Source organism: Salvelinus fontinalis, chromosome 6 (genome assembly GCF_029448725.1).
Source record: "Salvelinus fontinalis isolate EN_2023a chromosome 6, ASM2944872v1, whole genome shotgun sequence".
Taxonomy (NCBI): domain Eukaryota; kingdom Metazoa; phylum Chordata; class Actinopteri; order Salmoniformes; family Salmonidae; genus Salvelinus; species Salvelinus fontinalis.
The window spans coordinates 55,418,702-55,490,790 of NC_074670.1; positions in this window are offsets into that span (position 1 = coordinate 55,418,702).

Below are 72,089 nucleotides of genomic sequence, written 5' to 3' on the forward strand. Positions count from 1 at the left end.
ATTTTGGCCTTGTTGTGTGGTGGTTTTGATGTAAATGAGCCATTTTGTCCTTGTTGTGGGGTGTTTGTGATGTGAAGGAGCCATTTTGGCCTGGTTATGTGGTGGTTGTGTTGTGTATGAGCCATTTTGGCCTTGTTGTGTGGTAGTTGTGATGTAAAGGAGCCATTTTGTCCTTGTTGTATGGTGGTTGTGATGTGAAGGAGCCATTTTGGCCTGGTTATGTGGTGGTTGTGTTTTGTAGGAGCCATTTTGTTCTGGTTGTGTTGTGTTGGAGCCATTTTGGCCTGGTTGAGTTGTGTAGGAGCCATTTTGACCTGGTTGTGTAGTGGTTGTGTTGTGTAGGAGCCATTTTGGCCTTGTTGTGTTGTGGTTGTGATGTAAAGGAGCCATTTTGGCCTGATTTTGTGGTGGTTGTGTTGTGTAGGAACCATTTTGGCCTGGTTGTGTAGTGTTTGTGTTTTGATGGAGCCATCTTGGCTTTGTGGTGTGGTGGTTGTGATGTGTTGGAGCCATTTTGGCCTGGTTATGTGGTGGTTGTGTTGTATAGGATCCATTTTGGCATGGTTGTCTGGTGGATGTGTTGTGTGGAAGCCATTTTGGCCTGGTTGTGTTGTGTAGGAGCAATTCTGGCCTTGTTGTGTGGAAGCCATTGGCCTGGTTGTGTAGTGTTTGTGTTGTGTAGGAGCCATTTTGGCATGGTTGTGTGGTGGTTGTGATGTGAAAGACCCATTTTGGCCTGGTTATGTGGTGGTTGTGTTGTGTAGGAGCCATTTTGGCCTGGTTGTTTAGTGGTTGTGTTGTGTAGAAGCCATTTTGGCTTGGTTATGTGGTGGTTGTGTTGTGTAGGATCCATTTTGTTCTGGTTGTGTTGTGTAGGAGCCATTTTAGCCTGGTTGTGTAGTGGTTGTGTTGTGTAGGAGCCATTTTGGCCTTGTTGTGTGGTGGTTTTGATGTAAAGGAGCCATTTTGTCCTTGTTGTGGGGTGTTTGTGATGTGAAGGAGCCATTTTGGCCTGGTTATGTGGTGGTTGTGTTGTGTTGGAGCCATTTCGTCCTGGTTATGTGGTGGTTGTGTTGTGTAGGAACAATTTTGGCCTGGTTTTGTAGTGTTTGTGTTGTGTTGTGTATGAGCCATTTTGGCCTTGTTATGTGGTAGTTGTGATGTAAAGGAGTCATTTTGTCCTGGTTATGTGGTGGTTGTGTTGTGTAGGAGCCATTTTGGCCTGGTTGAGTTGTGTAGGAGCCATTTTAGCCTGGTTGTGTAGTGGTTGTGTTGTGTAGGAGCCATTTTGGACTTGTTGTGTGGTGGTTGTGATGTAAAGGAGCCATTTTGTCCTTGTTGTGTGGTGTTTGTAATGTGAAGGAGCCATTTTGGCCTGGTTATGTGGTGGTTGTGTTGTGTTGGAGCCATTTTGGCCTGGTTATGTGGTGGTTGTGTTGTGTTGGAGCCATTTTGGCCTGGTTGTGTGGTGGTTGTGATGTGAAGGAGCCATTTTGGTCTGGTTATGTGGTGGTTTTGATGTGAAGGAGCCATTTTGGCATGGCTGTGTTGTGTAGGAGCCATTTTGGCCTTGTTGTGTAGTGGTTGTGTTGTGTAGGAGCCATTTTGGCCTTGTTGTGTAGTGGTTGTGTTGTGTAGGAGCCATTTTGGCCTGATTGTGTGGTGTTTGTGTTGTGTAGGAACCATTTTGGCCTGGTTGTGTAGTGTTTGCGTGATGTTGGAGACATTTTGGCTTTGTGGTGTGGTGGTTGTGATGTGTTGGCACCATTTTGGCCTGGTTATGTGGTGGTTGTGTTGTATAGGATCCATTTTGGCATGGTTGTGTGGTGGATGTGTTGTGTAGAAGCCATTTTGGCCTGGTTGTGTTGTGTAGGAGCAATTCTGGCCTTGTTGTGTAGAAGCCATTGGCCTGGTTGTGTAGTGTTTGTGTTGTGTAGGAGCCAGTTTGGCCTGGTTGTGTGGTGGTTGTGATGTGAGGGAGCCATTTTGGCCTGGTTATGTGGTGGTTGTGTTGTGTAGGAACCATTTTGGCCTGGTTGTTTAGTGGTTGTGTTGTGTAGAAGCCATTTTGTTCTGGTTATGTGGTGGTTGTGTTGTGTAGGAGCCATTTTGGTATGGTTATGTGGTGATTGTGTTGAGCAGGAGCCATTTTGGCCTGGTTGTGTGGTGGTTGTGTTGTGTAGAAGCCATTTGGCCTGGTTTTGTTGTGTCTGAGCCATTTTGGCCTTGTTGTGTTGTGTAGGGGCCATCGGCCTGTTTGTGTAGTGTTTGTGTTGTGTAGGGGCCATTTTGGCCTTGTTGTGTCGTGGATGTGTTGTGTAGGAGCCAATTTGGCCTGGTTGTGGAGTGTTTGCGTTGTGTTTGAGCCATTTTGGCTTTGTGGTGTGGTGGTTGTGTTGTGAAGAAGCCATTTTGGCATGGCTGTGTTTTGTAGGAGCCATTTTGGCCTGGTTTTGTAGTGTTTGCGTTGTGTTGGGGAAATTTTGGCTTTGTGGTGTGGTGGTTGTGATGTGTTGGAGCCATTTTGGCCTGGTTATGTGGTGGTTGTGTTGTGTAGGAGCCATTTTGGTATGGTTATGTGGTGATTGTGTTGAGCAAGAGCCATTTTGGCCTGGTTGTGTGGTGGTTGTGTTGTGTAGAAGCCATTTGGCCAGGTTGTGTTGTGTATGAGCCATTGTTGTGTTGTGTAGGAGCCATTGGCCTGTTTGTGTAGTGTTTGTGTTTTGTTGCAGCCATTTTGGCCTTGTTGTGTGGTGGTTGTGATGTGAAGGAGCCATTTTGGTCTGGTTATGTGGTGGTTTTGATGTGAAGGAGCCATTTTGGCTTGGCTGTGTTGTGTAGGAGCCATTTTGGCCTTGTTGAGTAGTGGTTGTGTTGTGTAGGAGCCATTTTGGCCTGATTGTGTGGTGGTTGTGTTGTGTAGGAACCATTTTGGCCTGGTTGTTTAGTGTTTGTGTTGTGATGGAGCCATTTTGGCTTGTTTGTGTAGTGTTTGTGCTGTGTTGGAGCCATTTTGGCCTTGTTGTGTGGTGTTTGTGATGTAAAAGAGACATTTTGTCCTTGTTTTTTGGTGGTTGTGATGTGAAGGAGCCATTTTGATATGGCTGTGTGGTGTAGGAGCCATTTTGGCCTTGTTGTGTCGTGGTTGTGTTGTGTAGGAGCCATTTTGGCCTGTTTGTGTAGTGTTTGTGTTGTGTAGGAGCCATTTTAGCCTGGTTTTGTGGTGGTTGTTTTGTGTAGGAGCCATTTTGGCCTTGTTGTGTCGTGGTTGTGTTGTGTAGGAGCCATTTTGGCCTGGTTGTGTAGTGTTTCCGTTGTGTTTGAGCCATTTTGGCTTTGTGGTGTGGTGGTTGTGATGTGTTGGAGCCATTTTGGCCTGGTTATGTGGTGTTTGCGTTGTGTAGGAGCCATTTTGGCCTTGTTGTGTGGTGGTTTTTACGTAAATGAGCCATTTTGGCCTTGTTGTGTGGTAGTTGTGATGTAAAGGAGCCATTTTGTCCTTGTTGTATGGTGGTTGTGATGTGAAGGAGCCATTTTGGCCTGGTTATGTGGTGGTTGTGTTTTGTAGGAGCCATTTTGTTCTTGTTGTGTTGTGTTGGAGCCATTTTGGCCTGGTTGAGTTGTGTAGGAGCCATTTTGGCCTGGTTGTGTAGTGGTTGTGTTGTGTAGGATCCATTTTAGCCTTGTTGTGTGGTGGTTGTGATGTAAAGGAGCCATTTTGGCCTGATTGTGTGGTGGTTGTGTTGTGTAGGAACCATTTTGGCCTGGTTGTGTAGTGTTTTTGTTGTGATGGAGCCATCTTGGCTTTGTGGTGTGGTGGTTGTGATGTGTTGGAGCCATTTTGGCCTGGTTGTGTTGTGTAGGAGCAATTCTGGCCTTGTTGTGTAGAAGCCATTGGCCTGGTTGTGTAGTGTTTGTGTTGTTTCGGAGCCATTTTGGCCTTGTTGTGTGGTGGTTGTGATTTGAAGGAGCCATTTTGGCCTGGTTATGTGGTGGTTGTGTTGTGTAGGAGCCATTTTGGCCTGGTTGTGTGGTGGTTGTGTTATGTAGAAGCCATTTGGCCTAGTTGAGTTGTATAGGAACCATTTTGGCCTTGTTGTGTTGTGTAGGGGCCATTGGCCTGGTGGTGTGGTGGTTGTGACGCGTTGGAGCAATTTTGGCCTGGTTATGTAGTGATTTTGTTGTGTTGTGTAGGAGCAATTTTGTCCTTGTTGTTTGGTGGTTGTGATGTAAAGGAGCCATTTTGGCCTTGTTGTGTGGTGGTTGTGATTTGAAGGAGCCATTTTGGCCTGGTTATGTGGTGGTTGTGTTGTGTAGGAGCCATTTTGGCCTGGTTGTGTAGTATTGGAGCCATTTTGGCCTGGTTGAGTTGTGTAGGAGCCATTTTAGCCTGGTTTTGTAGTGGTTGTGTTGTGTAGGAGCCATTTCGGGCCTGGTTGTGTGGTGGTTGTGTTGTATAGGAGCCATTTTGCCCTGGTTGTGTAGTGGTTGTGTTGGAGCCATTTTGGCCTTGTTGTGTGGTGGTTGTGATGTGAAGGAGCCATTTTGGCCTGGTCATGTGGTGGTTGTGATGTGAAGGAGCCATTTTGGCCTGGTTGTTTGGTGGTTGTGTTGTGTAGGAGCCATTTTGGCCTGGTTGTGTAGTGTTTGCGTTGTGTTGGAGCCATTTTGGCTTTGTGGTGTGGTGGTTGTGATGTGTTGGAGCAATTTTGGCCTGGTTATGTGGTGGTTGTGTTGTGTAGCAGCCATTTTGTTCTGGTTTTGTTGTGTTGGAGCCATTTTGGCCTGGTTGAGTTGTGTAGGAGCCATTTTAGCCTGGTTGTGTAGTGGTTGTGTTGTGTAGGAGCCATTTTGGCCTGGTTGTGTGGTGGTTGTGTTGTATAGGAGCCATTTTGGCCTGGTTGTGTAGTGTTTGCGTTATGTAGGAGCCATTTTCGCCTTGTTGTGTGGTGGTTGTGATGTGAAGGACCCATTTTGGCACGGCTGTGTTGTGTAGTAGCTTTTTTGGCCTTGTCATGTCGTGGTTGTGTTGTGTTGGAGCCATTGTGGCCTGGTTGTTTGGTGGTTGTGTTGTGTAGGAGCCATTTTGGCCTGGTTGTGTAGTGTTTGCGTTATGTTGGAGCCATTTTGGCTTTGTGGTGTGGTGGTTTTGATGTGTTGGAGCCATTTTGTCCTTGTTGTGTTGTGATGTGAAAGAGCCATTTTGGCCTGGTTGTGTAGAGGTTGTGTTGTGTTGGAGCCATATTTGCTTGGTTGTGTTGTGTAGGAGCCATTGGCCTGGTTGTGTAGTGTTTGTATTGTGTAGGAGCCATTTTAGCCTGGTTGTGTGGTGCTTGTATTGTGTAGGAGCCATTTTTTTCCTGGTTGTGTGGTGGTTGTGATGTGAAAGAGCCATTTTGGCCTGGTTATGTGGTGGTTGTGTTGTGTAGGAGCAATTTTGGCCTGGTGGTGCAGTGGTTGTGTTGTGTAGAAGCCATTATGGCCTGGTTATGTGGTGGTTGTGTTGTGTAGGAGCCATTTTGGCTTGGTTGTGTTGTGTAGGAGCCATTTTGGCCATGTTGTGTGGTGGTTGTGATGTGAAAGACCCATTTTGGCCTGGTTATGTGGTGGTTGTGTTGTGTAGGAGCGATTTTGGCCTGGTTGTGTAGAGGTTGTGATGTATTGGCTCCATTTTGGCCTGGTTGTGTTGTGTAGGAGCCATTTTGGCCTGGTTGTCTGGTGATTGTGTTGTGTAGGAGCCATTTTGGCCTGGTTGTGTAGTGTTTGTGTTGTGTTGGAGCCATTTTGGCCTTGTTGTGTGGTGGTTTAATGTGAAGGAGCCATTTTGGCATGGCTGTTTTGTTTAGAAGCCATTTTGGCCTTCTTGTGTCGTGGTTATGTTGTGTAGGAGCCATTTTGGCCTGGTTATGTGGTGGTTGTGTTGTGTAGTAGCCATTTTAGCATGATTATGTGGTGATTGTGCTGTGTAGGAGCCATTGGCCTGGTTTTGTAGTGTTTGTGTTTTGTAGAAGCCATTTTGGCCTGTTTGTGTAGTTGTTGTGTTGTGTAGGAGCCATTGGCCTGGTTGTTTGGTGGTTGTGATGTGAAGGAGCCATTTTGGCCTTGTTATGTGGTGGTTGTGTTGTGTAGGATCCATTTCGGCCTGATTTTGTGGTAGTTGTGTTGTGTAGGAGCCATTTTGGCCTGGTTGTGTAGTGGTTGTGTTGTGTAGAAGCCATGTTATCCTGGTTATGTGGTGGTTGTGTTGGTTTGAGCCATTTTGGCTTGGTTGTGTTGTGTCGGAGCCATTTTGGCCTTGTTGTGTAGTTGTTGTGTTGTGTAGGAGCCATTTTTGGCCTGGTTGTGTGGTGGTTGTGTTGTGTAGGATTCATTTTGGCCTGGTTGTGTAGTGTTTGTGTTGTGTTGGAGCCATTTTGGCCTTGTTGTGTGATGGTTGTGATGTGAAGGAGCCATTTTGGTCTGGTTGTGTTGTGTAGGAACCATTTTGGCGTTGTTGTGTTGTGTAGGAGCCATTGGCCTGGTTGTGTAGTGTTTGTGTTGTGTAGGAGCCATTTTGGCCTTGTTGTGTGGTGTTTGTGATGTGAAGGAGCCATTTTGGCCTGGTTATGTGGTGGTTGTGATGTGTAGAAGCCATTTTGGCCTGGTTGTGTTGTGTAGGAGCCATTTTGGCCTTGTTGTGTTGTTTAGGAGCCATTGGCCTGGTTGTGTAGTGTTTGTGTTGTGTAGGAGCCATTTTGGCCTGGTTGTGTAGTGGTTGTGATGTGTAGGAGCCATTTTGGCCTTGTTGTGTGGTAGTTGTGATGTGTAGGATCCATTTTGGCCTGGTTATGTGGCGGTTGTTGTAGTCTGTAGTTTGTCTTTCCTTGTATATTCCACTTAATTTGTACACTAGAGGGCACTATCTGTTTGGTCATGGGTCGCTAGTCACATGTACTGTACATTGGCACACAGGTTGACCAGGTAGTGGAAATGCACAGGTATGGAGAGCTTATCGTTCTTCCTATGCTCAGTAGCATAGCTTCTGTAAGTCAACATAAAATGCTAGCTTCTTATCTTAACCGTAGACTGAGGAAGCCAGCAAATAACCTGAATAGTAACATATAATATCCAACCAGTTGCCATCCTTCAAGTTTGTGAGTAAACAATTCCCACACCATATATGTTTTTATGTAGGGGCAATGTGGGTTTGGTAAATACATGTTTCGACTAAGTTTGATCTCATGGATGGTCAATGCTTGCATCCATAGCTCTGTCTATGAATTTGAAAGTGGTTACATTTCTGCAGCCCCCTATTTTCCAAAACGTGTGGCAGGGTAATCCAGTTTGTTGTTGTTTGAATCCCGAGTGCCAATTAAATTACACCAATCAGTGCTATGTTATGTATTGGATGATTTGTCTATGGTAATGTTTCAACTATGTCAAAGTCAGCCCCTTAAAAAAAACTGTGATGACTGATGATATTTGTAGAAAATTGGGGCATTGTTAATATTAATGGAGCGTCAGAAAGGATATATCTGTTGGGTCACTGTGAAACATCATGACTTAACTGGTCTTGAGTCTTGACAAACCACTAACAGCCTCAATGGTTTACAGAAGAGTCAGTCGTCAACACAGCAGAAGGAGAGATTTGGCCATTGAATTGAGTCTTGATTTAGTAATCAGCTGAAATAACAGGACAGTGCCAAACAGCGTGTCCTGTTGATAGATCACTTTAGAAAGCACTGTGATAAATGAACCCGGTGATGTATGGCATTAAAGTTTCACTGCAATCGTTCACGGATCAACTCTGCTGCCACGCATTACCTCACTTTTTCAAGGAGCAAATATTATCTTTTTCAAAGTGGAATGCTTACAGTGCATGGGCAAGAGGAGACCCTCTCAGTCGCCTGTGCTAATAGTGTTTTCTTTCAAAGGAGCTCCAAGTCTTTGTTAACAGAGTAAGCGAAACTGAATGCTGAAAGATTTGACGTAGTCCAAGCTCTGTGTGGTCATGTTCTAGCCAAAACATTAGAGGGGAAAGTGGGATTGGTTAAGGTTATAATTTACAAAACAGGGTATTTCTGGAGGCATTATGGGTAGAGAGTCAAAGTCCAATCTCTTAACTGCACTGACATTGGAGGAAATGTTGACTTGATCTAAATAGTAAATCATTATTTGAGTGGGTTGTTTCTAATACTGTACATATACAAAATACCACGATAGTGGTTTTTGTTGCTATACTAACCTATTGTACAGTAGTAGTGCTGTACCGCACCTCTACGAAAGAGGAATCATAGGGTCAGATACAGTTAGCAAAACATATCAACAAAATGCTGATGTCTCATTGGCTATCACTGGATTTGAATACTTCATCTCATTTAAAGTATATTTACCTAAGTTGTATTTTTTCATTTATTTTGCTTGGACTGTTGTATGAACTGGGTATATGCTCAACTACTGGAGTTACTGGACTGATAACCCTTAACCTAACCCTTATACCAGCAAGCTGTTGCAGTTGATAGTTTGTTTAGTATCTGCAGGTCATCTATACTATGTGGCAAACTCGTTCCATGGAGGGCCGAATTGTTTGAGATTTTAGATTCACCCTTGTACTTGATTGATGAACTAGGTCACTAATTAGTAACGAACTCACCTCACATGGTTGTATAGTTCTTAACTGAAAGGAAAAAAACGAAAACCCGCAGACACTGGGCCCTCAGTGGAATGAGTTTGACACCCCTGATCTATAGGGCCTATCCAAATAAGTATAACCATAGAGTTATGGGTTAGGGTTTTAAGTATTTATTTTACCTTAAAAACGTATCAAGAATCCTACATATCAATCCATCCTGATCCTAATAAACACAGCAACAGTATACCTACATGTTGCCCAGGTTACATTTGTAGAGTACTGCTCGAACCACAAGATGGGGCCAAAGTGTTTTGTATGTTTCAGACAGATGCAGGTCATAGAGTAATACATGTAAGTGGAATTTGAGTGATGGACAGGCCCAACTGTTCACTACTATTCTCCCAGATTTCAACTGTTAATTTTCAAATCCATGACAAAGTTCCTAGGATGATCAGAGTTTCAAACTGCCAATGGAATTGGACATACTGTACACCAGGGGTACTCAACTACTATTTCAGAAGGTCCGGTCAGACACATTTCCTAGGTGGCAAAGGTCCGGATGGATATTGTCATTTATCGGCATAGTAACAAACCCACCTTGCAACCCATATAATCCCAAATGGTTCAACATTCTACCCCCCTGTTGTTGGTGGGGAGAATATTTAGCAGTTTTAAAGCTAATTTCCTGAAATTGTATACATTTTGCTATGTCTTATATGTGTTCATGTGATACCTCAGTGACTCCCAAAAAGTAATTGCGTCCCCCTAGGGATCGAGGCCACTAGGCACCTAACCTGGCTCCTACCTAGTTAACATGGGCTTGTTGATCAACTGCACATTTCTGACGGGTTATAGATGTCCTCGCTCACTAAGAGGAGAACTTCCATTGACTACCAAATTTCGAAATTGCAGTTTAAGCATTCTACTATTACAACTCTCAACAGCAGTAAGTTGAAAGTCTGAGTCGCCCATAAGGAAAAAAGTTTAAATATACAGTACCAGTCAAAACTTGACACACCTACTCATTCAAGTTTTTTAAATTTTTTAAAACTTTTTTCTTCATTGTAGAATAATAGTGAAGACATCAAAACTGTGAAATAAAACATGGAATCATGTAGTAACTATAAATGTGTTAAACTAATTTTATATTTGAGATTCTTCAAAGTAGCCACCCTTTGCCTTGATGACAGCTTCGCACACTCTTGGCATTCTCTCAACAAGCTTCATGAAGTAGTCACCTGGAATGCATTTCAATTAACAGGTGTGCCTTCTTAAAAGTTCATTTACGTTTGAGCCAATCAGTTGTGTTGTGACAAGGTAGGGGTGGTGTACAGAAGATAGCACTATTTGGTAAAATACCAATCCATATTATGGCAAGAACAGCTCAAATAAGCAAAGAGAAATGACAGGCCATCATTACTTTAAGACATGAAGGTCAGTCAATTCTGAAAATGTCAAGAACTTTGAATGTTTCTTCAAGTGCAGTTGCAAAAACCAAGCGCTAAAATGAAACTGGCTCTCATGAGGAACCCCACAGAAAAGAAAGACCCAGAGTTACCTCTGCTGCCTTAGTTAACTGCACCTCAGATTGCAGCCCCAGTAAATGCTTCACAGAGTTTAATCAGGCCTTCATGGTAGAATTGCTGCAAAGAAATAACTACTAAAGGACACCAATAATAGGAAGAGACTTACTTGGGACAAGAAACACGGGCAATGGACATTGGCCCTGTGGAAATCTGTCCTTTGTTCTGATGAGTCCAAATTTGAGATTTTTGGTTCCAACCACCGTGTCTTTGTGAGATGCAGAGTAGGTGAGAGGATGATCTCTGCATGTGTGGTTCCCACCGTGAAGCATGGGCGAGGAGGTGTGGGGGTGTTTTTCTGGTGACACTGTCAGTGATTTTATCTAAAATTCAAGGCACACTTAACCAGCATGGCTACAACAGAAATTTGCAGCGATAAGCCATCCCATCTGGTATGCGCTTAGTGGGACTCAACAAAATTTTCTCAACAGGACAATGACCCAATACACCTCCAGGCTGTGTAAGGGCTATTTGAACCATGAAGAAGAGTGATGGAATGCTGCATCAGATGAACTGGCCTCCACATTCACCCAACCTCAACCAAATTTAAATGGTTTGGGATGAGTTAGACTGCAGAGTGAAGGAAAAGCAGCCAACAAGTGCTCAGCATATGTGGGAACTCCTTCGAGACTGTTGGAAAAGCATTCCTGGTCACTACCTCATGAAGCTGGTTGAGAGAATGCCAAGAATGTGCAAAGTTGTCTTTAAGGCAAAGGGTGGCTACTTTGAAAAATCTCAAATATATTTTAAGTAGTTTAACACTTTTCTTTACTACAGGAATGTATTTAGAATGTATATATAGATGTATGTAAAATGTATATCATAATATGTGTTACATTTTTTGATTAATTTATTTCAAAATACATTCTGGAATACATTCAACAATATATTTTAGAATATATAAGAGAAAATATATTTTGTAAAATACATTCAACAATGTATTTTAGAATGTATTAGAGAAATACATTTGGTAATGTATTTGGAAATGTCTTATGCAATATATTACATTTCATTGTATTTGTAAGAAATATATGTTTACATTAAAATAAATGGCAAAATATAAAAATTTGTTTTGGAATGAAATGTTGCCTGTCTTAGCACATGCACTTATGTTAGTCTTATTAATCAACACAATGTAACTCCAAGTCAATCACACTTCTGTGAAATCAAACTGTCCACTTAGGAAGCAACACTGATTGACAATAAATTTCACATGCTGTTGTGCAAATGGAATAGACAAAATGTGGAAATTATAGGCAATTACCAAGACACCCCCAATAAAGGAGTGATTCTGCAGGTGGTGACCACAGACCACTTCTCAGTTCCTATGCTTCCTGGCTGATGTTTTGGTCACTTTTGAATGCTGGCGGTGCTCTCACTCTAGTGGTAGCATGAGACGGAGTCTACAACCCACACAAGTGGCTCAGGTAGTGCAGTTCATCCAGGATGGCACATCAATGTGAGCTGTGGTAAGAAGGTTTGCTGTGTCTGTCAGCGTAGTGTCCAGAGCATGGAGGCGCTACCAGGAGACAGGCCAGTACATCAGGAGACGTGGAGGAGGCCGTAGGAGGGCAACAACCCAGCAGCAGTACCGCTACCTCCGCCTTTGTGCAAGGAGGAGCACTGCCAGAGCAAAGAAAAATGACCTCCAGCAGGCCACAAATGTGCATGTGTACAGCTGCTGTTCACTATATAGTAGAACATCATCTTGGTCCGCGTGTTGAGTATGGCTGCTGTTCACTATATAGTAGAACATCATCTTGGTCCGTGTGTTGAGTACAGCTGCTGTTCACTATATAGTAGAACATCATCTTGGTCCGCGTGTTGAGTACAGCTGCTGTTCACTATATAGTAGAACATCATCTTGGTCCGTGTGTTGAGTACAGCTGCTGTTCACTATATAGAACACCATCTTGGTCCGCGTGTTGAGTATGGCTGCTGTTCACTATATAGAACACCATCTTGGTCCGCGTGTTTAGTATGGCTGCTGTTCACTATATAGAACATCATCTTGGTCCGCGTGTTGAGTACAGCTGCTGTTCACTATATAGTAGAACATCATCTTGGTCCGCGTGTTGAGTATGGCTGCTGTTCACTATATAGTAGAACATCATCTTGGTCCGTGTGTTGAGTACAGCTGCTGTTCACTATATAGTAGAACATCATCTTGGTCCGCGTGTTGAGTACAGCTGCTGTTCACTATATAGTAGAACATCATCTTGGTCCGTGTGTTGAGTACAGCTGCTGTTCACTATATAGAACACCATCTTGGTCCGTGTGTTGAGAACAGCTGCTGTTCACTATATAGAACACCATCTTGGTCCGTGTGTTGAGTACAGCTGCTGTTCACTATATAGAACACCATCTTGGTCCGCGTGTTGAGTACGGCTGCTGTTCACTATATAGTAGAACATCATCTTGGTCCGCGTGTTGAGTACAGCTGCTGTTCACTATATAGAACACCATCTTGGTCCGCGTGTTGAGTACAGCTGCTGTTCACTATATAGTAGAAGACCATCTTGGTCCGCGTGTTGAGTACAGCTGCTGTTCACTATATAGTAGAACACCATCTTGGTCCGCGTGTTGAGTATGGCTGCTGTTCACTATATAGTAGAACACCATCTTGGTCCGCATGTTGAGTACGGCTGCTGTTCACTATATAGTAGAACATCATCTTGGTCCGTGTGTTGAGTACAGCTGCTGTTCACTATATAGTAGAACACCATCTTGGTCTGCGTGTTGAGTACAGCTGCTGTTCACTATATAGTAGAACATCATCTTGGTCTGCGTGTTGAGTACAGCTGCTGTTCACTATATAGTAGAACATCATCTTGGTCCGCGTGTTGAGTACAGCTGCTGTTCACTATATAGTAGAACATCATCTTGGTCCGCGTGTTGAGTACAGCTGCTGTTCACTATATAGTAGAACATCATCTTGGTCCGCGTGTTGAGTACAGCTGCTGTTCACTATATAGTAGAACACCATCTTGGTCTGCGTGTTGAGTACAGCTGCTGTTCACTATATAGTAGAACATCATCTTGGTCCGCGTGTTGAGTACGGCTGCTGTTCACTATATAGTAGAACATCATCTTGGTCCGCGTGTTGAGTATGGCTGCTGTTCACTATATAGAACACCATCTTGGTCCGCGTGTTGAGTACAGCTGCTGTTCACTATATAGTAGAACATCATCTTGGTCCGCGTGTTGAGTACAGCTGCTGTTCACTATATAGTAGAACATCATCTTGGTCCGTGTGTTGAGTACAGCTGCTGTTCACTATATAGAACACCATCTTGGTCCGTGTGTTGAGTACAGCTGCTGTTCACTATATAGAACACCATCTTGGTCCGTGTGTTGAGTACAGCTGCTGTTCACTATATAGAACACCATCTTGGTCCGCGTGTTGAGTACGGCTGCTGTTTACTATATAGTAGAACATCATCTTGGTCCGCGTGTTGAGTACAGCTGCTGTTCACTATATAGTAGAACATCATCTTGGTCCGCGTGTTGAGTACAGCTGCTGTTCACTATATAGTAGAACATCATCTTGGTCCGCGTGTTGAGTATGGCTGCTGTTCACTATATAGAACACCATCTTGGTCCGCGTGTTGAGTATGGCTGCTGTTCACTATATAGAACAACCTCTTGGTCCGCGTGTTGAGTACAGCTGCTGTTCACTATATAGTAGAACATCATCTTGGTCCGCGTGTTGAGTACAGCTGCTGTTCACTATATAGTAGAACATCATCTTGGTCCGCGTGTTGAGTACGGCTGCTGTTCACTATATAGTAGAACATCATCTTGGTCTGCGTGTTGAGTATGGCTGCTGTTCACTATATAGAACACCATCTTGGTCCGCGTGTTGAGTACAGCTGCTGTTCACTATATAGTAGAACACCATCTTGGTCCGCGTGTTGAGTATGGCTGCTGTTCACTATATAGTAGAACACCATCTTGGTCCGCATGTTGAGTACAGCTGCTGTTCACTATATAGTAGAACATCATCTTGGTCCGCGTGTTGAGTACGGCTGCTGTTCACTATATAGTAGAACATCATCTTGGTCCGCGTGTTGAGTACAGCTGCTGTTCACTATATAGTAGAACACCATCTTGGTCCGCGTGTTGAGTATGGCTGCTGTACACTATATAGTAGAACACCATCTTGGTCCGCATGTTGAGTACAGCTGCTGTTCACTATATAGTAGAACATCATCTTGGTCCGCGTATTGAGTACGGCTGCTGTTCACTATATAGTAGAACATCATCTTGGTCCGCGTGTTGAGTACAGCTGCTGTTCACTATATAGTAGAACACCATCTTGGTCTGCGTGTTGAGTACAGCTGTTGTTCACTATATAGTAGAACATCATCTTGGTCTGCGTGTTGAGTACAGCTGCTGTTCACTATATAGTAGAACATCATCTTGGTCCGTGTGTTGAGTACAGCTGCTGTTCACTATATAGTAGAACATCATCTTGGTCTGCGTGTTGAGTACAGCTGCTGTTCACTATATAGTAGAACACCATCTTGGTCTGCGTGTTGAGTACAGCTGCTGTTCACTATATAGTAGAACATCATCTTGGTCCGCGTGTTGAGTACAGCTGCTGTTCACTATATGGTAGAACACCATCTTGGTCTGCTTGTTGAGTACAGCTGCTGTTCACTATATAGTAGAACATCATCTTGGTCCGCGTGTTGAGTACGGCTGCTGTTCACTATATAGTAAAACACCATCTTGGTCCGCGTGTTGAGTACAGCTGCTGTTCACTATATAGTAAAACACCATCTTGGTCCGCGTGTTGAGTACAGCTGCTGTTCACTATATAGTAGAACATCATCTTGGTCCGCGTGTTGAGTATGGCTGCTGTTCACTATATAGAACACCATCTTGGTCCGCGTGTTGAGTACAGCTGCTGTTCACTATATAGTAGAACATCATCTTGGTCCGCGTGTTGAGTACAGCTGCTGTTCACTATATAGTAGAACATCATCTTGGTCCGTGTGTTGAGTACAGCTGCTGTTCACTATATAGAACACCATCTTGGTCCGCGTGTTGAGTATGGCTGCTGTTCACTATATAGAACATCATCTTGGTCCGCGTGTTGAGTACGGCTGCTGTTCACTATATAGTAGAACATCATCTTGGTCCGCGTGTTGAGTACAGCTGCTGTTCACTATATAGAACACCATCTTGGTCCGCGTGTTGAGTACGGCTGCTGTTCACTATATAGTAGAACATCATCTTGGTCCGCGTGTTGAGTACAGCTGCTGTTCACTATATAGAACATCATCTTGGTCCGCGTGTTGAGTACGGCTGCTGTTCACTATATAGAACACCATCTTGTTCCGCGTGTTGAGTATGGCTGCTGTTCACTATATAGTAGAACACCATCTTGGTCCGCATGTTGAGTACAGCTGCTGTTCACTATATAGTAGAACATCATCTTGGTCCGCGTGTTGAGAACGGCTGCTGTTCACTATATAGTAGAACATCATCTTGGTCCGCGTGTTGAGTACAGCTGCTCTTCACTATATAGTAGAACACCATCTTGGTCCGCGTGTTGAGTATGGCTGCTGTTCACTATATAGTAGAACACCATCTTGGTCCGCATGTTGAGTACAGCTGCTGTTCACTATATAGTAGAACATCATCTTGGTCCGCGTGTTGAGTACGGCTGCTGTTCACTATATAGTAGAACATCATCTTGGTCCGCGTTTTGAGTACAGCTGCTGTTCACTATATAGTAGAACACCATCTTGGTCTGCGTGTTGAGTACAGCTGCTGTTCACTATATAGTAGAACATCATCTTGGTCTGCGTGTTGAGTACAGCTGCTGTTCACTATATAGTAGAACATCATCTTGGTCCGCGTGTTGAGTACAGCTGCTGTTCACTATATAGTAGAACATCATCTTGGTCCGCGTGTTGAGTATAGCTGCTGTTCACTATATAGTAGAACACCATCTTGGTCTGCGTGTTGAGTACAGCTGCTGTTCACTATATAGTAGAACATCATCTTGGTCCGGGTGTGGAGTACAGCTGCTGTTCACTATATGGTAGAACACCATCTTGGTCTGCGTGTTGAGTACAGCTGCTGTTCACTATATAGTAGAACATCATCTTGGTCCGCGTGTTGAGTACGGCTGCTGTTCACTATATAGTAGAACATCATCTTGGTCCGCGTGTTGAGTACAGCTGCTGTTCACTATATAGTAAAACACCATCTTGGTCCGCGTGTTGAGTACAGCTGCTGTTCACTATATAGTAGAACATCATCTTGGTCCGCGTGTTGAGTACAGCTGCTGTTCACTATATAGTAGAACACCATCTTGGTCCGCGTGTTGAGTACAGCTGCTGTTCACTATATAGAACACCATCTTGGTCCGTGTGTTGAGTACAGCTGCTGTTCACTATATAGAACACCATCTTGGTCCGCGTGTTGAGTACGGCTGCTGTTCACTATATAGTAGAACATCATCTTGGTCCGCGTGTTGAGTACAGCTGCTGTTCACTATATAGTAGAACATCATCTTGGTCCGCGTGTTGAGTACAGCTGCTGTTCACTATATAGTAGAACATCATCTTGGTCCGCGTGTTGAGTATGGCTGCAGTTCACTATATAGAACACCATCTTGGTCCGCGTGTTGAGTATGGCTGCTGTTCACTATATAGTAGAACACCATCTTGGTCCGCGTGTTGAGTACGGCTGCTGTTCACTATATAGTAGAACACCATCTTGGTCCGCATGTTGAGTACAGCTGCTGTTCACTATATAGTAGAACATCATCTTGGTCCGCGTGTTGAGTACAGCTGCTGTTCACTATATAGTAGAACATCATCTTGGTCCGCGTGTTGAGTACAGCTGCTGTTCACTATATAGTAGAACATCATCTTGGTCCGCGTGTTGAGTATGGCTGCTGTTCACTATATAGTAGAACATCATCTTGGTCCGTGTGTTGAGTACAGCTGCTGTTCACTATATAGTAGAACATCATCTTGGTCCGCGTGTTGAGTACAGCTGCTGTTCACTATATAGTAGAACATCATCTTGGTCCGTGTGTTGAGTACAGCTGCTGTTCACTATATAGAACACCATCTTGGTCCGTGTGTTGAGAACAGCTGCTGTTCACTATATAGAACACCATCTTGGTCCGTGTGTTGAGTACAGCTGCTGTTCACTATATAGAACACCATCTTGGTCCGCGTGTTGAGTACGGCTGCTGTTCACTATATAGTAGAACATCATCTTGGTCCGCGTGTTGAGTACAGCTGCTGTTCACTATATAGAACACCATCTTGGTCCGCGTGTTGAGTACAGCTGCTGTTCACTATATAGTAGAAGACCATCTTGGTCCGCGTGTTGAGTACAGCTGCTGTTCACTATATAGTAGAACACCATCTTGGTCCGCGTGTTGAGTATGGCTGCTGTTCACTATATAGTAGAACACCATCTTGGTCCGCATGTTGAGTACGGCTGCTGTTCACTATATAGTAGAACATCATCTTGGTCCGCGTGTTGAGTACAGCTGCTGTTCACTATATAGTAGAACACCATTTTGGTCTGCGTGTTGAGTACAGCTGCTGTTCACTATATAGTAGAACATCATCTTGGTCTGCGTGTTGAGTACAGCTGCTGTTCACTATATAGTAGAACATCATCTTGGTCCGCGTGTTGAGTACAGCTGCTGTTCACTATATAGTAGAACATCATCTTGGTCCGCGTGTTGAGTACAGCTGCTGTTCACTATATAGTAGAACATCATCTTGGTCCGCGTGTTGAGTACAGCTGCTTTTCACTATATAGTAGAACACCATCTTGGTCTGCGTGTTGAGTACAGCTGCTGTTCACTATATAGTAGAACATCATCTTGGTCCGCGTGTTGAGTACAGCTGCTGTTCACTATATAGTAGAACATCATCTTGGTCCGCGTGTTGAGTATGGCTGCTGTTCACTATATAGAACACCATCTTGGTCCGCGTGTTGAGTACAGCTGCTGTTCACTATATAGTAGAACATCATCTTGGTCCGCGTGTTGAGTACAGCTGCTGTTCACTATATAGTAGAACATCATCTTGGTCCGTGTGTTGAGTACAGCTGCTGTTCACTATATAGAACACCATCTTGGTCCGTGTGTTGAGTACAGCTGCTGTTCACTATATAGAACACCATCTTGGTCCGTGTGTTGAGTACAGCTGCTGTTCACTATATAGAACACCATCTTGGTCCGCGTGTTGAGTACGGCTGCTGTTTACTATATAGTAGAACATCATCTTGGTCCGCGTGTTGAGTACAGCTGCTGTTCACTATATAGTAGAACATCATCTTGGTCCGCGTGTTGAGTATGGCTGCAGTTCACTATATAGAACACCATCTTGGTCCGCGTGTTGAGTATGGCTGCTGTTCACTATATAGTAGAACACCATCTTGGTCCGCGTGTTGAGTATGGCTGCTGTTCACTATATAGTAGAACACCATCTTGGTCCGCATGTTGAGTACAGCTGCTGTTCACTATATAGTAGAACATCATCTTGGTCCGCGTGTTGAGTACAGCTGCTGTTCACTATATAGTAGAACATCATCTTGGTCCGCGTGTTGAGTACAGCTGCTGTTCACTATATAGTAGAACATCATCTTGGTCCGCGTGTTGAGTATGGCTGCTGTTCACTATATAGTAGAACATCATCTTGGTCCGTGTGTTGAGTACAGCTGCTGTTCACTATATAGTAGAACATCATCTTGGTCCGCGTGTTGAGTACAGCTGCTGTTCACTATATAGTAGAACATCATCTTGGTCCGTGTGTTGAGTACAGCTGCTGTTCACTATATAGAACACCATCTTGGTCCGTGTGTTGAGAACAGCTGCTGTTCACTATATAGAACACCATCTTGGTCCGTGTGTTGAGTACAGCTGCTGTTCACTATATAGAACACCATCTTGGTCCGCGTGTTGAGTACGGCTGCTGTTCACTATATAGTAGAACATCATCTTGGTCCGCGTGTTGAGTACAGCTGCTGTTCACTATATAGAACACCATCTTGGTCCGCGTGTTGAGTACAGCTGCTGTTCACTATATAGTAGAAGACCATCTTGGTCCGCGTGTTGAGTACAGCTGCTGTTCACTATATAGTAGAACACCATCTTGGTCCGCGTGTTGAGTATGGCTGCTGTTCACTATATAGTAGAACACCATCTTGGTCCGCATGTTGAGTACGGCTGCTGTTCACTATATAGTAGAACATCATCTTGGTCCGCGTGTTGAGTACAGCTGCTGTTCACTATATAGTAGAACACCATTTTGGTCTGCGTGTTGAGTACAGCTGCTGTTCACTATATAGTAGAACATCATCTTGGTCTGCGTGTTGAGTACAGCTGCTGTTCACTATATAGTAGAACATCATCTTGGTCCGCGTGTTGAGTACAGCTGCTGTTCACTATATAGTAGAACATCATCTTGGTCCGCGTGTTGAGTACAGCTGCTTTTCACTATATAGTAGAACACCATCTTGGTCTGCGTGTTGAGTACAGCTGCTGTTCACTATATAGTAGAACATCATCTTGGTCCGCGTGTTGAGTACAGCTGCTGTTCACTATATAGTAGAACATCATCTTGGTCCGCGTGTTGAGTACAGCTGCTGTTCACTATATAGTAGAACATCATCTTGGTCCGCGTGTTGAGTACGGCTGCTGTTCACTATATAGTAGAACATCATCTTGGTCCGCGTGTTGAGTATGGCTGCTGTTCACTATATAGAACACCATCTTGGTCCGCGTGTTGAGTACAGCTGCTGTTCACTATATAGTAGAACACCATCTTGGTCCGCGTGTTGAGTATGGCTGCTGTTCACTATATAGTAGAACACCATCTTGGTCCGCATGTTGAGTACAGCTGCTGTTCACTATATAGTAGAACATCATCTTGGTCCGCGTGTTGAGTACGGCTGCTGTTCACTATATAGTAGAACATCATCTTGGTCCGCGTGTTGAGTACAGCTGCTGTTCACTATATAGTAGAACACCATCTTGGTCCGCGTGTTGAGTATGGCTGCTGTACACTATATAGTAGAACACCATCTTGGTCCGCATGTTGAGTACAGCTGCTGTTCACTATATAGTAGAACATCATCTTGGTCCGCGCATTGAGTACGGCTGCTGTTCACTATATAGTAGAACATCATCTTGGTCCGCGTGTTGAGTACAGCTGCTGTTCACTATATAGTAGAACACCATCTTGGTCTGCGTGTTGAGTACAGCTGTTGTTCACTATATAGTAGAACATCATCTTGGTCTGCGTGTTGAGTACAGCTGCTGTTCACTATATAGTAGAACATCATCTTGGTCCGTGTGTTGAGTACAGCTGCTGTTCACTATATAGTAGAACATCATCTTGGTCTGCGTGTTGAGTACAGCTGCTGTTCACTATATAGTAGAACACCATCTTGGTCTGCGTGTTGAGTACAGCTGCTGTTCACTATATAGTAGAACATCATCTTGGTCCGCGTGTTGAGTACAGCTGCTGTTCACTATATGGTAGAACACCATCTTGGTCTGCGTGTTGAGTACAGCTGCTGTTCACTATATAGTAGAACATCATCTTGGTCCGCGTGTTGAGTATGGCTGCTGTTCACTATATAGAACACCATCTTGGTCCGCGTGTTGAGTATGGCTGCTGTTCACTATATAGAACAACCTCTTGGTCCGCGTGTTGAGTACAGCTGCTGTTCACTATATAGTAGAACATCATCTTGGTCCGCGTGTTGAGTACAGCTGCTGTTCACTATATAGTAGAACATCATCTTGGTCCGCGTGTTGAGTACGGCTGCTGTTCACTATATAGTAGAACATCATCTTGGTCCGCGTGTTGAGTATGGCTGCTGTTCACTATATAGAACACCATCTTGGTCCGCGTGTTGAGTACAGCTGCTGTTCACTATATAGTAGAACACCATCTTGGTCCGCGTGTTGAGTATGGCTGCTGTTCACTATATAGAACATCATCTTGGTCCGCGTGTTGAGTACGGCTGCTGTTCACTATATAGTAGAACATCATCTTGGTCCGCGTGTTGAGTACAGCTGCTGTTCACTATATAGAACACCATCTTGGTCCGCGTGTTGAGTACGGCTGCTGTTCACTATATAGTAGAACATCATCTTGGTCCGCGTGTTGAGTACAGCTGCTGTTCACTATATAGAACATCATCTTGGTCCGCGTGTTGAGTACGGCTGCTGTTCACTATATAGAACACCATCTTGTTCCGCGTGTTGAGTATGGCTGCTGTTCACTATGTAGTAGAACACCATCTTGGTCCGCATGTTGAGTACAGCTGCTGTTCACTATATAGTAGAACATCATCTTGGTCCGCGTGTTGAGTACAGCTGCTGTTCACTATATAGTAGAACATCATCTTGGTCCGCGTGTTGAGTACGGCTGCTGTTCACTATATAGTAGAACATCATCTTTGTCCGCGTGTTGAGTACAGCTGCTGTTCACTATATAGTAAAACACCATCTTGGTCCGCGTGTTGAGTACAGCTGCTGTTCACTATATAGTAGAACATCATCTTGGTCCGCGTGTTGAGTACAGCTGCTGTTCACTATATAGTAGAACACCATCTTGGTCCGCGTGTTGAGTACAGCTGCTGTTCACTATATAGAACACCATCTTGGTCCGTGTGTTGAGTACAGCTGCTGTTCACTATATAGAACACCATCTTGGTCCGCGTGTTGAGTACGACTGCTGTTCACTATATAGTAGAACATCATCTTGGTCCGCGTGTTGAGTACAGCTGCTGTTCACTATATAGAACACCATCTTGGTCCGTGTGTTGAGTACAGCTGCTGTTCACTATATAGAACACCATCTTGGTCCTTGTGTTGAGTACAGCTGCTGTTCACTATATAGAACACCATCTTGGTCCTTGTGTTGAATATAGCTGCTGTTAACTATATAGTAGAACACCATCTTGGTCTGCGTGTTGAGTACAGCTGCTGTTCACTATATAGTAGAACACCATCTTGGTCCGCGTGTGGAGTACAGCTGCTGTTCACTATATAGTAGAACATCATCTTGTTCCGCGTGTTGAGTATGGCTGCTGTTCACTATATAGTAGAACACCATCTTGGTCTGCGTGTTGAGTAGAGCTGCTGTTCACTATATAGTAAAACACCATCCTGGTCCGCGTGTTGAGTACAGCTGCTGTTCACTATATAGTAGAACATCATCTTGGTCCGCGTGTTGAGTACAGCTGCTGTTCACTATATAGAACACCATCTTGGTCCGCGTGTTGAGTACGGCTGCTGTTCACTATATAGTAGAACATCATCTTGGTCTGCGTGTTGAGTACAGCTGCTGTTCACTATATAGAACATCATCTTGGTCCGCGTGTTGAGTACGGCTGCTGTTCACTATATAGAACACCATCTTGTTCCGCGTGTTGAGTATGGCTGCTGTTCACTATATAGTAGAACACCATCTTGGTCCGCATGTTGAGTACAGCTGCTGTTCACTATATAGTAGAACATCATCTTGGTCCGCGTGTTGAGAACGGCTGCTGTTCACTATATAGTAGAACATCATCTTGGTCCGCGTGTTGAGTACAGCTGCTCTTCACTATATAGTAGAACACCATCTTGGTCCGCGTGTTGAGTATGGCTGCTGTTCACTATATAGTAGAACACCATCTTGGTCCGCATGTTGAGTACAGCTGCTGTTCACTATATAGTAGAACATCATCTTGGTCCGCGTGTTGAGTACGGCTGCTGTTCACTATATAGTAGAACATCATCTTGGTCCGCGTTTTGAGTACAGCTGCTGTTCACTATATAGTAGAACACCATCTTGGTCTGCGTGTTGAGTACAGCTGCTGTTCACTATATAGTAGAACATCATCTTGGTCTGCGTGTTGAGTACAGCTGCTGTTCACTATATAGTAGAACATCATCTTGGTCCGCGTGTTGAGTACGGCTGCTGTTCACTATATAGTAGAACATCATCTTGGTCCGCGTGTTGAGTACAGCTGCTGTTCACTATATAGTAAAACACCATCTTGGTCCGCGTGTTGAGTACAGCTGCTGTTCACTATATAGTAGAACATCATCTTGGTCCGCGTGTTGAGTACAGCTGCTGTTCACTATATAGTAGAACACCATCTTGGTCCGCGTGTTGAGTACAGCTGCTGTTCACTATATAGAACACCATCTTGGTCCGTGTGTTGAGTACAGCTGCTGTTCACTATATAGAACACCATCTTGGTCCGCGTGTTGAGTACGGCTGCTGTTCACTATATAGTAGAACATCATCTTGGTCCGCGTGTTGAGTACAGCTGCTGTTCACTATATAGTAGAACATCATCTTGGTCCGCGTGTTGAGTACAGCTGCTGTTCACTATATAGTAGAACATCATCTTGGTCCGCGTGTTGAGTATGGCTGCAGTTCACTATATAGAACACCATCTTGGTCCGCGTGTTGAGTATGGCTGCTGTTCACTATATAGTAGAACACCATCTTGGTCCGCGTGTTGAGTATGGCTGCTGTTCACTATATAGTAGAACACCATCTTGGTCCGCATGTTGAGTACAGCTGCTGTTCACTATATAGTAGAACATCATCTTGGTCCGCGTGTTGAGTACGGCTGCTGTTCACTATATAGTAGAACATCATCTTGGTCCGCGTGTTGAGTACAGCTGCTGTTCACTATATAGTAGAACACCATCTTGGTCCGCGTGTTGAGTATGGCTGCTGTTCACTATATAGAACATCATCTTGGTCCGCGTGTTGAGTACAGCTGCTGTTCACTATATAGTAGAACACCATCTTGGTCCGCGTGTTGAGTACAGCTGCTGTTCACTATATAGAACACCATCTTGGTCCGTGTGTTGAGTACAGCTGCTGTTCACTATATAGAACACCATCTTGGTCCTTGTGTTGAGTACAGCTGCTGTTCACTATATAGAACACCATCTTGGTCCTTGTGTTGAATATAGCTGCTGTTAACTATATAGTAGAACACCATCTTGGTCTGCGTGTTGAGTACAGCTGCTGTTCACTATATAGTAGAACACCATCTTGGTCCGCGTGTTGAGTACAGCTGCTGTTCACTATATAGTAGAACATCATCTTGTTCCGCGTGTTGAGTATGGCTGCTGTTCACTATATAGTAGAACACCATCTTGGTCTGCGTGTTGAGTAGAGCTGCTGTTCACTATATAGTAAAACACCATCCTGGTCCGCGTGTTGAGTACAGCTGCTGTTCACTATATAGTAGAACATCATCTTGGTCCGCGTGTTGAGTACAGCTGCTGTTCACTATATAGTAGAACATCATCTTGGTCCGCGTGTTGAATATAGCTGCTGTTAACTATATAGTAGAACACCATCTTGGTCTGCGTGTTGAGTACAGCTGCTGTTCACTATATAGTAGAACACCATCTTGGTCTGCGTGTTGAGTACAGCTGCTGTTCACTATATAGTAGAACACCATCTTGTTCCGCGTGTTGAGTATGGCTGCTGTTCACTATATAGTAGAACACCATCTTGGTCCGCATGTTGAGTACAGCTGCTGTTCACTATATAGTAGAACATCATCTTGGTCCGCGTGTTGAGAACGGCTGCTGTTCACTATATAGTAGAACATCATCTTGGTCCGCGTGTTGAGTACAGCTGCTCTTCACTATATAGTAGAACACCATCTTGGTCCGCGTGTTGAGTACAGCTGCTGTTCACTATATAGTAGAACACCATCTTGGTCTGCGTGTTGAGTACAGCTGCTGTTCACTATATAGTAGAACATCATCTTGGTCTGCGTGTTGAGTACAGCTGCTGTTCACTATATAGTAGAACATCATCTTGGTCCGCTTGTTGAGTACAGCTGCTGTTCACTATATAGTAGAACATCATCTTGGTCCGCGTGTTGAGTATAGCTGCTGTTCACTATATAGTAGAACACCATCTTGGTCTGCGTGTTGAGTACAGCTGCTGTTCACTATATAGTAGAACACCATCTTGGTCTGCGTGTTGAGTACAGCTGCTGTTCACTATATAGTAGAACATCATCTTGGTCCGCGTGTTGAGTACGGCTGCTGTTCACTATATAGTAGAACATCATCTTGGTCCGCGTGTTGAGTACAGCTGCTGTTCACTATATAGTAGAACACCATCTTGGTCCGCATGTTGAGTACAGCTGCTGTTCACTATATAGTAGAACATCATCTTGGTCCGCGTGTTGAGTACAGCTGCTGTTCACTATATAGTAGAACACCATCTTGGTCTGCGTGTTGAGTACAGCTGCTTTTCACTATATAGTAGATCACCATCTTGGTCCGCGTGTTGAGTATGGCTGCTGTTCACTATATAGAACATCATCTTGGTCCGCGTGTTGAGTACAGCTGCTGTTCACTATATAGTAGAACACCATCTTGGTCTGCGTGTTGAGTACAGCTGCTGTTCACTATATAGAACACCATCTTGGTCCGCGTGTTGAGTACAGCTGCTGTTCACTATATAGAACACCATCTTGGTCCGTGTGTTGAGTACAGCTGCTGTTCACTATATAGAACACCATCTTGGTCCTTGTGTTGAGTACAGCTGCTGTTCACTATATAGAACACCATCTTGGTCCGCGTGTTGAGTACAGCTGCTGTTCACTATATAGTAAAACACCATCTTGGTCCGCGTGTTGAGTACAGCTGCTGTTCACTATATAGTAGAACATCATCTTGGTCCGCGTGTTGAGTACAGCTGCTGTTCACTATATAGTAGAACATCATCTTGGTCCGCGTGTTGAATATAGCTGCTGTTAACTATATAGTAGAACACCATCTTGGTCTGCGTGTTGAGTACAGCTGCTGTTCACTATATAGTAGAACATCATCTTGGTCCGCGTGTTGAGTACAGCTGCTGTTCACTATATGGTAGAACACCATCTTGGTCTGCGTGTTGAGTACAGCTGCTGTTCACTATATAGTAAAACACCATCTTGGTCCGCGTGTTGAGTACAGCTGCTGTTCACTATATAGTAGAACATCATCTTGGTCCGCGTGTTGAGTACAGCTGCTGTTCACTATATAGTAGAACACCATCTTGGTCCGCGTGTTGAGTACAGCTGCTGTTCACTATATAGAACACCATCTTGGTCCGTGTGTTGAGTACAGCTGCTGTTCACTATATAGAACACCATCTTGGTCCGCGTGTTGAGTACGGCTGCTGTTCACTATATAGTAGAACATCATCTTGGTCCGCGTGTTGAGTACAGCTGCTGTTCACTATATAGTAGAACATCATCTTGGTCCGCGTGTTGAGTACAGCTGCTGTTCACTATATAGTAGAACATCATCTTGGTCCGCGTGTTGAGTATGGCTGCAGTTCACTATATAGAACACCATCTTGGTCCGCGTGTTGAGTATGGCTGCTGTTCACTATATAGTAGAACACCATCTTGGTCCGCGTGTTGAGTACAGCTGCTGTTCACTATATAGTAGAACATCTTGGTCCGCGTGTTGAGTACGGCTGCTGTTCACTATATAGTAGAACATCATCTTGGTCCGCGTGTTGAGTACAGCTGCTGTTCACTATATAGTAGAACACCATCTTGGTCCGCGTGTTGAGTACAGCTGCTGTTCACTATATAGAACACCAACTTGGTCCGTGTGTTGAGTACAGCTGCTGTTCACTATATAGAACACCATCTTGGTCCTTGCGTTGAGTACAGCTGCTGTTCACTATATAGAACACCATCTTGGTCCGCGTGTTGAGTACAGCTGCTGTTCACTATATAGTAGAACATCATCTTGGTCCGCGTGTTGAGTAGAGCTGCTGTTCACTATATAGTAAAACACCATCTTGGTCCGCGTGTTGAGTACAGCTGCTGTTCACTATATAGTAGAACATCATCTTGGTCCGCGTGTTGAATATAGCTGCTGTTAACTATATAGTAGAACACCATCTTGGTCTGCGTGTTGAGTACAGCTGCTGTTCACTATATAGTAGAACATCATCTTGGTCCGCGTGTTGAGTACAGCTGCTGTTCACTATATGGTAGAACACCATCTTGGTCTGCGTGTTGAGTACAGCTGCTGTTCACTATATAGTAGAACATCATCTTGGTCCGCGTGTTGAGTACAGCTGCTGTTCACTATATAGTAGAACACCATCTTGGTCCGTGTGTTGAGTACAGCTGCTGTTCACTATATAGAACACCATCTTGGTCCGTGTGTTGAGTACAGCTGCTGTTCACTATATAGAACACCATCTTGGTCCGCGTGTTGAGTACGGCTGCTGTTCACTATATAGTAGAACACCATCTTGGTCCGCGTGTTGAGTACAGCTGCTGTTCACTATATAGAACACCATCTTGGTCCGCGTGTTGAGTACGGCTGCTGTTCACTATATAGTAGAACACCATCTTGGTCTGCGTGTTGAGTACAGCTGCTGTTCACTATATGGTAGAACACCATCTTGGTCTGCGTGTTGAGTACAGCTGCTGTTCACTATATAGTAGAACATCATCTTGGTCCGCGTGTTGAGTATGGCTGCTGTTCACTATATAGTAGAACATCATCTAGGTCTGCGTGTTGAGTACGGCTGCTGTTCACTATATAGTAGAACATCAACTTGGTCCGCGTGTTGAGAACAGCTGCTGTTCACTATATAGTAGAACACCATCTTGGTCCGCGTGTTGAGTACAGCTGCTGTTCACTATATAGTAGAACACCATCTTGGTCTGCCTGTTGAGTATGGCTGCTGTTCACTATATAGAACACCATCTTACATGGCACTATAATGTTTGTTTATGTCCACCTGGAAAGGACAACAGGATATCACACTTTCCAGTCAGTTATCATCAAACAGCTCAACTTTGTACCTGTCATTTGGCCCTTTAGCAAGGCACTTAACCTCTAACCTGCTCCAGGGGCGCTGCTCTGTGGCGCTGCTCTGTGGCTGAACCTGCTGCTTCCAGCCTCTTGGTTGTGTGTGTGTGAGTGAGTGGTAAGTGGTGACTTTCACGTTTCAATGTACAATTTACAAAAAAGTGCATTGTACTAAGAAAATATCTCCTTTATTTAACAACAAGTAAGTAGTACAGTCCATCTCAATATAATGTCTCCTGCTGATCTTCAGTCTGACAGCAGAGGGAGACCGATACTCATCTTGAAGCTGTGGCCCCAAAACAAATCTGGTATTTTTTATATATTTATTTTACCTTTATTTAACTAGGAAATTCAGTTAAGAACAAATTCTTATTTACAATGAAGGTCTTCCCCGGCCAAACCCTAACACGGACAACGCTGGGACAATTGTGCGCTGCCTTATGGGACACACAATCACAGCCGGTTGTGATACAGCCTGGAAACAACCCAGGGTCTGTAGTGACACCTCTAGCACTGAGATGCAGTGCCTTAGACCGCTGTGCCACTCGGGAGCCCTGAGTCAATAATCGATAATAATTTCTACCCAATGTAATTATATGCTTTCCTATGTAATCGAATATAGATTTTTTTTTATTGAATCTGATTCAATCAAGATGAGTTATGCTGTAAAAATCAAATACTATCACCACTATGCATACTATATGCTATATACATACTATCACCACTATACATACTATATGCTATATACATACTGTCACCACTATACATACTATATGCTGTATACATACTATCACCACTATACATACCATATGCTGTATGCATACTATCACCACTACTAAACATACTATATGCTGTATTAATACTATCACCACTAATAAACATACTATATGGTGTATACATACTATCACCACTACTAAACATACTATATGCTGTATAAATACTATCACCACTATTAAACATACTATATGCTGTATGCATACTATCACCACTACTAAACATACTATATGCTGTATTAATACTATCACCACTATTAAACATACTATATGCTGTATTAATACTATCACCACTATTAAACATACTATATGATGTATACATACTATCACCACTATTAAACATACTATATGCTGTATAAATACTATCACCACTATTAAACATACTATATGCTGTATAAATACTAACACCACTACTAAACATACTATATGCTGTATTAATACTATCACCACTATTAAACATACTATATGGTGTATACATACTATCACCACTACTAAACATAGTATTTATACAGCATATAGTATGTTTAGTAGTGGAGATAGTATTTATACAGCATATAGTATCTCCACTACTAAACATACTATATGCTGTATAAATACTATCACCACTATTAAACATACTATATGCTGTATACATACTATCACCACTACTAAACATACTATATGCTGTATAAATACTATCACCACTATACATACTATATGCTGTATAAATACTATCACCACTATACATACTATATGCTGTATACATTGTCACAAGCCGGCTCATAGCCTGTGACAAATGAGAGGACACGAACAACAGGTATAGGCCAATTCAAAAGTGTTCTTTATTATTAAACAAACTATTAACTTAAACTAAGAAATAGGAATGAGGTGTGGATGTATCATAATGTAAGGTGTATGTAAAGTGCATGGGTGCATGAATATGTGTGTGTGAACATGACTGAGTGAAAACTATGCAAAACTAAAAAGGAACAAACAAATCATGAGCATACCTGGAGGAGCAGAGAGAGAGAGAGCAAGACTGATTAGTGACAGCTTTATACCCTGAGCCCAGGTGGCTCCAATCACTAACGACCCTCCTCTGCCTGCAGGAGGAACCACCCCCTGCACGGCAGAGGAGGAGCCGTGACAACATACTATCACCACTATACATACTATATGCTGTATACATACTATCACCACTATTAAACATACTATATGATGTATAAATACTATCACCACTATTAAACATACTATATGCTGTATAAATACTATCACCACTATACATACTATATGCTGTATACATACTATCACCACTATTAAACATACTATATGATGTATAAATACTATCACCACTATTAAACATACTATATGCTGTATAAATAATATCACCACTATTAAACATACTATATGCTGTATAAATACTATCACCACTACTAAACATACTATATGCTGTATAAATACTATCACCACTATTAAACATACTATATGCTGTATACATACTATCACCACTACTAAACATACTATATGCTGTATACATACTATCACCACTATACATAGTATATGCTGTATAAATACTATCACCACTATTAAACATACTATATGCTGTATAAATACTATCACCACTATTAAACATACTATATGATGTATAAATACTATCACCACTATTAAACATACTATATGCTGTATAAATACTATCACCACTATACATACTATATGCTGTATAAATACTATCACCACTATACATACTATATGCTATATACATACTATCACCACTATACATACTATATGCTATATACATACTATCACCACTATACATACTATATGCTATATACATACTATCACCACTATACATACTATATGCCATATACATACTATCACCACTATACATACTATATGGTGTATACATACTATCACCACTACTAAACATAGTGTTTATACATCATATAGTATGTTTAGTAGTGGAGATAGTATTTATACAGCATCTAGTATCTCCACTACTAAACATACTATATGATGTATAAATACTATCACCACTATTAAACATCCTATATGCTGTATACATACTATCACCACTATTAAACATACTATATGCTGTATAAATACTATCACCACTATTAACATACTATTTGCTGTATAAATACTATCACCACTATTAAACATACTATATGCTGTATACATACTATCACCACTACTAAACATACTATATGCTGTATAAATACTATCACCACTATACATACTATATGCTATATACATACTATCACCACTATACATACTATATGCTATATACATACTATCACCACTATACATACTATATGCCATATACATACTATCACCACTATACATACTATATGCTATATACATACTATCACCACTATACATACTATATGCTGTATAAATACTATCACCACTATTAAACATACTATATGCTGTATACATACTATCACCACTATACATACTATATGCTGTATAAATACTATCACCACTATTAAACATACTATATGCTGTATAAATACTATCACCACTATTAAACATACTATATGCTGTATAAATACTATCACCACTATTAAACATACTATATGCTGTATACATACTATCACCACTATACATACTATATGCTGTATAAATACTATCACCACTATTAAACATACTATATGCTGTATAAATACTATCACCACTATTAAACATACTATATGCTGTATAAATACTATCACCACTATTAAACATACTATATGCTGTATAAATACTTTCACCACTATTAAACATACTATATGCTGTATAAATACTATCACCACTACTAAACATACTATATGCTGTATTAATACTATCACCACTATTAAACATACTATATGGTGTATACATACTATCACCACTACTAAACATAGTATTTATACATCATATAGTATGTTTAGTAGTGGAGATAGTATTTATACAGCATCTAGTATCTCCACTACTAAACATACTATATGATGTATAAATACTATCACCACTATTAAATATACTATATGCTGTATACATACTATCACCACTATTAAACATACTATATGCTGTATAAATACTATCACCACTATTAAACATCCTATATGCTGTATACATACTATCACCACTATTAAACATACTATATGCTGTATACATACTATCACCACTACTAAACATACTATATGCTGTATAAATACTATCACCACTATACATACTATATGCTGTATAAATACTATCACCACTATACATACTATATGCTGTATACATACTATCACCACTATACATACTATATGCTGTATACATACTATCACCACTATTAAACATACTATATGATGTATAAATACTATCACCACTATTAAACATACTATATGCTGTATACATACTATCACCACTATTAAACATACTATATGCTGTATAAATACTATCACCACTATTAACATACTATTTGCTGTACAGCAGCGGTGCATGGGTACAATCACTGGGGAAGCCAACACACAAAAAAAGTTGTATTACAACTTGTGTGTTGTGATAATTGCATTGTTTGCTCTATAACCTGTTAGTTAGTTTATATGCCCTGCCACCATGACATATAGGCCTAAAGGCTGAGACAATAAGAATAAATTCAACCACATATTTGTTTCATCACAAAACCGGAGAGCAACAACTGTCCGGTGGAGTCCACAAAACATATCACATGTAACAAACATGACCTACAGCATGGTCAAGCAAGTTAATGTTTCCAACATTTTCGACTACTAAACAACTATTGACTTAAAACACTGGAAAGTTACTGCAAGTCGCAAAGAAAACAGGAGTTGCCTCCACTATTCCAGCACCATTTCAACTTCAACGGTAAGGATTTCTCGTGTGTGTGTGTGTGTGTGTGTGTGTGTGTGTGTGTGTGTGTGTGTGTGTGTGTGTGTGTGTGTGTGTGTGTGTGTGTGTGTGTGTGTGTGTGTGTGTGTGTGTGTGTGTGTGTGTAAAAAAACATGTTGACTCAACCTACTTGTAGAGAAACGCCAATGCCATACTCTATTTCATATTGCCAAACGATCTACGACTCTGTCATACAGTACACACTTTTAGTTTTTGTGGTCCTAGTCTACCTGGCTAAAAGTCTTGCTCGCTAACCTAACTTCCTTTCATGGGCAACGATTAGTCAGCTAATTAACATTAGCCTTCTACATATTGAACTTCCATCCTCTCAAGTCAGAGGCACCATGTATGAATTTATGGTTGGTTCAGAATCGCCGTTATAATCATTGGCTAGTATGGAGAATTAAGTCAAACCACAAGTCCAAATCCCTATCTCCGTCCATGGCTAATTTAGGAAAGGGCCCATTTAGCTAGCTTGCTAGTGACCCACCAGAGGACAACAACACAACAAGATGCAACAATTCAAGTTTGTTTTCTGTTAATGACGTTTGGATTGGTGTGAAGCCAAATCTAAACTTGCTTCACTTGACACTTTTCTTTTGGTGCACCAGGACCATTCACAGTTGAGCTCACTCAATTTAGCTCAACGCTGATTGGCTATTATTGTATACGTTTTTTTTATCAAGAGATGCCAAATGCTCAATTAATTTCAGTGACACACTTATGGTGGAATAGATGGGTTAGACAAACCCTTACAGGAAGATGCTTTGAGACCTAGAAGAATTAGAACCATAAAACGGACATTCCAGCAAGGACACTTACAGTAATGGCGATATTGCAAGTAAAGAGAAGCTCTCAAAATGCCACGCCTCGCCCAGGTTTAAATCTCCCTAAAATGACTGCACTCAGAGTAAATACAAGCCATATTTATTTAATCGTACCCACGGTGCATTCATCAGAAAAACTCAAGAACAAGCCATTATTTTTTCAGATTGGTGGTATTTTCCAAATGTAGTTCAGCACCAGTGTAGATATGCACACAGGCAACAGATAAGTGAAGCTTATTTTATAGGCGTTGGTGCATTTTATATCTTGAAAGAATGTATTTTTTCCTCTTTTGTATTCCATATGAGGGAACTTGGGTTCAAGGAATTTTCATAAAACACCATTTAAGCGGCGTCGATAAGGCCCCTTTGGACGGAGATAAGAGCCTATCGAGGCACATTATTGATTTTCGTCCTGACCTGTTTGTGTAAGGAAAGCTGGAAGTGGTGAAGCTCTTGTCAAAACAGTGCAGCTTGTCTTTGGGGAAAAGAGGTGGGGGGAGAGGAAATGACCCTGGCTGGTTCTGACGTGTGAACCGAGTGGCGGTTTGCTCTTTCATTCTCTCACTGTGATTAAATCCTATAGGGGGGACCCTAAGTCACTACACTGGGCTGACACACAGAAGTCATATTCATGAGGGCATGCAACAGATGAAAAAAAAATCTGCAGCAAACCAAAAGTCCAGGCAGGTTTCAGTCTGTTTTCTTCCATTTGGTGGCTAATGCATACAACCACGACATGGATAGGGAACACATTTCTATTGTGAACATCATACAAATACAGTAGTAGACAGTTGTGGGTGATTCATGATGTCCCGTTGATAACATGTTTGCTACAATACTTACTGTGCCTAATCATAACTCTTCAATGAATTTGTGGCATACAGTTCAACTTTTTTACAGACGTAAGTATAAGCAGTGATCTCTATTAACATTGTCATGTTTTCAATGGAGCCTATTTTTGAGTTGATTGGTTCTGAAAGACTAAGAAGTCGTGTTTCTTGGGTGGGTGTTGTATACACTGAGGCTCTGTGGGATCCTTTTGCCGTAGTTAAAAACAGCTTTCTGTTCTGGTGTTTTGGGAGTGCCAACCGAGCACCCTGACTGCGTGCTAGATGGCAGAAGCACACTGGGGGCTGATGCACATGACCTTCTGCTATCAGAACAGACACGCTCGTTTATCACAGCAACCTTGAATCATTGTTTTACTCAGCTTGAGCCTCATGTTTCTGCTCGCAAAAATTTGCTTCCTTTTTCTTTACAACCCATAGTCACAGCCAGCCAGTCAGCCAGCCAGCCGCTTGGCACTAACTCCTCTTTCTCTCTGTTCTCTGCTCTACTCTTTCTGTAACAGAGCTCATTAAAGCCTGACTACATGACCTTCCACAAATACGTTTCAATTCTGTGTTCCTTTACTGTTGCTCTTTTATTTGACTGTGTGTTGGAGCAGAGGGCAGTCGGACCCAGGAGGCCCCATTTGCATTGTGTTCGCTAAATTGGGTTATTTACAATGCAAGGCTGAAACTCATAAACCCGATGAGAATTCCTCAGTGGTAGCCGGGTCTGAGAGGGGGAGTCAGAGGGTTCTCCAGGGGCTGACGCAAGCTGCCCAATCACCCCTAGCTTTATGGGCTAAAAGACAGGGTTAAACAGTGGACGAACACACAAGAACAGGACACATACTAGAGTGACAGAGAGAGATTAAGCATTACGATCGGTGGGTTTGATGGGAAGCAAGTTAGCCAGACCATTGAAGAATGAAGAACTTCAGAGTTTTGAACTGTAACTGAACTTTTGTCTATGTTTAAGTATCATATCACATTCACAATAAACTAAAAACATCAGCCCATGGGAAAGACTGGGTGAGGCAGGTTGTAACATACGTTTGGTAGTGAGTGGTAGAATAGCTTTGCATTTAGGCAAAGATTGACCTCTGGTTTAGTTTCTTGATTTTGTCAATATTGTTTTCATCCAAGGAGCTTGAAGTAAGAAATTAACAAAAGTACATAGTCACACCAGGACGATTAATGTATTGTCTATTGTGAAGTATTGTAATTCTAATCAAGAGGAAACTATTAGGTGCTAAGCTATCCTCCCTGAATGGCAGGTCAAAACATTTCCTACACCAATACCCAGAGACATTTCTCAAAAACGCTCCAAATTGCGCTCACGTTTCGCTTGACCCTTCGCCTCGGCAAACTCTGAAATTATATTCAAGGTTGGGTGTTGCTATGTTAAATTAGGGGGGTTTATCTCTTGGTGGGACAGGAATTGTAGCTGGAGGGGGAGAGTGAGCGTGATTGATCGGCCCAACTTCCTGCCGGAGAAAGGTTTGATTAATGGCGGACCACTCGGCAAAACACACCAACTGTGAGGAGAGATAACTACCAATACAAAGAGCAAATTACTGTCTCTACTGTAGCAATTAACCTCGGAGACTCCCTCCAAAATCCCTGTCTTCTGTTCGGCTACTAACTCACTCCAACCACAATGGTCCTTGTCTGTGAATCACTTCCCTGGTTTTAGGGCTTGAATTTAGGGTTACTTTCTAGTTGAATTAGCTGTTTGTGAAGATGTATGGGTGAATTACTGTCAGTTTTTTTTAAAGGTGCCTCATTGTGGAATGTGCAGTTGTGTTCTTGCTCATCCCTTTTAGGATGGTTACCTAAATAGGGGTTCAGTGAAGTGTATGGGGTGGAATAATTGCTTGTCATAAGAGAAGATACAAATGAGGTAAAAGAGGAGTGACCTGTGTGTGATTTGCAAGAGGATGTTTTGTTTCCTCTTCAGTGTGCAGTTTTCAGGGGCTTTAGGGGCATGTTACTCTCATCCATGTTACTCTCATAACATGTTACTCTCATTCAGTGTTGGATAGTAGTGAACTACATGTAGTTCAACTAGTAATTACATTTAATTTAGCAGTAGCTTGGTGGTAGTTTAACTAAAACCCAATCTAGGTAGTGTTTTCAGTAGTTCATTACTTTTTTTGGCATGTACTGGTGTAGCTAACTACTGGAACTACACACTACTCTTTTTGCAAAAATAAAATTAAATGTGTAAAATAGGCAATAATTTCCTTTCTTTGAAACATAGCTTTTGTGTTTAATAGGCTAAATGACACATTCTGTTAACATATGACCCCGAAGTGACTTGTCCTTGCAATTTGTAGTCTACGACATTTCAGATTTACTTATGAAAATGTTTCACTAAGTAGTTTGCAGCTTTAGTGTAGCTTAACTTCTTCCAGTGTGAAGTAATTGGTAGCTTAGTAAACTACATTTTCAGAGTAGCTTCCCCAACACTGCTCTCATTACTCTCAAAGAATTAGTGGGTGTGCTGACTTGTCCCCAATGCAGAGGGGGTATTATTTATTGACTGTAGTAGGAAAATACAATATGAAGACATGAAAAGCGTTAGTAATACTGGTGTTTGTGGGGTCAAATGTAGAAACATTCTACTCGACTCAACTACTCCATGTTAATTGAAGTTGCCCACACAAGTTTTGTGTAGCTAGATACCATAATCATGCATTCCAATTGAGACTAACAATAATTACAGGACTCAAGCTTTTCATAATCAGTCATAACTGACTCATACGAAGGTAATGGCTGTCTATGATATCAACAAATATTTATTGTCATAAATTATTCAACGATAATGAAACAAATGTTATTTCAAGCAAATTTGATGAGAAACATGTGCTTGAATGTCAGAAGGATTTATGGATTCCCCACTGATGACCTTTTTACTTCTCTGTGCATAAAAACCAGAGTGCACCCTTGTCTGACATCATTCTGTTATACACCCAACAGAGGTCTGGGGTCTGTTTACTACAACATATCCAGAAACGTGTGTGTTTACCATACAAAGCACTGTTTACAGACACTATGTCATAGAACTGTGAACTATGGAAAATATGTGTTTTATTCCCTGCTGCACTGTAAGACGGTCTGGACATGTCTAACTCAATAAGTGCCCTTTATCAGCAGTTCCATGTGTGGTTGTTATGTTCTTTTCTCATTGTTTCCCTAGAAAGGTGAAATTCTATACCTTAACAGTCCATAGACCACACAGTGTGGAATTTAAAGGGCGTAGGTAATCTTATTAAAATAGTATGTCGATTTCCACACAGGGCCATGTCCAGGGCATGATGAGAAGACGTTGCATTTATCTCCTCAATTACTTTATTAGATTTTGAATAACTAGTGCAAATCTAATCATGAACAATAAATCACGTACAATTAATGTTTGATGAACCAGGGTTGAAATACCAGGGCAGTTGTAATATGAACAAATGCTGCACTTTGGTCCCATTACCAACTGTCAACATGGCTTTATAATAAAACCATCTAGGCAGGGCACATATTTTTATGACTAGTGTTAGAAGGGTTATTTTTATTATTAAACCCGACCTCTGTCCTGGATCAGGCCTTATTGGTTCACAACGGGACAAAGATAGGTGCGCTAAATGTTTAGGAAAGCTGGTGGAATAATACTATGTGCTTTTTGACAGCTTAAATATTGACCTGTCGTCCCAGTCAATCTGTTTTGTATAGACTTTGCCATGTGGGCTGCAACCAATATGGGCAATTACACTACAAGGCGTAAACCTCCAGTCACAGTTATCAGACATTTCCCTGTCTAGACTAAAAGGGAATTAAACTGGTCCAGTTCATCTTTTGTTGTAGGTTTAATTATCTTAAAAACAATACAATGGTTTAGAAACCAAACATGAATGCACAAACAAGCATGAGCCATATGTCGTTTTCTAAACAAACAGACATGACCACAACCAAGACCCACATATTTCCCATCCAGTTTGTTTGCATGAACTTGATTTAAGACAAAAAGGAAACGATATTTCAAGTTTTGATTCTCCATGTTTGGGGTAATCTGGTGTAAACATAAGTTATAACCACAGGGAGGCTGAAGGGGACCTTGGAAAGCAGAACAGTTCTCAGAACTGTTCTGAGAACAGGAAGTTCCATAGTGCTATGGATTTATGAAGTGAGAAGCAGAACTGTCCTAAGAACCGTGCAGTATTGTGAGGATTTTTTTTTTTTAAGTGGCAGGTCTTTCCCCTCCTTATTCTGTCTTGACCTTTACAGCAGCCAACAACTTATTTGGGTGGCCACTCACCCATGGGGTTTAGCTGTCTGACGCTCCTCCTCTATATAAAGATGACAAATACGCACCCAATACCTCATAACAGAATACTCTTGCTGTAAATGTATTTTTCCATGTATCGTACACACATTGGTACAATGTGACAGATGATAGGCCTCATTTTTCATAGAGCAATTGTGGGACTTGGAGATTAGTTTTACACACTCCTCCTCCAATGTGCCCGGTTTAATTTGGGCTTCTCTGCTATGGCGTGTTTACTCTGATTCCACACCCCTCAGCTGGAGGCTTCACTCCACATGCCATTTCCTTTTCTCTCCCTCAAGACTTCACAGTCCTTTCTTATTAGTCTGCCTCTAAACAGCTGCCATAGCAGGAGGGGAATAGATTTCAACAACTTCCCAGTGACTTTCAACAGCATTATCACAGGGAAAAAAACAGCATTATCACAGGAAAGAGAAACAAATGAAAATGTAGACTGAGAATCACATGACTGAAAAAATAACAAAAGCACACAGTCACAGCAGGACGATTAATGCATAATCTATTGTGAAGTATTGTAATTCTAGTCAAGAGGAAACCATATGTCATGGCTTCTGGTTCCTGATTCAGTCCAAAATCATGGTTCTGGTTCCACATAGCACAAGTGGTGACAATGAGGTTGACGTCAAAGTTAAGTTGCTGTCTCTAGTTAGTTGCAGTAGTTAGCTGTCTCTAGTTAGTTGCAGTAGTTAGCTGTCTCTAGTTAGTTGCAGTAGTTAGCTGTCTCTAGTTAGTTGCAGTAGTTAGCTGTCTCTAGTTAGTTGCAGTAGTTAGCTGTCTCTAGTTAGTTGCAGTAGTTAGCTGTCTCTACTTAGTTGCAGTAGTTAGCTGTCTCTAGTTAGTTGCAGTAGGGATCAATTTTCGCCTAAAATGACATACCCAAATCTAACTTCCTGTAGCTCAGGACCTTTTTTAAAATGTATTTTAAAAAAAATAATGTTTTTATTTAACTAGGCACGTCAGTTAAAAACAAATTCTAAATTTCAATGACGGCATAGTTAACTGGGTGGGTTAACTGCCTTGTTCAGGGGCAGAACAACAGATTTTTACCTTGTCAGCTCTGGGATTCGATCTCTTCGATCTTCGATCTAGTCCAACACTTTAACTGTCTCTAGTTAGCTGCAGTAGTTAGCTGTCTCTAGATAGTTGCAGTAGTTAGCTGTGTCTAATAAGAATGGTGCTGCAATGGATAGCATCCGTTTTATGGGCTCCTGACCAATTCTCCTGATCATTTTGTGTTTTTTTTTAGCTGATCTCAATAGCTTCTGGACATCAGAACAGCAATCACTAACCTCGATTTGGATGAGGATTTCTACTTCAGCGAGTCGGAGGCGCAGGACACACTGCTCACCGCGGACCAGGCCCTAAAAGGCTGCATAAGAGAGGTCGATATGCGGCCTTGACTGACAAAACTACATCGACGAGTACATAAACCGCCAAACTGGACGAGTGCCATTCAAGACTATCCTATCAACGGGACCTGAAGAACTGTAGTGTCCTATGTTTTCTCGGAGTCGTGGCTGAACAAGGACATTACACACGGCTCTTTCCATAACAGACTGACCTGGTGAATCGACGTGAAAGCTATGATTCCTTATTGATGTCACTTGTTAAATCCACTTCAATCAGTGTAGATCAGGTATTCCCAAACTGGGGTACAATGCCGTCGGGGGTTACGCCAAATAAAATTGTGATAACATTTTTTTTAAATCAATTCATAAATAAAAAAAAATTTAAGTTATTCACATTTTCAAATATTCCATTCATATTTTTCAACGGGGCTATACATTTGGGTGAGTTTTTTTTCTCGCCTGAGTACTCGTTTCACTGCCAAAAATAAAATTCAACCATCTAGTGTTCAGCGAAATAACAACACAATGTCAAATACAGGTAGCCTAGCCAAATAATTAACATCCAATCATATTAACCGTGCCTTTCCTCAGCCACAGTGTGTTATATGTGCAAAAGTACTATCTCACAACTCGATGAAACCTTCACTCTTGCTCAGACATTTAGAAACAAAATGTGCCAATTTTAAAAATAAGCCACAGTAGTTTTTTGAGCGAGTATTAAGATGACTTTTGAGTAATAAGACATGTATAAAAGCATCAGATACCATTAATAAGAAGGGGCTAGAAGTGTCTTATATGGTGAGCTACCGAGTGGCTAGGACAGGCAAGACCCATACTATTATGGAGGCCTTACAGTGGCAAGAAAAATAATATAGTTATAGTAGGGGTATATAGTTTGGTCAGTCAGGGGACTTGAGCCAACTCCTCCTGCTTTACATAAGGAGCCGGTGAGTGCGGATTTGGAGGTGAGTAACGCAGAGACAGTAAAGGAGCTAATGGAGAAATTGAAGGAGAAAGATATGAGGGATGTACTGGTTTGGTGCATGAGGCACGGCATCCGTCCGAATGAACGTATTGGTGAGTTAATGTCACTGGGAACAGCTCTCCATACTCGTCCTGAGGTGCGTGCTAGCCGTCTGGTTAAGACAGTGCCTACACCACGCACCAAGCCTCCTGTGCGTCTCCAGAGTCCTGTGCGTCCTGTTACTGCTCCCCGCACTAGCCCTGAGATACGTGTTCCCAGCCCAATACCACCAGTGCTGGAACCACGCACCAAGCCTCCTGTGCGTCTTCAGAGCCCTGGTTCTCCTCCATGCACTCTCCCTGGGGTGCGTGTCTCCAGCCTAGTACCACCAGTGCTGGCACCACACACCAAGCCTCATGTGCGCCTCCAGAGCCCTGTACGCACTGTTCCTTCTCCCCGTACTCGCCAGGAGGTGCGTGCCCTCAGCCCGGTACCATCAGTGCCGGTATCAGGCACCAGGCCTATAGTACGCCTTGAGAGTCCAGTGTGCCCTGTTGTTGTTCCCCGCACTAGCCTGAAGGTGCGTGTCCTTAGCCCGGTACCTCCAGTTCCGGCACCACGCACCAAGCCTCCTGTGCGTCTCCAGAGCCCTGTACGCACTGTTCCTTCTCCCCGCACTCGCCCTGAGGTGCGTGCCCTCAGCCCGGTACCACCAGTGCCTGTACCACGCACCAGGCCTATAGTGCACATCGAGAGTCCAGTGTGCCCTGTTCCTGCTCCCCGCACTAGCTTTGAGGTGTGTGTCTCCAGTCCGGTACCACCAGTTCCGGCACCACGCACCAGGCCTACTGTGCGCCTCAGCAAGTCAGAGTCGGCCGTCTGCCCTACGCCGCCTGCACTGCTCGTCTGCCCAGCGCCGTCTGAGCTGCCTGCCTACCCAGCACCATCTGAGCCATCCGTCTGCCCAGCGCCGTCTGAACTGCCTGCACTGCTCGTCTGTCCAGCGCCGTCTGAACTGCCTGCACTGCTCGTCTACTCAACGCCGCCTGCACTGCTCGTCTGCCCAGCGCCGTCTGAGCTGCCTGCACTGCCTGCCTGCCCAGCGCCGTCTGAGCTGCCTGCCTACCCAGCACCATCTGAGCCATCCGTCTGCCCAGCGCCGTCTGAGCCATCCGTCTGCACAGCGCCATCTCAGCCATCCGTCTGCCCAGCGCCACCTGAGCCATCCGTCTGCCCAGCGCCATCTGAGCCATCCGTCTGCCCAGCGCCATCTGAGCCATCCGTCTGCCCAGCGCCATCTGAGCCATCCGTCTGCCACGAGCCTTCAGAGAAGCCCGTCTGTCCCGAGCCATTAGAGCCGTCCGCCAGTCAGGAGCCGCTAGAGCCGTCCGCCAGTCAGGAGCTTCCAGAGCCGCCCGCCAGTCAGGAGCTGCCAGAGCCACCAGCCAGTCAGGAGCTGCCAGAGCCGCCAGCCAGACAGGATCAGCCAGAGCCGCCAGCCAGACAGGATCAGCCAGAGCCTTCCGCCAGACAGGATCAGCCAGAGCCTTCCGCCAGACAGGATCAGCCAGAGCCTTCCGCCAGACAGGATCAGCCAGATCAGTCAGCCAGCCATGAGCAGCCAGATCCGTCAGCCAGCCATGAGCAGCCAGATCCGTCAGCCAGCCATGAGCAGCCAGATCCGTCAGCCAGCCATGAGCAGCAGGATCCGCCAGAGCCCGCCAACCAGGATCCGCCAGAGCCCGCCAACCAGGATCCGCCAGAGCCCGCCAGCCAGGATCCGCCAGAGCCCGCCAGCCAGGATCCGCCAGAGCCCGCCAGCCAGGATCCGCCAGAGCCCTCCAGCCAGGATCCGCCAGAGCCCGCCAGCCAGGATCCGCCAGAGCCCGCCAGCCAGGATCCGCCAGAGCCCGCCAGCCAGGATCCGCCAGAGCCCGCCAGCCAGGATCCGCCAGAGTCGCCTTCCAGTCATGAGCTGCCTTCCAGTCATGAGCTGCCTTCCAGTCATGAGCTGCCTTCCAGTCATGAGCTGCCCTCCAGTCATGAGCTGCCCTCCAGTCATGAGCTGCCCTCCAGTCATGAGCTGCCCTACAGTCATGAGCTGCCCTACAGTCATGAGCTGCCCTACAGTCATGAGCTGCCCTACAGTCATGAGCTGCCCTACAGTCATGAGCTGCCCTACAGTCATGAGCTGCCACTCAGTCCGGAGCTGCCACTCAGTCCGGAGCTGCCACTCAGTCCGGAGCTGCCACTCAGTCCGGAGCTGCCACTCAGTCCGGAGCTGCCAACCAGCTCGGAGCTGCCAACCAGCCCGGAGCTGCCAAACAGCCCGGAGCTGCCACCAAGGCCGGAGCTGCCAGTAGTCCGGAGCTGCCCCTCTGTCCTGAGCTGCCCCTCTGTCCTGAGCTGCCTCTCTGTCCTGAGCTACCTCTCTGTCCTGAGCTATCTCTCTGTCCTGAGCTACCTCTCTGTCCTGAGCTATCTAGGGGGGACCGGTGTGAAGGTTCCTAGACCAGGGTTGGGGGCGAGGATCGCCACTCGGAGGACGCTAAGGAGGGGGACAAAGACAATGGTGGAGTGGTGTCCTCGTCCTGCGCCGGAGCCGCCACCACGGACAGATGCCCACCCAGACCCTCCCCTTGAGTTTTAGGGGTGCGCCCGGAGTTCGCACCTTGAGGGGGGGGGTTCTGTCACGTTCCTGACCTGTTGTCTGTTATTTTTGTATGTGTTTAGTTGGTCAGGGCGTGAGTTGGGGTGGGCATTCTATGTTTTGTGTTTCTATGTTTAGGCCATTGGTAATTAGCCTTATATGATTCTCAATCAGAGACAGGTGTTTGTTGTTTCCTCTGATTGGGAACCATATAAAGGTAGGGTGTTTGTTTGTGGGTGGTTGTCTTCTGTGTCTGTATTGTATGTTCGTACCACACGGGACTGTAGCGTTTTGTTTGTAGTCTATTCCTGTTCGTGAGTTCTTCGTGTTATATGTAAGTTCTCTATTTCAGGTCTGTCTTCGTTCGCTTTGTTATTTTGTAATTATTCCAAGTGTTGTTTCGTGTTCGTCTTCGTGGTTGAATAAATTCATTATGGTCTCAAAACCCGCTGCATTTTGGTCTGATCCCTACTCCTCCTCTTCGGACGAAGAGGAGGAGAACAAGCGTTACAGTGTTATTAGTTTATTTTTCTTGTCTACATTGAATACATAATTTAAACATTCACAATGTAGGTTGGAAAAAGTATGTGAACCCCTAGGCTAATGACTTCTCCAAAGCTAATTGGAGCCAGGAGTCTGCTAACCTGGAGTCCAATCAATGAGACGAGATTGGAGATGTAGGTTAGAACTGCCCTGCACTATAAAAAATACTCACTAAATTTGAGTTTGCTATTCACAAGAAGCATTGCCTGATGTGAACCATGTCTCGAACAAAAGAGATCTCAGAAGAACTAAGATTACAAATTGTTGACTTGCATAAAGCTGGAAAGGGATCTCTAAAAACCTTGCTGTTCATCAGTCCACGGTAAGACAAATTGTCTATAAATGGAGAAAGTTCAGCATTTATTGCTACTCTCCCTAGGATTGGCCGTCCTGCCTTTGCAGGAAGTCTTTATGACTGCAAGAGCACAGCGCAGAATTCTCATTGAGGTCAGAGAAACAAATCCTAGAGTGTCAGCTAAAGACTTCCAGAAATCTCTGGAACATGCTAACATCTCTGTTGACGAGTTTACGATACGTAAACCACTAAACAAGAATGGTGTTCATGGGAGAACACCACAGAAGAAGCCACTGCTGTCCAAAAAAACAACATTGCTGCACATCTGAAGTTTGCAAAAGAGCACCTGGATGTTCCAAAATAGTCTGTGGACAGATTTAACTAAAGTTGAGTTGTTAAGAAGGAACACACAGCACTATGTGTGGAGAAAAAAATGCACAGCACCAACATCAAAACCTCATCCCAACTGTAAAGTATGGTGAAGGGAGCATCATGGTTTGGGGCTGCTTTGCTGCCTCAGGGCCTGGACAGCTTGCTATCATCAATGGAAAAATGAATTCCCAAGTTATTCAATTAATTTTGCTGGAGAATGTAAGGCTATCTATCCGTCAATTGAAGCTCAACAGAAGTTGGGTGATGCAAAAAGGACAACGACCCAAAACACAGAAGTAAATCAACAACAGAATGGCTTCAACAGAAGAAAATACGACATCTGGAGTGGCCCAGTCAGAGTCCTGACCTCAACCCGATTGAGATGCTATGACATGACCTCAAGAGAGCAGTTCACACCAGACATCCTAAGAATATTGCTGAACTGAAAACATTCCTCATGATCGTTGTGCAGGTCTGATCGGCAACTACAGAAAATGTTTGGTTGAGGTTATTGCTGCCAATGGAGGGTGAACCAGTTATTAAATCTAAGGGTTCACATACTTTTTCCACCCTGAACTGTGAATGTTTAATAAAGACATGAAAACCTATAATTGTTAGTGTGTTATTAGTTTAAACAGATTGCGTTTGTCTATTGTTGTGACTTAGATGAAGATCAGATCAAGTTAAATTACCAATTTTTGCAGAAATCCAGGTAATTCCAAAGGGTTCACATACTTTTTCTTGCCACTGTAATTATGCTTGCTGTCCCGGATATGGCTGGGAGAAAAGGCCCAAAAAACTATACAGTGACATAATCAGAAGCCACTGCCAGATTTCTGGATTGGGCTGCGCTCAGAGTATCCTGGCTTGGCAAATCACGCTGTTAAGACACTGATACCCTTTGCAAGCACATACCTATGTGAGAGTGGATTCTCAGCCCTCACTAGCATGAAAACTAAATACAGGCACAGACTGTGTGTGGGAAATGATTTATGACTGAGACTCTCTCCAATACAACCCAACATTTCACAGTTATGTGCATCCTTTCAAGCACACCCTTCTCATTAACCTGTGGTGAGTTATTCACAATTTTCGAGGAACAAATACAGTTTTATATGTAAGATGGCTAAATAAAGAGCAAAATTATTGATTATTATTATTTGTGCCCTGGTCCTATGAGAGCTCTTTGTCACTTTCCACGAGCCGGGTTGTGACAAAGACTCACACTCATTCTTATGTTTAATAAATGTATCGTATAACGTGTGTGTGGCAGGCTTACAATGATGGCAAAAAACAACATTTGCGAGTGCGCTGACCCTGGTGATAGAGGGGGTACGCAGCTGGAGGTTGAATGTTTGGAGACAATAAAAAGTTTGGGAACCGTTGGTGTAGATGAAGGGGAGGAGACAATTCAGAGGGTAAATGGACAAGACAAACAATTTAAGTGCCTTTGAACGGGGTTTGGTAGTAGATGCCAGGTGCTCCGCTTTGTGTCAAGAACTGCAACGCTGCTGGGTGTTTCACACTCAACAGTTTCCAGTGTGTATCAAGAATGGTCTACTACCCAAAGGACATCCAGCCAACTTGGCACAACTATGGAAAGCATTGGAGTCAACATGGATCAGCATCCCTGTGGAATGCTTTCGAAACCTTGTAGAGTCCATGTCCCGACAAATTGAGGCTGTTCTGAGATGGTGCAACTCAATATTAGGAAAGTGTTCCTAATATTTGGTATAATCAGTGTACATCTAGCTTGTTTTTCTATGCATCAGCAGGACAGAACGTCAGTGTCGGGTAAGCTAAAGGGGGAGGTGTGTACTCTTTGTTAACCGCTTGTGCGCAATCTCTAATATTAAGGAAGTCTCAAGGTTCTGCTCGAGTTAGAATACTTAAGCTGTAGACTATTTACCATGAGAGTTTTCATCTATATTCTTTGTAGCTGTCTATTTACAACCACAAACCCGTATCACCCCAATTCCGTAGACACGGGTACCCTCATAGACATCATCCTAACCAATTTGCCCTCCAAATACACCTCTGCTGTTTTCAACCAAGATCTCAGCGATCACTGCCTCATTGCCTGTATCCGTAATGGGTCAGCGATCAAACGACCTCCACTCATCACTGTCAAACGCTCCCTGAAACACTTCAGCGAGCAGGCCTTTCTAATCGACCTGGCCGAGGTATCCTGGAAGGATATTGATCTCATCCCGTCAGTAGAGGATGCCTGGATATTTTTTAAAAATGCCTTCCTCACCATCTTGAATAAGCATGCCCCATTCAAGAAATTTAGAACCAGGAACAGATATAGCCCTTGGTTCTCTCCTGACCGGACTGCCCTTAACCAACAGAAAAACATCCTATGGCGTTCTGCATTAGCATCGAACAGCCCCCGTGATATGCAACTTTTCAGGGAAGCTAGAAACCAGTATACACAGGCAGTTAGAAAAGCCAAGGCTAGCTTTTTCAAGCAGAAATTTGCTTCCTGCAACACAAACTCAAAAAAGTTCTGGGACACTGTAAAGTCCATGGAGAATAAGAACACCTCCACCCAGCTTCCAACTGCACTGAAGATAAGAAACACTGTCACCACCGACAAATCCACTATAATTGAGAATTTCAACAAGCATTTTTCTACGGCTGGCCATGCTTTCCACCTGGCTACCCCTACCCCGGTCAAAAGCACTGGCCTCCCCTCTGCTAATCGCCCACGCCTTCCCCATTTCTCTTTCTCCCAAATACAGTCAGCTGATGTTCTGAAAGAGCTGCAAAATCTGGACCCTTACAAATCAGCCGGGCTAGATAATCTGGACCCTTTCTTTCTAAAACTATCTGCTGAAATTGTTGCCACCCCTATTACCAGCCTTTTCAACCTCTCTTTCATGTCGTCTGAGATTCCCAAAGATTGGAAAGCAGCTGCGGTTATCCCCCTCTTCAAAGGGGGGGTCACTCTTGACCCAAACAGCTACAGAACTATATCTATCCTACCCTGCCTTTCTAAGGTCTTCGAAAGCCAAGTCAACAAACAGATTACCGACCATCTCGAATCCCACCATACCTTCTCCGCTATGCAATCTGGTTTCAGAGCTGGTCATGGGTGCACCTCAGCCACGCTCAAGGTCATAAACGATATCTTAACCGCTATCGATAGGAAACAGTACTGTGCAGCCATATTCATTGACCTGGCCAAGGCTTTTGACTCTGTCAATCACCACATCCTCATCGGCAGGCTCGACAGCCTTGGTTTCTCTAATGATTAACTCGCCTGGTTCACCAACTACTTCTCTGATCGAGTTCAGTGTGTCAAATCGGAGGGTCTGTTGTCCGGACCTCTGGCAGTCTCTATGGGGGTGCCACAGGGTTCAATTCTTGGACCGACTCTCTTCTCTGTATACATCAATGATGTCGCTCTTGCTGCTGGTGAGTCTCTGATCCACCTCTACGCAGACGACACTATTCTGTATACTTCTGGCCCTTCTTTTGACACTGTGTTAACAACCCTCCAGGCGAGCTTCAATGCCATACAACTCTCCTTCCGTGGCCTCCAATTGCTCTTAAATACAAGTAAAACTAAATGCATGCTCTTCAACCGATCGCTGCCTGCACCTGCCCGCCTGTCCAACATCACCACTTTGGACGGCTCTGACTTAGAATATGTGGACAGCTACAAATACCTAGGTGTCTGGTTAGACTGTAAACTCTCCTTCCAGACTCACATCAAGCATCTCCAATCCAAAGTTAAATCTAGAATCGGCTTCCTATTCCGCAACAAAGCATCCTTCACTCATGCTGCCAAACATACCCTTGTAAAACTGACCATCCTACCAATCCTCGACTTCGGTGATGTCATTTACAAAATAGCCTCCAAAACCCTACTCAATAAATTGGATGCAGTCTATCACAGTGCCATCCGTTTTGTCACCAAAGCCCCATATACTACCCACCACTGCGACCTGTACGCTCTCGTTGGCTGGCCCTCGCTTCACACTCGTCGCCAAACCCACTGGCTCCAGGTCATCTACAAGACCCTGCTAGGTAAAGTCCCCCCTTATCTCAGCTCGCTGGTCACCATAGCAACGCCCACCCGTAGCACGCGCTCCAGCAGGTATATTTCTCTGGTCACCCCCAAAACCAATTCTTCCTTTGGCCGCCTCTCCTTCCAGTTCTCTGCTGCCAATGACTGGAACGAACTACAAAAATCTCTGAAACTGGAAACACTTATCTCCCTCACTAGCTTTAAGCACCAGCTGTCAGAGCAGCTCATAGATTACTGCACCTGTACATAGCCCATCTATAATTTAGCCCAAACAACTACCTCTTTACCTACTGTATTTATTTATTTTGCTCCTTTGCACCCCATTATTTCTGTCTCTACTTTGCACCTTCTTCCACTGCAAACCAACCATTCCAGTGTTTTTTTACTTGCTATATTGTATTTACTTTACCACCATGGCCTTTTTATATTTTTATTTATTTATATATATATTTTGTTTGCCTTCACCTCCCTTATCTCACCTCACTTGCTCATATTGTATATAGACTTATTTTTCACTGTATTATTGACTGTATGTTTGTTTTACTCCATGTGTAACTATGTGTTGTTGTATGTGCCGAACTGCTTTGCTTTATCTTGGCCAGGTCGCAATTGTAAATGAGAACTTGTTCTCAATTTGCCTACCTGGTTAAATAAAGGTGAAATAAAAAAAATAAAAATAAAAAAACGATGCTGGCACTGACCACACTCAACGAGTTGTATAAGGCCATAAGAAAACAAGAAAATGCACATCCAGAGGCGGCGCTCTTTGTGGCCAGTGATTTTAATGCAGGGAAAATTAAATCCGTTTTACCTCATTTCTACCAGCATACCACCTGTGGAACTACATGGAAACGAAATATACAGTAGATCACCTTTAATCTACACACAGAAACACAAAGAAAGCCCTCCCTCACCCTCCATTTGGCAAATTTGACCATAACTCTCCTCCTGATTCTTGCTTACAAAAAAAACGCAAACAGGAAGTACCAGTGGAAGTGATCCTATGAAGCGGATGCTAGGCTACAGGACTGTTTCGCTAGCACAGCGCTGTTTCGCTATGTTCCCGGATTCATCCGATGGCATTGAGGAGTTAACCACATCAGTCACTGGCTTCATTGAAAAGTGCATTGACGACGTCATCCCCACAGTGACCGTACATACATACCCCAACCAGAAGCCATGGATTACTTGCAACATCCGCATTGAGCTAAAGGCTAGTGCTGCCGCTTTCAAGGTGTGGGACACTAATCCGAATACTTAAAAGAAATACCCCTAAGCCCTCCGACGAACCATCAAACAGGCAAAGTGCCAATACAGGACTAAGATCGAATCCTATTACACCGGCTCTGATGCTCATCGGATGGGGCAGAGCTTGTGTCAAGAACTGTGATTATTGTATCACGGATTATAATGGGAAACCTAGCCGAGAGCTGCCCAGTGACGCGAGCCTACCATTTGAGATAAATGCCTTCTATGCTTGCTTCGAGGCAAACAACACTGAACCATGCATGACAACACCAGCTGTTCCGGACGACTGCATGATCACGCTCTCCGTAGCCGATGCGGGTAAGACCTTTAAAACAGGTTAACATTCACAAGGCCGCAAGGCTAGACGGATTACCAGGATGCGTACTTAAACATGCGCTGACCTGCTGGCAAGTGTCTTCACTGACATTTTCAACTTCTCCCTGACCCAGTCTGTAATACCTACATCTTTCAAGAAGACCACCATAGCCCCTGTATCCAAGAACGCCAAGGAAACCTTTCTAATTGACTATCGCCCCATAGCGCTCACATCTGTTGCCATGAAACACTTTGCATGGCTGGTCATGGCTCACATCAACATCATCATCCCAGACACCCTGTACTCACTCCAATTTGCGTACTGTCCCAATACATCCACAGACGACACAATCTCTATTGCACTCCACACTTCCCTTTCTCCCCTGGACAAAAGGAACACCTATGTGAGAACGTTGCACCATAGTGCATTCCAAGCTAAGAACCCTGGTGCTGAACACTTCCCTCTGCAACTGGATCCTGGACTTCCTGATGGGTCACCCCCAAGTGGTGAGGGTAGGCAACAACAAATCCACCACGCTGACCCTCAAAACGGAGGCCCCTTAGGGGTGTGTGCTTCATCCCCTCCTGTACTCCCTGTTCACCCACGACTGCGTGGCTGCGCATGACTCCAACACCATCATTAAGTTTGCTGACGACACAACGGTCGTATGCCTGATCACCAACAATAATGAAACAGCCTGTAGGGAGGAGGTCAGAGAACTGTCAGAGTCGTGCCAGGACCACAACGTCTCCCTTACCTCCCATTCACATCAATGGGGCTAAAGTGGAGCGGGTCTTTCAAGTTCATCGGTGTCCACATCACTAAGGATCTATTATGGTTAACACATATCAATACAGTCGTGAAGGCACAACTTCCCCCTCAGGAGCCTGAAAAGATTTAGCATGGGCCCTCAGATCATCAACAAGTTCTACAGCTTTCTAGTGCGTATGGCCCAGTACATCACTGGTGCTGAGCTCGCTGTCATCCAGGACCTCTATACCAGGCAGTGTCAGAGAAAGGCCCTAATAATTGTCAAAGACTCCAGCCACCCAATACATATCGGCACCAATGCACCATGTCTAGAACCAGCAGGACCCTGAAAAGCTTCCACCCCCAAGCCTTAAGACTGCTAAATAGCTAGTTAAATTGTTAAATAGTTAACCAAGTAGCGATCCGCATATCTGCATTGACTCTTTTTACACTAACTTTCGTGACTCATCACATACGCTGCTGCTACTGTTTTATTATCTATCACTTTATTCCTGTATGTAAATATCTACCTCGATTACCTCGGAACCCTGCACATTGAGTCGGAACTGGTACCTCATGTACATATCATTACTCATTGTGTATTCATTATTACGTGTTTACTTTTCTATTATTTCTCTATTTTCTTTCTCTCTGCATTGTTGGGAAGTGCCCAACAATGCAGTAAGCATTTCACTGTTAGCCTGTACCTGTTGTTTATGAAACATGTGGCAAATAACATTTGTTTCGATTTTGATCTCTAGTTAGTTGCAGTAGTTAGCTGTCTAGTTAGCTGCAGTAGTTAGCTGTCTCTGTACATAGTAGTGGACATGAGGCCTCAGGTTTTGCACTGAAGTTGGACATTTGTAGTAATGTCATTGGGGTTGGTAGAAGTCAAACCTTAAAGCAGTGAAGAGGAGGCCCGGTGGAGGGATGTCCCTTTGTTTGTTTAAAGGGCAGGGAAATCAATGGCCCTTAGTTTTGAGTCATGAATCTGACCTCTCATGTTGGCACTTGTATCAATCATGACTGAGCTTGGTTCTATGCCTCACTGCTCATCACATTTGTCTCTTCTGGCTCAGGATGTCTAAAGCTATTCTCAGATGCTAGTCAGTACTTCATGCCAGATGTCCATTAATGAACAAATAACAAACGTCAACATCCATCCATGGTTGTGAACTTTGTTGGAGGCAAGCTAATAGTCATAAGATATAAATTGATTGAACAGTTAGAGGGCTACCATTACTGTAAACTAATAAAAAAATAACATAATAAACTGCATTATCCTAAAATATTATTAGAGGATGAGCCAGCTTTGAATGTAAAACAGGTAAGGGCCAAAAACCAGCCATACACATGAGAAAATCTATTTGTGTCGTACTGATACTACCCGTTCCACACACAAACCCTACTTTCATGGACATCTTAGGACTGCAGCCCTACAGTCACTATCCCATCTTATCGATCCTGTTACAGATCCTGGCGATTCAAAACTCAACCAAAATATAAACGCAACATGGAAAGTGTTGGTCCCATGTTTTATGAGTTGAAATAAAATATCCTAGAAATGTTCTATATGCACAAAAAGCTTATTTCTCTAAAATGTTGTGCACAAATTTGTTTACATCCCTGTTAGTGTGCATTTTTCCTTTGCCAAGAGAATCCATCAACATGACAGGTGTGGCTTATCAAGAAGCTGATTAAACAGCCGGATCATTACAAAGGTGCACCTTGTGCCGGGGACAATAAAAGGCCACTCTAAAATGTGCAGTTGTGTCACACAACACAGTGCCACAGATGTTTTGAGGGAGCGTGCAATTGACATGCTGACTGCAGGAATGTTCACCAGAGCTGTTGCCAGAGAGTTTAATGTTAATTTCTCTACCATAAGCCGCCTCAACGTCATTCTACAGAATTTGGCAGTTCGTCCAACCGGCCTCACAATCAGAGACCACGTGTAACCAGGACCTCCAAATCTGGCTTCTACATCTGTGGGATGATCTGAGACCAGCCACCTGTACAGCTGATGAAACTGTGGGTTTGCACAACCGAAGAATTTCTGCACAAACTGTAGGAAACCGTCTCAGTGAAGCTCATCTGCGAGCTCATCATCCTCACCAGGGTCTTGACCTGACTGAAGTTCGACATCGTCACCGACTTCAGTGGGAAAATGTTCACCTTTAATGGCCCCTGGCACGCTGGAAAAGTATGCTCTTCAAGGATGAATCCTGGCTTCAACTGTACAGGGCAGATGGCAGACAGTGTGTGTAGCATCATGTGGGTGAGCGGTTTGCTATTGTCAACGTTGTGAACAGAGCGCCTCATGAAGGCAGTGGGGTATGGTATGGGCAGGCATAAGCTACAGACAATGAGCACGTTTGAATTTATCAACAGCAATTTGAATGCACAGAGATACAGTGACAAGATCCTGAGGTTCATTGTCGTGCCATTCAGTTGCCGCCATCACCTCATGTTTCAGGACGAAAATGCACGGCCCAATGTCGCAACGATCTGTACACAGTTCTTGGAAGCTGAAAATGTACCAGTTCTTCCATGGCCTGCATACTCACGAGACATGTCACCCAATGAACATGTTTGGGATGCTCTGGATTGACGTGTATGACAGCGTGTTCCAGTTCCCACAAATATCCAGCAATTTCGCACAGCCATTGTGTTGCGCTGCATGAGGAAAATGGTGGTCACACCAGATACTGACTGGTTTTATGATCCACGCCACTACTTTTTTTTGTATCTGTGACCAGCAGATGTATATTTGTAATCCTAGTCATCGTAAGGTGATATTTGCCAAACTGTTTAATTTTATTAAGAGAAAATTACAATGTGCAGTTCAGTGATAGGTTACCCCTCCCATGTTAGCTCACACAAATATGTTCTTTGGCACTTTAAAAGATTGTAAATATTGGTCTAAGTCGGTCATATCAATTTGATATTATCTGCTTGTTCCAACTTCAATAGCAGTGACAGATGAATAGGAACAGGCCAGCTCTATTGGAATGCCATTCAACACAATCACTGAGACAACAATAGTGCCAGTTGGTCAATGGTGCCAGTTGGTCATTCCGGACACACACACACCATTGAATTACATATACACTGAACAGAAATATCAATGCAACATGCAAAAATGTCTCAGATTTTACTGAGTTACAGTTCATTTAAGGAAATTCATTAGGCCCTAATCTATGTATTTAACATGAAAAGTACCTAAATTCGAATATGGGATTGAGAGCCAATACAACCAACAAAAGGCATCATTCAAGAATGATGACTAAAACAATAGAGCCTAGGTTGGAAGATTCACTGTCAAGGCCCACCATTGACAACTAGACTAATTACTAGGTAATGGCCATTATCCTTCTCTTTCACACAAAGATTGGAACTGTGGATCACAGCATCGGCCATACATACAGATCAGCCAGCCCTGTCTAACACACAGAAATGTAGGTATTACAACAATGCAAAGGCATGCAGCACCATCAATCTGTCACCCAATAAACTTCCTAACGTGGTACAACTTGAAAGCATGAACGTTTCATTTCCTTAATGGACTTGTGACTAACATTTTGACATCTTCTCTGAAGATGCACCTCAAGCCAAGATGCACCTCAAGCCATCAGCATAAAAAATGTGTATTCACAGGGACCAGCGTCAGAGCGGGCAGAATGAGCAAAGATTACAATCTGGCAGCGTGGAAGTGGCAGGGCTTAGTATTTGTAGAGGTCTTGATTATGGAATAGGTTGCAGCTGGTGGGGATCTGCTCTGACTCCAGCACACCTGTCTCCGCCCACAAAATCACACACACACAGAGAGGGAGGGGGAGAGAGTACTGGGTGAGTGGTGGCAGGTCAAGGAGACACAGGATGAGCAGTAGAGGGCGTTGCAGGAGCAGATGTGACAATTTGACCGTTCAGACACAAGTCGCATGGACAGGAATCAGATTTGTATCTGATTTCAAACCAGGTTTGAAATGTGGTTTGAAATATTTGATAAAATGAGCTTTATGGCAGTTCAGACAGCAGGAAAAGAACAGATTCGAATCGGATATGCCCAAAACAGTGATCTGAGTCATTTCAAAATGCAAGTGTGAACAAGGCTTTAGAGGCATTCCCAAAAAGTATTCTGTCAGCTTTGAGGCAACTGTTATAGTCAGTGAGTGTTCAAAGCCATAGAGACGAAGCTGCCATGTTTGCTTAGAGTGTTTTAACTGATTTTGAATCAGTTGGAGTCTGTTGGAGTTTATATATTTCAACATATCGCGTCTACCTCTACTACAGCATATGGGTTCCACAGCCTTGAGCTGTGTGAGAGACAACCCGTGAAACATCAAGATGTTTGGACAGATTCCACTGTGTTTCTTGCACCGTATTTATACATTTATCCAATTGAAAAGTTAAAGTTAGAATCCTTAGTTGCTACATCCGCTTTTTTACGTACTTATACATTAATGATATGCTGCATACCCATTGATTCTTGAAGAATATAACTTTGAAATGTCTCTTGACCTTAGTTCAACTGTCATGCCCTATTAGAACCCAGAATACAATCTTATTTTACAAGCCACTTTTGTAACAACGTCAATGTAAACAAACACTATATAGCCTCAAAACATATTTAAAACCATACATTTGATATCATGGATGGTCAGTCCTTAAATCCATAGCTCTGTCTATGAATTTGAGAGTGGTTACATTTCACCTGCCCCATCCCGTAGCTTTTTAGCAAAACAGGGGTGATGAATAACTTTCTGTATGTTTCTTTTCCCAGAAGACCCTGAGTCTCTCAGCACCAGCATATGATAGGAGTCTTCCTGTGTGTTTTAAAATGTCTCAAAGCCAATAAATCATTTAGAGATAACAAAACAGTGGACTCTCCAGGATGTGTATCAAGAATCGATGTTTGTTAAAAAAAAGTCAAAGCTCAGTGTGGGCAAATCATTGATTCCCAATATGTCAGTGTCTCACCTGCTGCCGTAAGTAGTCCACAGTTCTCTTGAAAAACCTCTTAATTTCTAGATACATGCAATCAATGGTGCTCTCTGTCCCATAAAATTGGTTTGTTTTTGTTGTGACTGTTAAAGAATTAGAAAGAGTACAGTGTTGTGCCACAGAGGGGTGTCATTACCATAAAAAATACATTTTAGTCAATAGTTTATCTAGGAACTGTAATGTCATCATAGGACATTTGAAATGTAGTGCCTGTTGAAGTTCATCAAGCTCAGTTGTAAATTGGACCTGCAGTGGATTGACATTGGTTTGGTATTTGAATATATTTCTAAGGCTGTCAAGTTCCATCAGAAACATTTTATTCAAGGCTTACTGTGACTGGTTAATGTATTAGATTCATTGGCCTGCAGTTCACATAACAGGAAATCAAATCCAGTTTTTTGCTCCAATCGATTTGCGGTAATTGGATTTTGTCATTGTCACAGTTGTTGATCCTTTTATTAGTCCTCGTTAAAATGGAGGTGAACGTCGGTCGAGACAAGACTGCTCATCTGCCATCTTCCCAGCTTAAATAGCCAGGGTCGAGAGAAGTGGTTTGCGTCCGAAATGGCATCCTATTCCCTATATAGTGCACTATTTTTGACCAGAGCCATTTGGCCCCTGGTCAAAAGTATTGCACTATAAAGTGAAAGGGGGGCCTTTTTGGACAAAGCTATAGACTACTGATTGGAGAGGATAACAACATCGCTGGGATTAAATGAAAAACCTGACTTTAGGATCAATACAACTAATCTACCTCAACACAATTAGCAAGATAACTACACTCTTAGAAAAAAACAAGTCATCTAGAACCTAAAAGGGTTCTTTGACTGTCCCCATAGGAAAACCTTTTGAAGAACCCTTTTTGGTTCCAGGTAGAACCCTTTTCACAGAGGGTTCTTTCTAGCTGGAACCAAAAAGGGTTCTCCCACATTCTTTCCTATTGACCCCCACTATAAAATAAATAACAAAACATGCCAAAAAAGCTGCTGTGTTGATCAATGTACATGTAACCAGGTCAAAAATCTGACCTACGGTTAGCAACACTCCCTCGAAGGGAAATAGAGCCTGCGAGAAGAGCCCTGTGGCTTCAGGCTATTCGGAGTGGGGTGTGGAAACTGTGGAGACCGGGTTTCCAAGTATAGCTATGTGTATGGAAAACCTTTAATCACAGATAAGACATTTTATTGGCAAGAAAACAAGAAAATTAGGTTTGAAAAATGTCCCGTATTTGCTGTGAGCCAATGGGGTAACCTAGGTAACAGCCGAAGTACCTTTTTGAAACCCTAAGAGTGTATGTTATGAGCAATTTAGGGAGTTATCTGGCTAATTATATTCTGTTAGATTACATATGAACTGCATGATTGTCAGTGTATGGATACTAAGACAGAAATGTGCTACATCAGGCTACCATTTCTCTTATCATACTATTCCCTTAGACACAAATTGAATCAGATACATTAACTGTTACTCCTCACTCCCTGCTGTGTGCATTGTCTGAAACATACTGTGGGAGGGGAAATGGACTGTTTGATTGAATACGGAGAAAATGTAATTAGCAGTTTCCCAAAACTGTGTACAAATTTAACTTGGGGTTCCAAAGGTCAGATGTAAACCCAATGCATGGCTTTTGTTCTCCACTGATGTAGTTTTGTAATGTTTTTTTTATCTCCCTCACTTTATTTGTCTCTTTCATTGCACTATTTTATATCTAACAGAGCTATCTATCTCTTAATCTCTGTATATGTGTACGCTGTCTGCCTAATATCTCCATTAATTATGAATAGTTCTTCAAGATTGTATTGTTTTATATATTAAAAGTCAATTTGCAGAGAACATAAATGCATTAAAAACTCACAGCTATGAATTTTCTAGCTTCAAAATGAAGAGGGGGTACGTAGTGCGATGAACTCGTGAACATACAAACTAAGTTCTTATAAGTATTGATGCAGACAAAGATGTTAGCGACTTCAGTGGGTTGAACAACTTTAGTTTTTTAAAACCAACGCATTTACATTTTAGTAGACACTCTTATCCATAGCGACTTACAGGAGGAATTAGGGTTAAGTGCCTTGCTCGAGGGCACATCGACAGATTTTTCACCTAGTCGGCTCGGGGATTCTAACCATTGACCTTTCGGTTACTGGTCCAATGCACTTAACTGCTAGGCTTCCTACCGCCGATGCAGGCTACCTGCCTACCTGCCGCCATTGGATTAGTTTGAGTCTTCCCAACTGGAAGAAGTGATGCCGTACAAGTTTAAAAGCCCTTTGTAGACAACGTCCATATTTTCCTCTGAAGCGTTTGCAGGTCAACAGATACATTTGTCTCATCTATGATTATTTGTACATCAGTTGTGAAACTGTCACACTGCAAGGATTTTTCTTTTCATCAAACAAGTTAGATTTTTTTTTTCATGCATTAAAACAGTTACATGATAGTTACATGATAAGTAGGTCCTTATCTCTTTGGTCAATGAAGTGGTCAAAGAAGGAGATACCATATTGCCAAATGTTGTTACAGCCTGAATTTCAAATGGATTACATTGAGATGTTTTATCACTGGCTGACTAACACTACCCCATAATGTCAAATTAAAAGCTGAAATGTCTTCAATCAATAAATATTCAACTCCTTTGTTAAGGCAAGCCTAAATAAGTTCAGGAGTAAGATGTGCTTAACAAGTCGCATAAGTTGCATGGACTCACTCTGTGTGCAATAATAGTGTTGAACATGATTTTTGAATGAATACTTAATTTCCAATGCCAATGCTAAGAAGGGCACGTATTGGTAGATGGGTAAAAATAAAAAAGTGGACATTGAATATCCCTTTGAGCATTAATTACACTTTGCATGTTGTATCAATACACCCAGTCACTACAAAGATACAGGCGTCCTTCAGTTGCCGGAAGGAAACCGCTTAGGGATTTCCCCATGAGGCCAATGGTGACTTAGTTTAATGGCTGTGATAGGAGAAAACTGAGGCTGGATCAACAACATTGTAGTTACTCCACAATATTAAACTAATTGACAGAGTGAAAAGATGGAAGCCTGTACAGAAAGCAAATATTCTAAAACATGCATCCTGTTTGCAACAAGGCACTGAAGTATACTGCAAAAAATGTGGCAAAGCAATTCACTTTTTGTCCTGAAAACAAAATGTTACAGTATGTTTGGGGAGAATCCGATACAACAGATTACTGAGTACCACTCTCCATACAGTGCATTCGAGAAGTATTCAGGCCCTTTAACTTTTTTAAATGTTGTTACCTTACAGCCTTATTCTAAAATGGATTCAAATGTTTTTTCCCCTCATCAATCTACACACAGGTTTTTAGAAATGATTGCAATTGAATATACAAAAGCATTTACATAAGTATTCAGACCCTTTACTCAGTGCTTTGTTGAAGCACCTTTGGCAGCGATTACAGTCTCGAGTCTTCTTGAGTTTGACTCTACAAGCTTGGCACACCTGTATTTGGGGAGTTTCTCCCATTCTTCTCTGCAGATCCTCTCAAGCTTTGGCAGGTCGGAAGGGGAGCGTCGCTGCACCGCTATTTTCAGGTCTCTCTAGATATGTTTGATCGGGTTCAAGTCCGGGCTGTGGCTGGGCCACTCAAGGACATTCAGAGACTTGTCCCGAAGCCACTCCTGCATTGTCTTGACTTTGTGCTTAATGTTGTTGTCCTGTTGGAAGGTGAACCTTCGCCCCGGTCTGAGGTCTGGAGCGCTCTGGAGCAAGTTTTCATCAAGGATATCTTTGTACTTTGCTCCATTTATCTTTCCTGCAATCCTAACTAGTCTCCTGGTCCCTCCCTCTGAAAAACATCCCCACAGCATGATGCTGCCTCGACCATGCTTCTCCAGATGTGATGCTTGGCTTTCAGGTCAATGAGTTCAATCTTGGTTTCATCAGACCAGAGAATCTTGTTTCTCATGATCTGAGAGTCCTTTAGGTGCCTTTTGGCAAACTCCAAGCGGGCTGTCTTGTGCCTTTTACTGAGGAGTGGCTTCTGTCTGGCCACTCTACAATAAAGGCCTGATTGGTAGAGTGCTGCAAAGATGGTTGTCCTTCTTGAAGGTTCTCCCATTTCCACAGAAGAACTCTGGTGCTGTGTCAGAGTGACCATCGGGTTCTTGGTCACCTTCCTGACCAAGGCCCTTCTCCCCTGATTGTTCAGTTTGGCTGGGGCCAGCTCTAGGAACAGTCTTGGTGGTTCCAAACTTCTTCCATTTAAGAATGATGGAGGCCACTGTGTTAGTGGGGACCTTCAATGCTGCAAAAAGTTTAAGTACCATTCCCCAGATATCTGCCTTGACACAATCCTGTCTGGGAGCTCTACGGACAATTCCTTCAACCTCATGGCTTGGTTTTTGCTCTGACTTGCAATGTCAACTGTGGGACCTTTTATATAGACAGGTGTGTGCCTTTTCAAATCATGTCCACTGGTCTGAATACTTTCCGAATGCACTGTACATTTTAAGTATAGTGGTGGCTGCATCATGTTATGGGTATGCTTGTAATCGTTAAGGGCTGGGGAGTTTTTCAGGATAAAAAAAACAGAATGGAGCTAATTCCAGGCAAAATACTAGAGGAAAACTTGGTTCAGTCTGATTTCCACCAGACACTTGGAGATTAACTACACTTTCATCAGAACAAGGACCTAAAACACAAGGCCAAATCTACACTGGAGTTGCTTACCAAGAAGAAAGTGAATGTTCCTGAGTGGCCAAGTTACAGTTTTGACTTAAATATGCTTGAAAATCTATGGAAAGACTTTAAAATGGTTGTCAAGCAATGGTCAACAAACCATTTGACAGAGCTTGAAGAATTTTGAAAAGAATAATGGGCAAATGTTGCACAATCCAGGTGTGGAAAGCTCTTAGACACTCACCCAGACATACTGACAGCTGTAATCACTGCCAAAGGTGATTCTAACATGTATTGACTCAGGGAGTTGAATACTTATCTAATCAAGATACATGAGTGTTTAATTTTTCATGCTTTTAATATATATATTTTTTTTTTTACAATTGTTAGAATTATTCTTCCACTTTGACGTTGCATAGTATTTTGTGTAAATTGTTGACAAAAAATGACAATTCAATCCATTTTAATCCCACTTTGTAAAACAACAAAATGTGGACAAAGTCAAGGGGTGTGAATACTTTCTGAAGGCACTGTACATTTTTCCCAACTCAGAACTGACAGAAATGCCTTACGTTTCATTGTGCTCGTACAGATGGTGAATGTCAAACTTTTATGAACTTCATAAACATGATGATTCATTGTCCTGATCAACATGCCACGGCCCTGGAGAGAGAGGCTCTGGCTATTATGGACATGTGGGCATTCTTCGACTAAATGTTACCAAGCATGCTTTTACTGATGTAGCTAGTTCCACTATGTATCTCAACCAGTCATCATAGGTTCTTCAAATCACTGATTCTCAAGCGCTTGACTGAATTTACTGTTTTAGTAGATATTACAACTGAAAATAATTCAAATAGGATGAAGATCTAATTGGAAGAGCTGAACACAAAATTATCTTGTTCGCATTGCAGCATTATTTGATACGTTTACCAATGCAACGGCAGCAGAAACTGCTTGTGTAATTCTTTCCTTTTATCTTAATGGAAGCTGATAGCCAAAGGTGGAGGAAACACTTCCATATCCATAGCGATATGGCCTAATTGAGCCATATCGCTGTATGGAGTCACGGTAGACATGCTAGCGCTCCAAGAAGTCGCAGGTTCCCGGGGACAGGTCTTTATTAATAAAACAAAAGTCATCTTAATGATCTGAGGCACATCCGTTTCATCTCTAATGAGAAATGGGAAGAGTGACAGAAGAGGGCGTGGACAGAAGAGGGCGTGGACAGAAGAGGGCGTGGACAGAAGAAGGCATGGACAGAAGAGGAAATGACAGAAGATGCTATGGCAGAGGTAATGTCAGAAGAGAGAAAGTAAAAAAATTGAAAAAAGGCCTAATCACAGCACAGTGCTCTGGAAACTTGCTCAGGCTGTCGAAGGGAACGTGTCACAGAGATTGTTACAGTAAGTTACAAAGTCTTTGCTATGCACTGTGCAGTCCCTTATCTGAAATGGGTCATCCTCCCCTTCGACTCGTCACCTGTCATCGGTTGTCATTTTGGACATGTGGGATATTACAATGATGATGTTCTGCTCTCATTACTTACAGTATTTCCAGGGCCCTGAGTTTTTCCTGACTATTGACCTGACACACTAACTATACCAGACTTGGACCAGTTATACCTGACTAGATATAGTTATACCTGACTAGAACTAGTTATACCCGACTAGAACTAGTTATACTTTACTAAACTCTTAGAAAAAAAAGGTTCTGGATAGAACCAAAAAGGGTTCTATCCTTACTTCATATATGGCATCCCTAAGGTTCTATATGTAACCGAAATTGATTCCATATATACCCAAAGGTTCAATATGTAACCAAATCAAATTTTATTGGTCACATACACATGGTTAGCAGATGTTAATGCGAGTGTAGCGAAATGCTTGTGCTTCTAGTTCCGACCATGCAGTAATATCTAACAAGTAATCTAACAATTTCACAACAACTACCTTATACACACAAGTGTAAAGGAATGAATAAGAATATGTTTATATAAATATATGGATGAGCGATGGCCGAACGGCATAGGCAAGATGCAGTAGATGGTATAAAGTACAGTATATACATATGAGATGAGTAATGTAGGGTATGTAAACATTATATAAAGTGGCATTGTTTAAAGTGACTAGTGATACATTTATTACATCCAATTTTTTATTATTAAGTGGCTAGAGATTTGAGTCAGTATGTTGGCAGCAGCCACTCAATGTTAGTGATGGCTGTTTAACAGTCTGATGGCCTTGAGATAGAAGCTGTTTTTCAGTCTCTCGGTCCCAGCTTTGATGCACCTGTACTGACCTCGCCTTCTGGATGATAGCGGTGTGAACAGGCAGTGGCTTGGGTGGTTGTTGTCCTTGATGATCTTTTTGGCCTTCCTGTGACATTGGGTGGTGTAGGTGTCCTGGAGGGCAGGTAGTTTGCCCCCGGTGATGCGTTGTGCAGACCTCACTACCCTCTGGAGAGCCTTGCGGTTGTGGGTGGAGCAGTTGCCGTACCAGGCGGTGATACAGCCCGACAGGATGCTCTCGATTGTGCGTCTCTAAAGGTTTTTGAGGGTTTTAGGTGCCAAGACAAATTTCTTCAGCCCTACTGAATTTGAATAGGCGGTGTTGCTCCTTCTTCACCACGTTGTCTGTGTGGGTGGACCATTTCAGTTTGTCAGTGATTTGTACACCGAGGAACTTGAAGCTTCCCACCTTCTCCACTGCGGTCCCGTCGATGTAGAAAGGGGGGTGCTATTTCTGCAGTTTCCTGAAGTCCATGATCAGCTCCTTTGTTTTGTTGACGTTGAGTGATATTTTCTTGGCACCACACTCCCAGGGCCCTCACTCGTCATTGTTGGTAATCAGTCCTACTACTGTTCTGTAGTCTGCAAACTTGATGATTGACACAGTCATGGGTGAAGAGCAGTTTGCTGATGTCAACGTTGTGAACAGAGTGCCCCATGGTGGCATTGGGGTTATAGTATGGGCAGGCATTTTATTGATGGCAATTTGAATGCACAGAAATACTGTGACAAGATCCTGAGGCCCATTGTGAGGCCAAGGTATGTTTGATCAACAGATGCATATCTGTATTCCCAGTCATGTAAAATCCATAGATTAGGGCCTAATGAATATATTTCAATTGACACATTTCCTCATATGAACTGTAACTCAGTAAAATCTTAGAAATTGTTGCATGTTGCATTTATGAGCATTTATTTTATTTTAATTTATTTTTTAAAACCTGTTTCACTTTGTCATTATTGGGTATTATGTGTAGATTGATGAGTAAAAACATTTTTTTAATAAGGCTGTAATGTAACAAAATGTGGAAAAAGTCAAGTGGTCTGAATACTTTCCCAATGCACTGTATCTAACAATGTCAGTTTTCCATGTCGTTATTCAGATTTTGGAAGATTTTCTTTATTCAATTCCTTCATTGTTCACATGTCTAGAGTTTACCCTGACAGAAGGGCACAACAAACTAAACCGAAATGTGTGTACAGTTGAAATGTTCATGGGATTTCTGCAGCAGATCATTTGTAAATTTGAAAGGCTTGTATCTTAAGTGCCCACAAACAAGAAGGTCTGAACATAACCTGTCCCTTTGAGGATGTTCAAAGTCTTTTAAAGTCATCCTTCTGCTCCCATGTCTCCAGATATCACAAACAGTGGGGTGTCACTCAAATATCACCTGTTCACATATGTGACAAGAACTGCAATGTTTTTTTCCCCATGCTTAACAGTTTCATGTGTGTATCAAGAATGGTCCACCACCCAAAGGACATCCATTCAACCAGATATAACTGTGGAAAGCATTGGAGTCAACATGGGCAAGCAACCCTGTGGAACGCTTTCAACACCTTGTAGAGTCCATGCCCCGACGAATTGTTCAGTACACCTAATGTATATAATGCATTTCAAATAATATAAATATATAAACATAAATCTAGGTATGAATTCTACATATTAAAGCCTTTTTCAAATGGAAGAATTTGAATGATCTTATCATGCGCTCAAACGTTAGTCAATAAACAGAACTAATTCAGCTACAGTATGTCTACCATTGCTCATGATTTGTTTTTGGTGATGTGAACTATCCATAGGACCAAAGGCTGTCCCCACGCCCTCTCCACCAGTTTTGTCAGAGGCCTCTCTGAGAGCAGGTCCCAGTTCCACATTCAGTGAGGTGGTTACAATTCCTTGGCACAAACTACTCTCTAACCTCACTCTTGCAATGGAAGAAAAGAAGAGACCAAGCAAATCACTCGGAAGAGAGATGATTCGCATGGTCACTGCTGATCTACTGAGCAAAGAGACCAGGCCCAGAGGGGGAAAGCTGTGGCAATTTGCAAAAGAGATTGTAGAGAAATATCCCTGCTTGATGTAGTCATTGCGTGCTATGAATATGGGACCAAATACTTTACTTTACTTTTTATTACTTCAATACACATATTAAGTGGCTTTGTCCAAATACTTTTGGTCCCATAAAATGGAGGGACTATGTACAAAAAGTGCTGTGGAGGAGGAATAATGATCTGGGGCTTATTGTGCTATAGCCCCAGAATAATGATCTGGGGCTATAGCACACAATGACATTCTAGACGATTCTGTGCTTCCAACTTTGTGGCAACAGTTTGGGGAAGGCCCTTTCCTTTTACAGCAATGCCCCAGTGCACAAAGCGAGGTCCATACAGAAATGGTTTGTCGAGAATGGTGTGGAAGATCTTTACTGGCCTGCACAAAGCCCTGACCTCAACTCCATTGAATACTTTTGGGATGAATTGGAACACCGACTGCGAGCCCGGCCTAATCGCCCAACATCAGTGCCCAACCTCACTAATGCTCTTGTGGCTGAATGGAAGCAAGTACCCACAGCAATGTTCCAACATCTAATGGAAAGCCTTCCCAGAAAAGTGGAGGCTGTTACACCAACAAAGGGGGGACCAACTCCATATTAATGCCCATGATTTTGGATTAAATTTTTTGACGAGTAGGTGTCCACATACTTTTGGTCATGTAGTGTGTTTTCCACATATAAGAAAAAAATATATGCTTTGTATGTACATGCACTATTTTAACAACATTTCTGTATAAAAAGTGAAAAATGTACTGGCAAAAAATTACCGGTGCAAATTCTATTATTTTACAGCCAGTTCCTTCAAATAAATTACAGAAAATGCTGTATAAACACAGTGACTGTCTGTTAACATACGGAGCTGATACTGTATGAAAAACAAAGCTGTGTAAACGATTCCAATACACAACCTATCATACCACTAATTCAGATTGAATCATGATTTAATGGTGTTTAACTGCCTTTGGTTTATCACATCTCCAAAACTTCACCCAGAACACTGATTTCCTCCATACAATACCTTTCCAATAGCCCCTGAGTTGAGATATGTATTCCTCTTAGCTTATGGGCTAGAGAGGCCACTGGGGTGACCATCCACCAAAGGAGACATTTCAGCTCAACCATAACAGCTAAAGACATTTCATCATACCCTTATTGTCCCCTCAAGATATGAATGCTACATTTACATAAATGACCTTGCTTATTGGACACCCTTATCCAGGACCACTGTGCAAACGCTAAGGCTGCGTTTAGACAGGCAAACTAATTCAGATCTTTTTTTCACTAATTGGTCTTTTGACTAATCAGATCAGCACCGAAAAATATCTGATGTGAAAAGATTTGATGTGATTGGTCAAAATACCAATTAGTGGAAAAAATATCCGAATTGTGCTGCCTGTCTAAACACAGCCGTAGTTCTGTATCCTCCATCTCACATGGTCTTTGCCACAATTTAAAATTTCCCTCCACCAGTTCTTGCATTAGTAAGATACTAATAATTGTATTGCATCTAGTTTTAAATAATTTAACGTTTGGCTTAATTCATCATAAAAAGTGGGTGCCCTACTACTGTACATGCAAGGGATATATTCACACTACAGGTGCCATGTCAATACATTTTCAGACCATAATGGCTGTGGATAAGCATTGCCAGGGTAGTTATATGTGTATGGAACTTTTATTGGAATCACAACTTGAAGGAAATTCAATAACATATTGTGAGAGAGCATACAACATATTGTTTTGATATTCAAAAAAATGCTAACTAACATTCACGGTAATTTAGATGAGGTTTTGTTATTAATATAGCACACTGCCATAACACGGCACTGACTACAACGTCAATGTGAATGGATTGAAATGAATGAGAATGACTGCTCTGATCTGGCCTTTACAGTACAGTATATCTCACCTTTTATGTCTGTAGTGAATAGACTGCAGAATGGAGGGGAGGGCGAGTGAAGACAAGCAACCTGTCCCCTATTTATGTGAATTAATTTCTTTGCACATCCACTTTGATCCGCTTTTGATATCCACAAAATACAGTCAAATACAGTTTATTACGATGATGTTCATGAAAGAATAGTGGATTGAATATGGTTATCAGATGTTATCATTCTAATTATTGACCATTCACCAGTAGTTAACCTTTCAGCATGCAAATATTGATTTGGTGAAAAGGTTGTTTTAAAATCTTAGTGTTCTAAATCTGAAGTCATTCAATATTGATTTCAACATCCATTTTTTTCTATACAATTGCTGTGTATCACTTCAGCACATAGTTCTGTCATGCCTTGTACAATATCAGTGACTGGTTCTGTCCCTTGGCTAGCTTTTTATCTGACCTGCTATTCATTACATAGACACCAACCCTCTCACATGCCACAAAAACATGATCTCAGATTAACTGTCAGTCTTAGTAAAGGGAAGGACGATAGGAAGGAGGAGGCGGTAGAGAGGACGGGGTTATGGCTTCCCCATCGCATCAGTGCAAGCCCTGCCATCACACAGTCTGTTTTGCTGAGCTGGCAGGCGGGAGGGGAAGCTCTGGGGACCTCTGAGCATGCTGCTTATCAGAGAGACACACATGGACCACAGATTCAATGACGCAATGAAAACCATGCCCTCTCTGATCACCCCTGGCACCGTCTCAAATGGCACCCTATTTCCTATTTAGTGCACCACTTTTGAACAGGACCCAGTAGGGAATAGGGTACAATTTGGGACACAGACCTGTCCCACATATCTCTACCACCTCCCCCCTTCATCAGTTGTTTTACATAACAATGAACTGTGCTGCATCATAAAGTGACTCAGATAATCAGACTGAAAGGGCTACTATAGTGAGCCCTACTTACTGTAATACCCCCTATGACCAAGTCTTTATTGAGACAGCCGTTTGACTCTGTTCTGCCAGCACCATTGAGAGGGCTGGCCTGGTCTCTCACATAGGAAACTGAGGACAGTGCAGACTAATATACAGTAATGTGTCTGGCTTAATGGCTTGAAACAACACATACATGTCTTAACAAACATTTCCTAATTTGCTGTTGTCCATGTGCCCAAACTTATTTAATCCCTTTTCCCTGATATATGAACCTGAACAGAAGAGGTTCATGTCAGGGTCAAAGGACATAACGGACTCCTTCCTCGGCTCATTATAAAGCTAGTTTAATGGATGATAGAGTTTTACAGGAATCTTACATACACTTTTTGGATTATCCAAAAGTAAATATATGGAAAAGTACAATTATGAAGATGTACAGTAGGTGTGTGTACTGAATGTATAGCAGTGAACTGTTAGCACAGCTGTGTCCAATTAAAAATGTAACAACTCTCAGTCCTTCTCTGTGTGTTCATGCATGCATATGCTCATGAAAGATAACACATTTTTTGGGTGAAAATATGGCAATTAAATCGCAGTAGGGCTCGCTTTTCCCAGCGCCACATGTGTTCTGGGATTCGAAGTCTCGAAGCAAAAATGCTGTAAGCACATTGCATGCTTGTTTTTGTGTACCACACAGCTGAATACATTATGTGGCTGGAATAAGAGTACAACATTGAAGCACAGAAAGGCCACAATGGTGTAGACCAGGGTATTGGTTATTTGGGAAAATCCTGATCTTGTCTGATCTTTGGCTGAGGACCAGATGCAGACTGGATGCCAAAAAAGAACAAACAGCAAACCCAATGTGCAGTAAGTCAGCAGGTTTATCACTTCCTACAGATGTGGGGTGGTGGGGTGTGGGTTGAAAAATGTCACCAACAATCGTCTTGTCAAAGTGACTCTGGATCAGGAAGATATATTTGTTGAAATGACAGATCACAGATAAGGTTACTTCCCATTTTCCTGAGGAACTCTCTCTCTCAGATAAAGATCTTGCCTATTTTAATCCTTTTCCTTGGAGCAGTTCAACCTTCACATACATACACTACCGATTAGCTACAGGGAGTGTAAAGACTCACTTTATAGCCTGGTTCAAGTTCCTATTCTTTGATCTAAGATCACTAGGTTTGGTGGGGAGTTTATCTTTCCTCCTTCCCATTTTAGCAAATATCCTTGCCCTGTCAACAGACCCTTTCAAAGAGCATTTATCACATTGAAAGATTCAGAGCTATTTAATGCAGATAAACATGAAATGAAATGTGCCACTGGGGTAGCTACATAGGCTACCTGATGTGAATTGGATATGAGAAAGAAAGAGACGAAATGCTTTCAGACTTTCTCCTGCAATGACCTCTTTAGAAAAGGAGAACAGATATGAGAAAATGTATGTCATCAATTTGCATTTATAGCGCCATAGCTGCTCGCTAGCCACTACGAGATTGGATGCAAATGAGCCGTTACTTTTATCAATGATCTTTATTGATCATCACATCCTCATCTCATGTATGTAAAAAAAAAAGTATACAAGAATACATTAGGAAATCTTAGAAAACTAGAATTCTCATCTGAACATTGTAATGGCTTTTGAGGAAGCATAAGAGGAGAATATATTGAAATCACATCTCTCTCTCTCTCTCTCTCTTCAAGACGGTTGTGATGGTTACAACTCATCTTTTGATGATGTTATATGGTTGGCATTTAAACAAATTAGACTTTTTAGGGAGCACTTATCATGGTTTACCTGCACAGTGTCATAATTTAAGTACACTCAATTCACTCTCGTCTTTTGGAACAACAAAACATTCCTGAGGTTGGACGTAATGCCTATTACTGTCTCCCATGAAGACGTGACGTGTAATAAAGAGTTTGATTAAACCTCCTCTGTTTTCATTACAACTCATAAAGGTGTGCCATAATTGAATAATTTCCCAATGTGATCGCGTTGCCTGCTCCTTGAGATTCATTACAACTGTATCACCGTAATTAACATCCGAATCGTAAAACAACAAATAGGTTGCCTGAGTCTACACACAGATGATTTCATTTTGGGAAAAAAGGCTCAAGGCAAGGTCATATTGAATCAAAACTGATTACTTGGCTTTTGCGGTAAGACACAAATAACATACTGTAGAACTGTTGTCCTCGCACCTCATATCAAAACGTTGTGTTCCATTAAATCATTTTGATTTATTGTTTTAAAAATCCTTAAATAACACTAACTACTAGGATCCCTTACAGTTTGTGTATAACAGGCTCATATTGGTGTGGGGGAGGATATTATTGCAACATGATGTTCATCCAAAATAATGCATATTATTTATGTGCATATCTAAATAGGACTGGTAGCTCTGTGAGGATTATGATCTTTCTCTATTCAACACCATACAACATCACACCATACAACATCACCTACTGGGGTAGTCATAGTCATCCCCACAGAATGATGCTGCCACCACCATGCTTCACCATAGGGATGGTGCCAGGTTTCCTCCAGACGTGACACTTGGCATTTAGAGTCCTTTTGGCAAACTCCAAGCGGGCTGTTGTGTGCCTTTTACTGAGGAGTGGCTTCCGTCTGATCACTCTACCATAAAGGCCTGATTGGTGGAGCGCTGCAGAGGTGGGTGTCCTTCTGGAAGGTTCTCCTATCTCCACAGAGGAACTCTGTAGCTCTGTCAGAGTGACCATCGGGTTCTTGGTCCCCTCCCTGACCAAGGCCCTTTTCCCCCGATTGCTCAGTTTGGCTGGGCGGCCAGCTCGAGAAAGAGTCTTGGTGGTTCCAAACTTCTTCCATTTAAGAATAATGGAGGCCAATGTGTTCTTGGGGTCCTTCAATGCTGCATACATGTTTTGGTGCCCTTCCCCAAATCTATGCCTCGACACAATCCTGTCTCTGAGCTCTATGGACAGTTCCTTTGACTTCATGCTCTGACTTGCACTGATAACTGTGGGACCACATTTAGACAGGTGTGCTCCTTTTCAAATCATGTCCAGTCAATTAAATGTACCACAGGCGGACTCCAATCAAGTTGTAGAAGCATCTCAAGGGTAATCAGTGGAAACAGGATGCACCTGAGCTCAATTTCGAGTCTCATAGCAAAGGATCTGAATACTTATGTAAATAAGCTATTTGTGTTTTATATTTTTAATACATTTGCAAAAAATTCTAAAAAGTGTTTTCGCTTTGTCATTATGGGGTATTGTGTGTAGATTGAGAATTTGTATTTTATTGAATATATTTTAGAAGTAAGCTGTAATGTAACGTAACAAAATGTTGAAAACGGCAAGGGGTCTGAATATTTTCCAAATGCACTGTATGTGTAACTGATAGATGCACACACACACACACACTACATGTTAATGTATTTTGTCTGTAATAACTTTTCCGTTATGTGTCTGACCCCAGTAAGACTAGTTGTCGCCAGTGGAGCCAGCTAATGGGGATCCTAATCATTTCTTTTTTTAAACAATCCTTTAGCAACAGAAAACGAAAACAAGCACTTCTTATTGGACAAATTCATGCAGGCCCCTTCCCGTTTCACCTGTTTGCTTCCATTTGGTTCCTAGTGAATGTTACCCAGCTAAATACTAGTTCAAACCTGCAGGCCACAATGTGTCAGACTGAAAACAGTGTCAGAGAATTCCAGAACTCTCACAAAAGAACCCCAGAAAACGTTCCTGACATGTTCGCTTTGTTACAAATTATTAGTCGCTTATTTTGTATTATAAACTAGGTGGTTTGAGCCCTGAATGCTGATTGGCTGACAGCTGTGGTATATCAGACCATATACCACGGATATGACAAAACATTTATTTTTACTGCTCTAATTACATTGGTAACCAAGTTACTCTTGCCTTGCCTATATTTTACAACAACAAATTAATAAACATTTCCTGAAAATAGAAACTAAAAAAAATAGAAACTAAACATTTATGCATTGTTTCAATGAAGCACAGTTCAATATTACATTTTCAAAACTAATTTGTAATACATTATTTCAAATTGACACCTTGTAATGATTTATAAACA